This window comes from Eublepharis macularius, chromosome 3 (assembly GCF_028583425.1).
Source record: "Eublepharis macularius isolate TG4126 chromosome 3, MPM_Emac_v1.0, whole genome shotgun sequence".
Taxonomy (NCBI): domain Eukaryota; kingdom Metazoa; phylum Chordata; class Lepidosauria; order Squamata; family Eublepharidae; genus Eublepharis; species Eublepharis macularius.
Genome location: NC_072792.1, coordinates 186924022 through 186991712, shown reverse-complemented (window position 1 = coordinate 186991712; position 67691 = coordinate 186924022). Strand labels below are relative to the sequence as shown.

Below are 67691 nucleotides of genomic sequence, written 5' to 3'. Positions count from 1 at the left end.
GGGGAAAGCAGTGGCTGAGTGGAGGAGCATCTGCGTTGAGGGCAGGGGGTTCCAGGTTCAATCTCTGGCAGCATCTCCAGTTAAAAAGAGGAGTGGGTAGTAAGGGATGGGAAGGATCTTCTTCTGCCTGAGACATGGGACAGCCTCCACCAGCCACTGGCTGGGGTAGACTGAGAGTCTGGCTCCGTAGAAGACAGCCTCGCGAGTGCCAGCTGTGGCTGCCGGAGTGCCCTGTAGAAGACAGCATCACAAGTGCCGGCTGTGGCTGCCGGAGTGCCGTGCAGGGTGACGGAGCCTCTCCTCTTCTCTCTGCAGGCAAATACTACATCGCCACCATGACCCTGATCACAGCCTCGACCGCCTTGACCATCTTCATCATGAACATCCACCACTGCGGCCCCGGCGCCAAGCCCCTCCCCAAGTGGGCCCGGAGACTCATCCTGCACCACATGGCACGCCTCTTCTTCGTCTATGAAGTCGGGGAGAGCTGCCACAGCCCCAGGCCAGAGCCGGACAGCCTCCTCTCGGGGGCCCAGGTGGCCAATGGAGGGGCGTCCCGGGGGCAGCACAAAAACCAGGCCAAGGCTGGCGAGGGGGTGTCTCCTCCGGAGGGATCCCTGGGGCCGCCGCCGGACTGGCGCGAGGGTGGCAAGTATGTGGACCTGGAGCTGGGGGGTGGAGACGGACAGGAGCCGCCCAGCTGTGCCAAGAGTAGGTGCCTGTGCCACCACGGCGGCATCCTCAGGAACGTGGAGTACATTGCCAACTGCTTCCGGGACCAGAAGGCGGCTCAGAAACGGACTGGGGAGTGGAAGAAGGTGGCCAAGGTGATGGACCGCTTCTTCATGTGGGTGTTTTTCGCCATGGTTTTCATCATGAGCGTCCTGATCATGGGCCAGGCCGCCTGAGAGCCCCTGGAGAGGAAGGGGGTGGGGGCTCATCACCAAAGACTACTTTTTAAGGGGCCTTCTGCAGTGTGGGTGCAGGTGGTGGGTCCTGCACCCACACTGGGTGCTCTCTAGGGCTCCTGGAGCAGCGCCAGGTCCTAGGTTGGCAATCGATGGTGTCCGGCTGCCGCTGTGACACCTTCTGCTAGTTGACTTGAAATGTCTTGTTTAACAGTGGCACAAAGAGCCACCCCAAGAGCTGCCCCTTTTCCGCACGGGCAGCACGTGAATATTCTGGAGACTGGCAGCCCGAGAAGGACAGAGAGGCCACGATCCAGCACTGCATTCTACATCCTGAAAATCCCACCTGTCACTCACCCTCCCTTCCCCCTGGGAAACAAACAGCCCAGGTTTCTAGTCCTTATGGAGACAAGCTTGAACAATTCTAGAGCCTCAGAAACTGGTTGGGGGGGGGCAGAGAATTGGTTTCTGTTCTCTTCGTGTCTCCTGGTCCTTCCTCGTTGGCCAGGAGAACAGAATAAATTCTGCCACTGGACCCAGATTGCATCACGTGTGATTTGGATGATTTATTTATGTCATTTATAGTCTGCCTTTTTCACTGAGACTCAAGGCGGTTTACCCAGTGTGAGATTAGTACAGTCGATATCAAGAACGTTTCCATAAACCATGCCACAGGGGAAATAAACACAAGTTTAGAAAGACGTAGCACTAGCAGGAATCCAGTACAACACAGTAGTGAAGTCTGTGGTCCCTAACTCATTAGCAAAGTATCTGAGAGCCCCTCCCTACAATACAAAAGCCTTTTTGAATAATTTGGGTTTGCATTGTTTATGGAAAGCCGGGAGGGTGGGGGCTCTCCTGACCGTTCCACAGGGTAGGGGCCACCACAGAGAAAGCCCATGTACTGGCTGCTGTTGATTTCGCCCACATGCAGGGGGGCACCTATTCGGAAGAGCAAAGCTGCTGTGGAGGAGCACAGGGAAGGAGGCAGTCCTGTAGGTATGCCAATTTAGAACAGAATCATTTGGGGATGTGTTCTTTTCCCAGATGGGTCCATTTCTTCTTGCCAAGGTGAACCTCTTTCTTGTCTGTATCTCTTCGGGGAAGAGGGGGTTATGTGATTCCAACTGATCCTCTAAAAAATTCCTCCCACGTAGAAATCAAGCATACTAGGAAGATGGCTAGATTAGAACTCTTCTCCCTGCTGAACTAGTTTTCTGTATTTTTTTTTGCCTAGAGGCACATTCTGCTTTGGGGGACCCCCGCCTCACATTTCTTTCTTTGCATTATTTATAGTCCGCCTTTCTCACTGGAACTCCAGGCTGGTTCCACAGAGTAAGTCAATACAATCAACAGGATGGGGCATCCAATAAACAGTGCAATAGGATTTGGAAATCTGAGAAGAAGCAGAAATCTGAAAAAGAGCTGAAACACAGCATGAGAGCCAGTTGGGTGTAGTGGTTAAGAGAAGCAGGACTCTAATCTGGAGAGCCAGGTTTTTGTTTTTTAAAAAATATTTTTATTCAATTTTGAACTATAAGAACAATTAAACAGCAATCCAATATAATACACTTCACTCATAAAATATTAACATAGTGTTTCGACATTAATACATCAAAGAAGAGCGGTGTGGAGAAGGAGGTTGCAGTTCTTTTGCTTCTATATATTCGTAGAATGGGAACCATTTTTCCCAGAAGTTTGATCCTGAAGAGTGACATTCCATCTGGTGAAGATTATCAGTTACCTTTTCCGTTATTAGGTGGTTCCAAATTTTTGTAAACCAAAGTTCTGTGGTTGGTGGAGATTGGTCTTTCCATTTGGTTGCTCTCGCACTCCTAGCTGCCACTAGGAGAGAATAAGATCTCTTCCGACATTTGGGATTGATGTCTGATCCCACAATCCCAAAAATATTATTTTTGTTGATAAGGGGACACTATATCCTGTTATTTCCTTAATAATATGCAGTATTTCTGTCCATAATTTAGTTATCAAGGGACTGGAGACCCAGGTTTGAATCCTCCCCACTCCTCCACTTGAAGCCAGCTGGGTGACCTTGGGTCAGTCACAGCTTCTAGGAGCTCTCTCATCCCCACCCACCTCACAAGGTGTTTGTTGTTGTGGGGATAATAATGACATACTCTGTAAACTGCTCCGAGTGGGCATTAAGTTGTCCTGAAGGGTGTTATATAAATTGAATGGTAGTATTATTATTATAAGCATTATCCACCACACATTAAATGATGCAGAAACTACCTACAAGGATCATACTGACAGCAACATATAGCACATGCTCTATACAGTATTTTGTGGAACGACAGGAGCAAAAGAAACCATGAGGATGGCTTGAGGTGGGTGGCCGTGCTGGTCTGCAATAAGACAGCAGGACGGGAGCCAAGGTGCCAACGCAGTCAGCTCCTGCTGTTCACCTGCGGCTTGTGCAGTGGTGCAGAAGGGACAGAGGCATCCCTTAGGTGCAGATTGCAAAAAGGGTGAGCACCCCAGGAGCCAGGCGTGGCTGGGGAACAATCGGACTCTTGCACGAAGAAGCCACGTTTCCCGGTCCTTCCTCCTCTCCACTCCCCATGTTGGGCTCAGATTTTGCAATGCAGGCCTGTTGGGTTTCTGCCCCCAAGAGATTTCCGCATGGCTGTCCTGTTGGTGCAGCAGAGGCCAGGAGAGTTCTCAAGAACTCGGGAACAAAAAGCATGGGAATAGTGAAGATCACCGAACAAAGCAGGCCTCTTTCTCTGCTGGAGCCCGCGAGGCTCGCTTCTTGCTGTCCGGCCTCCTGGCAGGGCCCCAGCCGGGTGAGTCAGGGTGTGCCGTGGCTGCAGCCAGGCCCTCCTTTGCCACGCAACTTTCCATGCTCTTTAGGAAGCTTTTTGGTTACTGAATGGAAGGACACGGGATCTTGGTCATTAGCACATCAGAAGGGGGAGGGGAGGAAGGCAGGTCCCACTTTGTTGGGGTGAAACATGGATTCCCTCTAAATACAGTAAAGAGTCCAGTAGCGCCTTTAAGACTAACCAACTTTATTGTAGCATAAGCTTTCGAGAACCACAACTCTCTTCGTCAGATGCATTGTCAGCTTTCGAGATGCATTTCAAGATGCATCTGACGAAGAGAGCTGTGGTTCTCGAAAGCTGATGATGCATCTGACGAAGAGAGCTGTGGTTCTCGAAAGGTGACTGCAGATGCCGCAGCAGCCACCAGGTGTGTGTGGGGAGGGGATCACGCATGGCTGCCCAGTGCAGCCCACGGCTTGAATACATGGCCTTAGCGGAGAGCTCCACCTTTGGGCTTTAAGAACAGGGGGGCGCCAAGTATCCCAGGAATGTTCCTGGTTTGGGGGGGGGGGCTTTGGGGCACAAGGTCTCAGCGGTCTCAGAGAGAGCAGCAAAGCAACCAGTTTGTCTGAGGCAGCTGGGGGCTCATGAAAGGCGGAGGAACATTGCTCTCTTGGCCCCCAACACCCATCTCAGGGAAATCCCAGGCAGGTTAGAAGCAGGGCCTCTGCCCTCGCCAGTCCCTGTCCAAAAGGAGAGCTTGCCCCCCCCGGCCCTCTCCCCTCACAGACAGAGCTGCCCTGAGCCTTGACGCCAGGCTGGGCCCTCCGAGGCAGCTGGTAGCCCTGGCCCATTTGAGATGAGAAAAAGGAGGGCGGAAAATACACCTGGACAGGAGAATTGCAAACACAAGGAAATGCCCATAAAAGGGGACAACCTCCCAAACTGGGTCTTGAATAGCTTCCTCTGCCCTAATGGCTGTGATGTTCCCATCCATAAAAATTGCCAACATAGAGGGATCCCCCCAATCGCAAGTAAAGCCCAAGGCCGGCCCTCTGTTTGCAAGGGAAGCCCTTCTCGTCTGATCTGAGCCACAGGCGGAGGTGTGTGTGTGTGCAACTTGAAGTGCAAAAGAGGCAAGCCAGAGATTTGCGGTGCAACGTGGGGGCATTTAGCACCCCCCTCTGTGGGGGCCCCTTTGGCCCTCAGGTTGCCAATTCTAGCCTGAGAAGCCGCTGGAGATTTGTGGATGATGCTTATAAAGGGGCGAATTTGGGAAGAGATTTCACCTGGAATCTTTGGTGTCCCTTCGGCCATGAGCCCTGAAGCCAGGCTGGGGACTGATCTCCGGCGTCTGGAGATCAGTTCCGGGTCCAGTAGCAGACCAACTGGATCTCCCGCTGTCAAGAGTCAAAGCTCCCTTCATCAGATACCAGGGGTGGGAAAGGGAGGGGTCCTTATCATCCAAGCAGAGGGTGGGAGAGGGGCTGCAAATGAGAGTGTCAGGAGGCTGGCTGTAATACGTGTTGTAGTCAGCTCGATAGCGCCTGGGTGCAATTAACGCAGAAAATGAGCATCTGTAACGGGAGGGAAATCCTACGTTCCCCTTCAGCTCTGCCCCCATTGTATCAAATGCGCAAATACACTCAATTGCAGCCATCTGGCCGTTGTCATTTTCCTTTGGAGTGTCTCTGCTTGGGATCAGTTCACTCCGGGAGATCTCCAGGCCCCCCTGGAGATTGGCAACCCTATCTCGCCTCGGATTCCAAGTGCCAGGGACCGAAGGAGGGGGCGGAAGTGGCACCCGGAGCCTTCTGGCGCCGAGCCCCTGCGGTGGGGAGGGAAGGGCCTCTGAAGGTGGGGAGGGGCGCAGAGATCCCTCCCCCCGCGTGCGCTCCGGGCTCCACCTCGCCAGCCGGATCCCCGGGATCCGGGATCCGGCGGCTCCGCTGAGATGCAGAGAGGGAGGAGGTGAGAAGGCGGGGGTGGGGGGCAGGTTGAGCTCCCAGGGCTGCTTCCTCTCTGCGGGCAGGGGCGACGGGGCCGTCTGCCCTGGGGGAGGGAGACGGGGGTCTTCTCTTTACACTGGGGGGCGAGGCTTTCTGGGAGTGCCATGGGGAGAGACAGCGGAGCACCTGTCGTGATACCAGATTTCCTTTAAGGTTTCCGGGACAGGAAGTAAAATAACTGATAAGGGTGCCTTGAGGCCATCTAATCCACCCCTGCCTTAAACCAGTATTCTTTGGTTCTTACCAGCACCAACCTTCCCGTCCGCCACTTTCCAGCTCTGCCTTGAGAAGCTTCGGCGCCTGAGTTCCGGGCACCCCCTGGTGAAGAGGTTTACTTGGAAGTAAGTCCCATTGATTTGAATGTCATTTATTTCAGCAGAAGGGCTTTGGATCCTAACTGGGAAATGCCTGCCCTCAAGGCATAGTCGGGGTCTGGTTCCTTGGCAGCTGAGAGCCACTTTTGTCCCACCCTGCAGCTTGGCCTGTCCACACATTTGCTTTCCCTCCGTGTCACAGGCCCTGCTTGCTTGGTGACTTGTCCACTTCTTCTTCACCAGGGAGTTGTGGGGGTGAACCCCCCCCCTCCCCACACACATGCAAAAGGGGAAAAGAGCAAGAGTCCTGTAGCATCTATCAAACTAACAAAATTGGTGGTCGGGTATGAGCTTTAGTGAGTCACAGCTCACTTCTTCACAGCTGTATCTGAATGTTAGAGCGAGTGTAAAACAACGCTGCGGAATTAAACGCCGAGCTGGTTAGAGAGGCAAAAGCTTTATCTGAGGAAGTTACATACTTGAGGGAAGGAGGGAGAGATAGATCCTAGCTATCTGACTACATCTTGCAGAGAGAGAGAGAAGAAGTGTGGCAGGAGAGAGAAGAAGCAGGATATTGCCCTGTTTAGCCCAATAGGAGACAAGACAAGGAAATGACCCCCAGGAAACAAGAGAGGTGCTGCTCTCACTGCCCTAACTAAGTGACCCTTGCTGCCCCCTGCTTACTTCTTACTTCTTGCTGCTGCAGTACACCAGACATTGCTATTTCTAACACTGAAGAAGTGACCTGTGGCTCACAAAAGCTCCTACCCAGCCACCACTTTTGTTAGTCTTCTAGGTGCTACTGGACTCTTGCTCTTCTCCACTGCTACAGACAGACTAACACAGCTACCCATCTTGATCTGTCTACATGAAAAGAGGGTTTGCCAGAGTTTCATCCACATCCACATCAGAGAAAGATTTTGAAAGGCTTTCTTTGCTACCTGCTTTGGGCGCTCTAGATCTCTTGCCTCCATCCTGCAACTTTCCCCTAATGCCGCCCTTCAACCTGGGAACAACATGGAACAAAGGTGACGATGCCTCTGAGCACGTGCAGAGTACCTTGTCCCCCATGAGCCTCCCTTTGACTTTTATGTGTTTTCAAATGCGAAGGCCTGTTTCAAATGAAGCTTTGGACTTCTGCCCAGGCACCTGTCTCCCCTGGGAACTGCCCAAGTGGCTCCCTGCTTTAAGAGGGGAAAAAATCTTCATGGACAAACGGAGTGCTTAAAATAAAGCATCATAAGCCAAAAAAGGAGATAGTTTTGCCATCTCTGACCATACACGTGTGAGGTGCGAGACTTGAAAATGCAGGACATTTGGGGGAACCCACCTTCTGGTCGCCGAGCTTTTGGAACATATGGCTGCCCAAGTACTTTTCAGCAATCAGGGCTAGAAACTTAATTTTCTTAATTTTAATGGGGGGAGGAGCCTCTCCAGTTTGTTTACAACTCCTTGCTTGTCACAATTCTGCTTATTTTCCTGTCCTGCTCAGCGGAATGGCAGACCGTGTGCTGGGACGAGAGGCATGAAGCCACGACTTTGTTGCGCCCATGGGGGAGGAATGCTCTTGGCTCTCTGGGCTGCCCTCTTCCAGGTAAGAGTTTCCTCCATCCTTTTCCTCTGTGAAGCCCCAGTTCAAGCAACCCTCTTTTGAAGGGCTGCTGCATCGCCTGGGGGTAGAGAAAGGCAGATCGGGAAGAAGGTCTGACTTCCAGTCCTGCCTCTGCCATGTGAACATTTCCTTCCTTCCTTCCTTCCCTTGCCTTTCTCCGCAATGGGGACTCAAAGCAGCTTATATCATTCTCCTCACCTCCACTTTATCTTCACAACAACCCGGTGAGGTAGGCTGAGAGTGAATGGCTAGCTGTAGGTCACCCAGCGACCAGGGATTCAGAGTCGGGCCCCCAGATCTCAGTCTGACTCTAACCACTACACCACCTCCTGTATGTAAGTGTGCATGAGATTGCACATTCATATTTTTGGGCTTCTTCTTAAAAAGTGGCTGCTCTGGTGACCGAGTTCTGCTCTCGTGTGGCACTTACAGGAAATGCTGGCAGCCAAAGCCAGGGGCTGCGTTCTGCTCCTTATGTGGATAACTCACCCAGTGCCAATTCTTTTCCATGTATCTACCCCACTTTCTTCCTTCATGGGTACTTAAAGTGGTTTCTGTAGAATAACAAAAGTACTTACTTTACTTACTTACTTCTGTCCAGGGCTCATTTCGAGGGGGAATGCACAGGAACGCAGTTCCAGCAGTTCCCCAAAGAGGTCACATGTCAGGTGGCCCCACCCACCTCTCGGCCATTTTGGGCCCGTTTTGGGCTGGATTGGGGCCAAAATGGCCCAGATCGGGCCTCTGACAGGTGGTGGATCACTCTCTCGCTCAGCAGCAGCCTGATCCTGACCATTTGGGACCCCTTTTTGGACGTTTTCAGCCCCTTTTTGCCATTTTGGGCCTAATTTTGGCCCTGAATGGCCAGGATTGGGTCCAAAAGAGCCAGGATAGGTGAGGTTGGGGCGTGTGGCATATGCAAATCAGTTGTGTTAATGACACGCTTCCAATGATGTCAAGGGGTGTGGCATATGCTAATGGGTGATGCTAATGAGTTCCTCCAGCTCTTTTTCTATGAAGTGACCCCTGCTTATGTCTTTTATAGGTTGCCTTTCTCACTGAGACTCCAGGCAGATTACATTTCCATAAACCATGCCATAGGGTGAATAAACACCCTCACCCTCGGTGCCTCCACTGGGACCAGCAGATGCTCTGGGACGTGTGGCGAGTAAGGGGCCTGAAGTGCAGAGCCCCGCTAGGTGAGAGGGCTGGGGCTTGGAAGGGGCTAGGGCTTAACAACAATGACAACATCCGGCAACTTAACACTCGCTCAGAGAGTTTTACAAAATGTGTCATTATTATCCCCACAACAATCACCCTGTGAGTTGAGTGGGGCTGAGAGAGCCAGTTTGGTGTCGTGGTTAAGAGAGTGGGACTCTAATCTGGAGAACAGGGTTTGATTTCCCGCTCCTCCGCTTGAAGCCAGCTGGGTGGCCTTGGGTCAGTCACAGCTCTCTCAGAGCTCTCTCAGCCTCACCCCCTCACAGGATGTTTGTTGTTGTGGGGATAATAATGACACACCTTGTAAACCGCTCTGAGTGGGTGTTAAGTCATCTTGAAGGGTGGTATATAAATCACATTTTATTATTATTATTAGAGCTCCAAGAAGCTGTGACTGACCCAAGGTTACAAAGCTCTCTTCAAGCAGAGGAGTGGGGAATCAAACCCGGCTCTCCAGCTTAGAGTCCTGCTGCTCTTAACCACGACACCAAACTGGTTTACATGTAGGAGGCTTCCCTACGCGCCCAGACAGCTGAGATGAAGCTCCGGCCTCTTCTCCAGTCCCTACAATTCAAAGTGCAGACTCGTGCAGCTCCAGTTTGCCGCAGGGCCACGGAGGGAAGGGAGAGGGGGCTTAACCTTTGAACCCCCAGTTGGCTTCTCTGTTTGGAATGGGCTCACCCCTCTCTGCTATGAGCATTTTAAAGGAAAAGAGAGATTTACAAAGCAGGTTAGCCTGGTTGGAAGAGCGAAACTGAGTGGCAATTGAAGGGTTAAGCTCCCTCAGGCTCCTCTGCACTGCCCCGAGGCAAGCTGAGGCTGGGCTTTGCATTTTAGGGATGGAAGCAGAGATGGGATCTTCCTCTCCTGTCTGTGAGCCCTTTAAGACTCGGTCTTTGCAAATGTGAAACTGAGAACCAAGCTACAAGTGACGCCTGACACAGGTTGGACGCTTGTCAGCTTCCCTCAAGTTTTGGTGGGAAATGTAGGCATCCTGGTCTTGCAGCTGTAATGGAGAGCCAAGCTGTAAAACCGGGGTGCCTACATTTCCCATCAAAATTTGAGGGAAGCTGACAAGTGTCCAACCTGTGTAAGGCGTCACTTGTAGTCTGGCTCTGACATTGACCTGAATGGGTGTTTCTCTTCTGGAATCTTTCCTCTGTATATAAGGCAGCAAGAAGCTCAGCTGCACTTTTTAAGAGACGGCCTTAGATTGAAGCTGGTGCCTCTTGGATCGCCACCCGGCACACCCAATGTTGAGTTCTCTTGACAGAACTGGGATTTGGGTGTGATTCTGAAGACAGTTTTCTCCCCGCTTCTGCAGATGCTGAGCCTTTGTTGGCCTTTGTTTATGCCTCCAGTGGAGAGAAATTTGGGGTTCTGAAACAGCTGGAACCTTTCAAGGACAAAGTCCTGGAGAAAAGGAGGCAGGGACACATCACTTTGCCCAGGTAAAGAGTCTGGGGGCTGACAATCCACCACATGTCTGAGGGGGGGGGGTCTAACAAGGCCTTGTCCCTCAATAGGCAGTCCATTGACTCTTTCCAGTCTTCAGTGTTCTTACGCCTTTCTCTGCAGCTTGCAGTTGCTTCTGACACCACAACTGCAAATTTCCTTACGATTTGTGTTTCAAGTGCCATCAAGTCACAGCTGACTTATGGCAACCCCTTGTGGGGTTTTCAAGACAAGAGACTTCAGTGGTGGTTTGCTGTTGCTTGCCTCTGTGGAGTGACTCTCCTGTCCAAGGCCGACTCTGCTTATCTTCCAAGTGCCAAGGAGATTGGGCCAGTCAGAGCTTTATGAGACTACCCATTTTAATCACGCACAAAGTTTTTTTCTTTATTATTATTATCCTTATCGACGTCCATGTCCACGTCCACGTCCATGTCCATGTCAGCATTGATGTTGATGTAGGTGTTGGCGTCGACATTAACATTAATATTAATATCATCAATATCAATATTAATATTAATAATTGTATCTCACCCTCCCCGCAAGCAGGCTCCTGTTGGAAAATAATGTTGAAGGTGGCGCTGCATTAAAAGCAAAATTAACAGCAAACAATCACACCTGGAACCTTGGTGTAAAACAGCAGCCAGCAGAATTTATTTAAATCATTAATTTCAAATATATGCAACCCAATTTTCTTTCAAGGGAAGGGTGTCTAAAGGGTCTAAAATAGAGATAAAACAGACAGCTTTAAAAAATTATAAACTGAGAGCTAAACCACATGAGACAAATTACACGAGGACGCTCAAGTGAAGGGAGACGCCATGTTAACCGGGAAGCATAGTTTGAATTTAACCTCCCTCTACAGAGCCGCCAAAGATCGCTCCTCAGAGGGTTTGCTAATAATTGACAGAGCCTTTGGGGAGGCAAAGAGGAAATTAATTAGGGGGTGGTGGGGTTGGCAGAGCACCATGAAACAACTTCACCCTTGCACTGAACAGGGACTGACAAAACCAGTCACCCAAACCCATATGCAGTGGCATTATCAGTGCGTCAGTGCATAAGTGTCAGCGTGCAGCACCTGCCATAGTCAAAGGCTAGAGAATTCTACTGAGTATTCACAATTGTTCCCAGTCACAACTGTTCAGGGTCCCAGTTAGCCCATTTCACAAGAGCAAAAGAACGAGCATGCCTTTACGGCCCAGGGGAGAGGCTTCCCTACGGCTTGGTGCCAAGCGTGTCATTTTGGGCTCCAGATGCACCATCACTCTCTGGCTGTTCCTGGCGAGCCCCTGCCAAGAGGAGTTCTGTGGAGTTTTGTACCACCTCAACAGGGAGAACGAATATGCCACGCCTACACTCCTGCTCACCCAGACAGGTAAGAAGTCCTGGGAGGAAACAGAGGGGAGGGGAAGGGCATTGCCATGGGGAGGGACCTGCTGCCCTGTCTGGGCTGGCCCCAGAGCTGCAGCAGGGCAGGTTTAAGGAACTGCTGGCAGCCACTGAAGTCCTTCGATCGGGCCTCCCGTGCAGCTGCTTAGTTTGTACACTTATTCCAGAAAAGGGGGCGGGAGAATAAAAGGTTTGTTGTTACAGAAGTGAAAGCTCTTTTTGTTTTTTTTTAAAAAGCAGAGAGCTGGAACCAAATTGCTGAGGAACTAGACCTGGCTGTCCAGGAGGGCTTGGGGCAGCAAGTCCCCCACAGGTTATGGGATTGCAAGATGAGCTGCCGGTTTGTGGTCTGAGATACACATGTGCATTAATGTGGTGCTTGCCGCAGATTGCAGAATCCATTTGTCGGCTTGCACCCCTGCGGTGTGGACTTTTGATGTGGCCACTCCTGCTCGAAATGTCTCCCACAGAACTTCTTCACCTAACAGGACGGAGCAGGGAGGATCTTCTCCCTTCTTGCTGCTCCAGCATGACTACAATCCCGCCTTGAGTGTGGGTGAGGGTCGCCTGACCTTCAGCCCCCTCCCCTTCCTCCAGCAGGAGCCCGTCTGCCTGAAATGCTCCTTAGGCCCATTTTCCTCAATCATCAACCCCCAGTTTAAAAACCTGACTCAGGCCCATTCAAGAACTTTTGAAAACTGCCTTTCGCACATGAACATCAGCAGCAGGAGAGAGGAGGGGGGAAAAGGCAAATTCCACACTGGGGATTACTAGGGAAGGAATTGGAAATAAAATGGACAGTATTGTAGCGTCCTTATATAGGTTTAGGCAGGGCTTTTTTTCAGTGGGAACGTGGTGGAACGGAGTTCCGGCACCGCTTGAAAATGGTCACATAGCGGGTGGCCCCGCCCCCTGATCTCCAGGCAGAGGGGAGTTGAGATTGCCCTCCGCACTGCTTGGTGGCCCAGAGGGCAATCTCAACTCCCCTCTGCCTGGAGATCAGGGGGCGGGGCCAACAGCCATGTGACCATTTTGGCAGAGGGCGATTTAAACTTTTAAAAACTCCCCCCTTGTTCCAGATGACCCAAAGTGACGTCATTGTGTGGTCCTGTGCTGGCAACCCACTGAGTTCCACCACCTCTTTTCCCAGAAAAAAAGCCCTGGGTTTAGGGTAATACGGTTCTGATTGCTGTATCTTAGAAAGGCCATTGCTGAGCTGGAAAAAGCAGAGAAGAGGACAACCAAGATAATGGAAGAAAGGCTGAAGAGTCGGGGACTTTTCCAGTTTAGAAGCAGGCATTTATAAACTATGCATGTTGTAGAGAAAGCTGATAGAAGGAAAGTTCTCTCTACCTGAGTTCTCCATGATATGCATAGTTTATAAATGTCTTCTCCCTCTCCTATACTACCAGAACTTGGAGGCATCCAATGATGCTGATGCGTGGTAGATTCAGGACAGACAAAAGGAAACACTTCTTTACTCACTGAGTGTGAAAATACAATTTACCAAGTACCTAGGGGTGCTCTCATTTCACTTATCCCCTCCAACTTTCCATGCACTCGCTCGCACAGTCCCACTTCAATTTGCTCCCACTTTTTTTGATATCAGTTCCTCCTCAGCTGCTCAAAGTATCCCAGGCTGTTTACAACGGCCATATTCCCAGTTTCCCCCACTGCCCTCCTCCATTCATTGAAATGCAAATCTTGACACTTTCTGACACCTTTAAAAAACGCAAATTGGGGAGTCACCGGAGCCTAAAGTATTTGCTCTAAGGTGACCATCCCTGAGAGTTCTCAGCAGCAAGAACAGCTGAATTGGAGCTCTGCCCTCCCAACTCCCTGGGGGCCTTTGGACTCATTTGCAAATGTAATCACACAAAGGGAGCTCCTGTGAAAGCCAGTTTGGTGTAGTGGTTAAGAGCAGCAGGACTCTAATCTGGAGAGCTGGGTTTGATTCCACCCTCCTCCGCTTGAAGCCAGCTAGGTGACCTTGGATCAGTCAGAGCTCTCTCAGCCTCACCCACCTCACAGGGTGTTTGTTGTTGTGGGGATAATAATGACACACTTTGTAAACTGCTCTGAGTGGGCATTAAGTTGTCCTGAAGGGCGGTATATAAATCGAATGTTGTTGTTGTTATTAAAGTGGCATGCACATGTGCCAAGGAAGACGCAGCCTGCACGTGAATTAAAATCCGGCACTTGAACATCCCCAGGTAATTTGCAACCTGTATTTCCACTCTGAGTGAATAAATTGTGGATTCACTGTCTGTAGATCTCATGGCGGCTGCTAGCGTGCACGACTTTCAAAAAGGACTCTACAGACAAGAGACCCATCAATGGCTACTAGCTATGATGATGTAACAGCCAGGTGGCGTAGTGGTTAGAGTGCTGGACTAAGACCTGGGAAACCTCCTTGAGCAGTTCTCCAACGAGGTGGCATATAAGTTTCTAAATAGACAAACTGAAAACCAGTATGGAGTAGTGGTTAGGAGCAGTGGGACTCTAATCTGGAGAACTGGGTTTCATTCCCCACTTCTCCGCTCAAAGCCAGCTGGGCTAGTCACAGCTTTCTGGAGCTCTCTCAGCCTCACCCACCTCACAGGGTGATTGTTGTTGTGGAGATAATAATAACATACTTTGTAAACCGTTCTGAGTGGGTGTTAAGTTGTCCTGAAGGGCGGTATATAAATCGAATGTTGTTGTTGTTGATATAAACCTGGGTTCCTATCCGCTTTCTGCCATGAGAGCCAATGGGTGACCTGCTGCTGAGCCTACCTCACAGGGTTGTTGTGAGACTAATAAGGACTAATAAGGATAAGGTGGATAACCGTGTACTAGGAAGCAGAGTGGAACTTCCATGCTCAGGCGTAGTATAACTCTGGATGCTAATGGCTGGGGTCCTCCATGCCACTGCTGGGGGCTTCCAGGGCATCTTGCAAGCCACTGTAGGAAACAGAATTCTGGGCTTGGATGTTCAGGGCTCGTCTGATGGTCTTTAACAAAACCCTGGTCCAATTTTGCCTGACAAATTGTTTTTGCAACTCTTGCAAATTTCAGAGAGAATTCGTGCTGTGGGATAGGTCATAGGGTTGCTAGCCTCCAGGTAGTGGCTGGAGATCTCCTGGAATCACAACTGATCTCCAGGCCACAAAGATCAGTTCCCCTGGAGAAAATGGCAGCTTTGAAGGGTGAATTCTATGGCATTCTACCCCACTGGGGCCACTCCCCTCCTCAGACCCTGTCGTCTCCAGGCTCCACCCCCAAAATCTCCAGGAATTTCCCAGCCTGGAGCTGGCAACCCATGATCTCTGATCAAATGACCCACGTCCCCAGGGCTTAGGCTTCCCTGTGCCTCAGTTTAGTGGCTTCCCCTGGTCTCCTGCATGGTTCCTGGTTCCTTCCCTTTTGGCACTTTCTGTCCCCTTCCAGGCTGTCTGCACATCCAAGTGGAGCTGGTGTCCGGACATCCAGTTGCCGTGCAGAGCCCGTTCGCAGTCCCACGGTACCAGTGGTGCCATGTTTCACTGACTCTGAGGGGCAGGCTGGTAAGTTAGAACCGGCAAGAGGGAGCCTTTAGACCTACCGAGGTGACCCTTTGGCCGATCTGATCGTGGGATTTCCTCCGCTCAAGGTGAATCTCACGACTGTATGCGTGGAAGGAGAGAAGAGGACCCAGGACAGCTTTGCCCACGTGTGAGTGGCCGGTTTCCCAGCATTCCCCGAGGGCCAGTTGTGCAGGGAGCGGAGAGCCACCTGGTCTGGTTTTGGTCGGCATTCGAACCCCGCCCCCCTGAAATAAACCTCCATCATGAACTGAAAAGAAAAGGCCTCCTTTTGAGATGGGGGAAACGTCATGGCACGTTGGAAGTCTAGCTGTGGAGTTGTAACCTGGCAGCTCTCGTGCTGTGGGCCTCGGCAGGATGCCATGTTATCCAGCAAAGGGGCGAGCCTTCTGCTTCTGAAGGGAAGGTGCTAAGAATCCTGTACCTTACAGACCCCCCCCATCTTTCCCAGGAAGATGAAGTGGCAGAGAGCCAAAGGCCCTGCTCTGCCCCCACCTCTGTTCAGAAACTAGAAAATTGCCGGGACCACCCGGCAGCCGTGATCATGCAAACGTTATCTCTGGGGCCAAGACGACTTCAGCCCCAGCCCTGCAAAGACCTGTGCTGGTTCCTTCCACGCACCTTCCCCTAAGAGACCTCCCCCTTCTCCTGTGGTCTCGCCTCTAGGTTTCCTGAGAACCTTTATCTGAATGACGTAGAGGGATGGTTTGTCCTGGGGGGCTCCAAGTACATCCTGGGGGTGCAGGGGTTTTTCGGCCCCTCCAGCTACTACAGGAGCAGCACCCAGGCCTCGTTACAGGTCAGTCCTACTCCTCTGTGTCCTCTGGGGTGGCTCTCCTGGGGTCCTCCTCCAGTTACTCCCCAAGGTGAGTTCCTGTGAGGTATTTTCTGAGCCAGCACAGCATCACGGGCTGAGTGTGCGGACTTCACCTGCTGGAAAAGTGCAGATCCCACAGATCTCTTCTGCAGGATCCAAACCCATTCTGCCAAAGGTTATCTGTTGGCCCTCCCACACTTGCAAGGCGTCCCTTGATCTCACAGCCATCACGTGGTGAACCGGCCCTTCATTTCCAGATTCTTAGTCCTTGGACATAGATCCAGAGCAGTTAGCCGTGTTAATCTGTAGTTGCAAAATAGCAAAGAGTCCAGTAGCACCTTTAAGACTAACCAACCTCATTGTAGCATAAGCTTTTGAGAACCACAGCTCTCTTCTGACGATGCATCTGACGAAGAGAGCTGTGGTTCTCGAAAGCTTATGCTACAATAAAGTTGGTTAGTCGTAAAGGCGCTACTGGACTTTTTAGTCCTTGGATGCTCTTTGTTTCCTTTCTTCCTCACTTAGACTGAACCACCAAAGCTCTTGCAACACCTGGATCTGCCCCAGTGGTTTGCCACGTGCCAAGAGTTTAAGGATGCTGTTTTTGCCCGGCTGCCTCTCTACCAACTCCAGCGAGGTTGGAAGCTTTGGCAAGGTGAGCCACACCTCCCTCTTTCCTGGGACTGTGGCCCAGCCTCCTCTTGAGACCACGTAAGCCCCCTGGGCAGTTGCTGTCAGTCAAAGGCAAAGGGAGATTGGTGCGTCGGAACTGGGCCTGCTGCGTGGATTTTTCAAGGGAGGATGGTTTCCCAGCCCACCTGCTTGCAATGTGGCTTTCTCCCTTCCCGTGCAGCCCTCCCCAAAAGCAGGTGTGGGGGGCCTCCAGGACCGCCGTGGGATGTGGCAGAAAAGTTTGCAGAAGAAGAGCCCAGTGGCCCTTTGAGAGGTCTGCACAGCAGTTCCAGTGAGCTTGATCTTCGGAGGTGGACACTTCTCTTTCTTGCTCGTCTCCCAGCAAGATTTGCTTCCCCGGGAGAGTTTTGGGGTTAGACCTCTGCTGTGTTGCTCTTTTCGTTGTGTCAGAGAGCCTCAGGTCATTTTGGAAATCTGCCTTGCTCTATATAGGACAGGCAGGATCCCAACATTTCAGATAAGTAAATGGAAATCTGTGGCAATGCCCCCTCTTGGATTAAGTATGCGCAGATTTGAATCCAGGCCTTGTCATTTCAAAGTTGGCAGTTTCAGAGGATATTTGGCAGCAGAGGATAGGACCGGAAGCAAGGGGCTTAAATTACATGCAGAAAGGTACCGGCTGGATATTAGGAAAAACTTTTTCACGGTCAGAGTAGTTCAAAGGTGGAATCAGCTGCCTAGGGAGGTGGTGAGCTCCCCCTCACTGGCAGTTTTCAAGAAGCGGCTGGATGAATACTTGTCAGGGATGCTTTAGGCTGATCCTGCACTGGGCAGGGGGTTGGACTAGATGGTCTGTATGGCCCCTTCCAACTCTGTGATTCTGTGAAAGGCAGCAAGCCACATTTTCAAAACACAAAACTGTGCTCTCTGAGAGCGGTGTAGGTAAAAACAAACAAAACAGCACTAATGGGACCACCTTTGGGGGGCCAGCTACTTAAAGTACTGAGTATTTTAACAAATCTTAATAAATTCTCTTAAAAGGCATTCTTATCGTGCAATTTAAGCTTCATTTCCCCACCCCCACCCCATGGAAAACTTTCACCTGTCCTACCCAGACCCCCTGAAATGGTGTGTCCCTCGCCTGGCACACTGAACTGTGGCCCAAGACAACTTTTTCCTCCGCAAATTCGGCTGCAACAATGTGCACCCAAAGATCTGTGGACTTCATACAGCAGTTCTCTGACTCCCACACCCTCGGCAGCTCCCCGACCCTCCAATTTTTATTCCTGGGGCAACAAACCCTCCAAAACAGCAGTGTGGGGGGCACTAAATGGGGTCTGTACTGGAAGGGGAGAATCATAAAAGCTTGCTGTCCCCTCTTCCAAAGACTTGTGTTTTATTTGTCCATTTATTTCCAACATTTGTTTGCCACCTTTGGAAGGGATCTCCAGGGTCATCTAGTCCAACCCCCTGCACAATCAGGAAATTCAAGGCAATGAACATTAAAAAAACTAAAAAATATATATTAAAATGTTTAGAAAGTCCTTGGAACTGTGTAGTAGAATACAGGCCCCAAGGTACGGCGTGTGCCTTCAGGGTAAAACACTAACCAGCCTTCCTGGACCCTTCTACCTGCCTCCCCCTTCCCCATCCCTCCATTTGCTCCTGTCTTGCCATACTCTTCTGCAGCTGTCTCCTCCCCTTATAACACTGACTCCTGGAGCGCTGAGGCCATGCCTGTGTGGCTCTTCTGCCCTGTGTACAGCACTAAGTGCATGACTGGCACTGAAGACATGTCGTTGTGCGGGACTGGGCAGGGGTGGGGGAAGAAGGTCTGTGGGCCTCTGCGCAGGACTGAACTTTTGGAAGGGCCTTCCACACTGCGTCCTCTTCCAGACTCCCTCCTCCTTACTGTTTCAGAAACATGCCGTCCCGAATACGAGGCTCTTGCTGTGCAGCAGAGGACAAGCTCTCCTGGGGAGCCACGCTGTTGGCAGTGGGAAGCCCCGTATCCCCGCCGGCGAGCAGCCGTATACACCCTTCTGCAGCGGGCAGTTTGGAGAAGAGGTAAATCTGCGGCCATTAGAGAGCAAGGCTCTTGCAGGTCTCCACAAATGGCCACAGGACTGTGGAGCCACGCAGTTGGGCCTGAGGCTGCTAATTCAATGGCCTTTGCCTTCGCTCATTTACTCTCATTTCAAAGGGATAGTGAAAGAGATCTGTCTTAACAGCTGATGTCTCCCGTCTCTGCAGGTGACCAGTTCGTGAACATGGAGACCGTGGCCGGCGCACTCTTCCAAAGGTTTGAGAAGCGAGTGGCAGGTCTACAGGATCTGGCCCATTTGAACAACTTTTACCCCCAGCTGCTGCAGGCCGGATGCCTGGGACACTCCCGAGCCCTCTATCTCATCTCCACCCTGCACCGGACTGGCTTGGGACTGCCCTTGGACTCCACCAAGGTACCTCTTCATGGGGCTGGTATCACACTGCCCTTTTATTCGCTAGAGTGCCCGTTGTGCACGCAGGTTCAGTTCCTGGCAGCACCGGGCTGCAGGCGCTGACAAAGACCCCTCTCTGCCTGACACCCTGACGAGCGGCTGCAGGTCAGAGGAGACCAGACTGGCCCCGATGGGCCAAGGGTCTGTCTCAGGAGAAGGCAGGCTCTTGTGCTGCTCAGTTGTGGCTGCTAGAGACAGAAGGATCCCACCACAGGCAGCCAACTGGGAGGCTCTAAGGTGAGGGGTGGAGAGCAGAGCAACAGCAGAGCCACTGTCCAGTGGCTGTAGCAGGAGTCAGCATCAGACCTGGTGCAGTGCCGTAGCCGTTTGCACCCTTGTCGTTAATGCCCCCACTTTTCCCTCTCAGGCCCTGAAATTTGGCCTCCTCTCTGCCCAGGCGGATGACCGTCTTTCCGGAATGCAGCTGGGCCACAAACACCACCTGGGGGTGGATGGACTTCCAGTGGACCACGACCTCTCTTACGCCTACTACGCCAACGTTGCAGCCCAGACCATAGCTGACCGGGAGCTGTCCAGGAAGGGGCAGGTGCAGTTTTCCCCTCTCGCTCTTAAATTAGCTGTTTCTGGAGAAGGTGTGCCCTGACCTGGGGGGCCAGGAAAGCCTGATCTCATCATATCTCAGAAGCTGGGCAGGGTCAGCCTTGGTTAGTACTTGGATGGGAGAGCTCCAGAGAAGATGAGGGTTGCAGAGGCAGGCAATGGCAAACCACCTCTGTTAGTCTCTTGCCAAGAAAACCCCAGCAGGGGTCACCACTAGTTGTCTTTGACTTGACGGTGCTCTCCACCACTACCAGAGAAGGTATGAGCCCCTTTCCTGGTCTGCGGACAGCAGGCAGAAAGGTAGTTCATACACAGAGCCGTCCACAAACATCCCACACCAGTTAGAACTGACAAGATCCAGGAAGGCTTAGCTGAACCAGGCAACTGCTAAACAGGTAAAACTGTTCTACGGTCTAGTTTATGCTTTATTGATCAACCCTGAGATGTCCAGATTACCTTGGTCTACTCATATGAACTGTGTAATGTGGAGAAAATGTACTTGTGGAAGATGCAGCCCAAGCCTTCGTGAGCAGAGCGCTCCCTTCCCAAGCGTGCCATGCTCAGAGAGGTTCCTCCTCTCCCGTGTTCGCTCTTCTCTCTCTGCTGTGGCTCTTGCAAGCTGGCCTCAGCCCAAGGCAAGGCCTAGAAGAAGGCTGGGGATGACCCAAAGCACTGCCAGCCTTCCCAGAGCACAGCCTGGCGTGCCACCAGTGAATCCAAGAGGTAAAGCCATTCTGATTGGATTCTGTGGCTCAGCGGTAGAGCATCTGCTTGGCATGCGGGAGGACTGAGGTTCAAACCCCAGCAGCTCCAGTTAAAAGGACCAGGCAGTAGAGGATGGGGAAGACCTCAGCCTGGGACCCTGGAGAGCCACTGCCAGTCAGAATAAGCAATACGGACCATGATGGATGAAAGTAGCTGGAAAGAAAAGAGACAGAAGCAGAATAGAAACGAAACTAGAGGGGAACCTGAGGGTCATCTAGTCAACCCCCTGCACAATGCAGGAAATTCACAGCTAATTCCCCCTGAATAGACAGGAAGGATACAGAAGAATCTGGCCTGCCCCCTTACCAGCTCTGCTAGTCTCTCTGGAATACTAGTGTGTTTTGTGCAACCCGGCATCACACAGTCCTCCATTTCCAGCCCCTCAAACTCTCCCCCCAAGTATCATGCAGTGGAGGAGGAGGTGGAGAGGGAGCCACAGAAGGAGGAGTTCTGCCCATCTCGTGGTCCTGCCACTTCCTGATTTTTCTCCAGGGTGGGTGGAGAAGGGAGGAAGGCAGGTTTACATGCAGGAGGCAGTGAGTAGGGAATGGCACGCCATCTCTACATTCTTCTCCACATGGGAGACAAGTGTAAGAAACACTGAGGCTGGGATATGAGTAGGCAGGCTGTGCTCACACACATTGTGGGTGCCACGTGATGGTAGCCAGCGAACCACCACTGTGAGCAGGTTCAATACAGGCAGCTTTGTGCAATCTGAACAGCTAGATAGCTCACTTGGAAGACCTTGCAAAGAAACATCTAAGCATCATTGAAACGGAACATTAGAAATGTTTTTGATGGTTGTTGTGGGTTTTCCGGGCTGTATTGCCGTGGTCTTGGCATTGTAGTTCCTGACGTTCCTACAATGCCAAGACCCCGGCAATACAGCCCGGAAAACCCACAACAACCATCGTTCTCCGGCCGTGAAAGCCTTCGACAATATATAGAAATGTTTTTGCTTTGAGCTTGCGCTTAGGAGCATGAGCTAAATGTACAGAGATGTCTCTCCTCCACCCTTAGTTTCTTTACTTATATTATTTATAGTCTGTCTTTCCCACTGGACTCAAGGCGGATTACTCAGAAGAAGTTGATACAATCATCCAGATGGAACATCCAATAGAAAATGCAATAGGGTTTGACTTGTAGAAACCTGGAATCAACCAGAGATCAGAAACAGTAGTGAAGCAAAGCATAAGTATTAAGATGACACATTAAGACACATTAAATGATGCAAAAAAATACATACTAGGAACTTGCTTACAGTACAAGATAGTACGAAGCGTATACAGTGGTATAGTCTACAGTTCCTAACCCTTTACCCCAAGCTTCTTTCTGAATCATGTTATTACAGTATAGCCCTGTGCAAAAAGCCCTCTGGAATAATTCAGTTTTGCATAGATTATGGAAAGCCAGGAGGGTGGAATCCTTCTTGATCTCAACAAACAAGCTGTTCCATAGGGTGGGGGCCACAACAGAGAAAGCGTGCGTACAGGCACTTGCTGATTTTGTCCGTTCATGTTATGAGATCACCAGGAAGAAGAGCATCCTTCTCCCGCTTTGAGGCTTTGCTCCTGTAAAGCTTCCTTGCCGTTGCTCCATCTGGTGTAGTGAGGTCTTCTGTGCCTGGCAGGGGCACTGCAGGTCTGAGATGGAGAAGTGATTGCGCAAACTCTGCTACCAGAAAGCGCTTTAGTGGAGAAGCTGAGAATTGCTCTTCAGCTCTTGCACTTGCCCACCCTGTGTTCAAATCCTGAGCCTCGAGTTCTGCTCAGTTCTGGGCCCGTTGTTGCTATCTTGCCATCCCCCACACAGGCCTTTGTGGAGCACATCCGGCTGATTGACGAGGATGCCCTCAAGCTGCAGACCAAAGAGAACGATGACCTCTTTGTGTGGCTGAGGTTCCAGGCTCGGAGAGGCATGGCCGAGGCTCAGGTAGGCTCAAGTCTCCCCAAAGCGTCTGTGTTCCTCCATCGCCACGATGGTGGTCCGGAGAGGTTGTGCTGACTGTGCCCACGTGCCCCCCCTCTCTTCCAGCAAGCGGTGAGCAGGATGTTGTTCTGGGGGCAGCAAGGAATCTCCAGCAACCTGAAGGAAGCGGTGAAGTTCTACGAGAAAGGAGCCGCTCGGCTCAAAGACCCCACCCTGATGTACGACTATGGAGTGGTGCTTCTGAAAGTGAGCAATGGCACCCGTCTCTTTTTGCCCCATGGCCGTGGGCTGCCAGGGTCAGCGTGCTGTGGGCTTGGCATCACAGGGTTGGATCAGAAGGGGGAGTCTAAAGGCCATCTAGTCCATCCTCAAGCCCCCAATTAGCTCCACAATGGGCCAACCTGCATAATTCATGCCGCAGAGTGTGCCACGGCAAATTGCAATTTCCTCTGGGTCATGCCATCGTTGATGACTTGTGGAAACGAGCCAAGCCCTGATCCATGTATTCCTTTGCGACGCCCCTTCCCTTAGGCCCAAAGATCACAGGGGCAAGATGACTTCTCTGACCTGCCCTTCTCCTGCAACCACTTAATTCCTTTATGCGTGTCCGCTTTCAGTCCCTCATTCATTTACTCCCCTTGAGTGATCTGTTTGTAGCGATCACCTGCTGATGCAATGCACGTGCCAGGTGTGAACTGAATCCACCTGCAGTGATCGCAGGGGACTGTGCCCGTGCCTGTAGTGCCACGGACAGGAGGCTGTTCCAGAAAGCAGAGCCTTATTTCCACTGCAAGCCGCAATGGGAAGTGAGTCACCCCTTGACCTGTTGACCACGCAAGCTTTTGTCTCCAGGGCCAAGGAGTGAAGCAGGATATCCCCAAAGCTCTGGACTTGCTCAATCAGGCGGCGGCGCAGGTAAGTGTGGCAGGTGGTCCAGTTACTGTGGGCTACATCCCAGCGCATGGCAGAGCACACGCCCGTGAGAGACCCCTGGGCAACCTCCGCCCTCGAGAGCAACCTCATCCCCCCTAATCTCAGCTCTCTCCGGTTAGAAGTGAGGCTCGGGACTGCAAGTGGCCCAGCCCCCTAAGCTAGGAGCCAGAGAGTCCCACAGGACAGAGCCCGGTGTTTGGACTGACATGGTAAAACTTTTCAGGGGAAATCTGTTGGCAACTTCTTTGGCAAACCGACCATTCCAACACACAGTTTCCGAGCTCCAAAGCTGCAGGGCTTCCCGAGCCAGCCATAACAGGGCAACCTCAATGGAGGGCCTACCTCCGGACACAGAAGGTTCATTCAGCTGTCATGGCTTATTAGCAATTTCTTATTACTTTTGGTATCCGAAGAAGGGAGCTCTGACTCGCTAAAACTCACACCCTGAAAATTTTGTTGGCCTCTGAGGTTCAACTGGCTCAAACCCTACCATTCTACCCCAGACCAACCCAGCTACCTACCTGAAACTACCACTTTCTCAGGAGGCTTTTCAGAACTGGTTGGCTAAGCCTCTGGTGGATAATATTGGGGTGGGATCTGGCTTCAATCCCAGAGGCAGGATGGACTTTCCAGCCATAAATCCATAGGTGTCCATCAGCAGAGAGTTTCTGACAGTGTAGGGGGTGGGTTTGAAGACCCACTGAGGGTCCCTTCCCATTCCATGGAAGAATGACAATAATAGCCAGTAGAACAGTTGAAAAGGCAGACAGCAAGGTTTGGGTTCCACCGGCAAGGAAGATCTCCATCTGGGGGAGCCTGCATTCGACATAAGGTGGATGTTTAAAAAATTCTCTGCTTCCACTATCTCCCCCCAACCCTGCAGGGTTTCCTCCCAGCTCTCACAGCCTTGGGATGGTATTATCAGGTCTTTGAGAATGACTACAGGAGGGCCGTGGAGTTCTGGGAGAAGGCCGACGAGATGGGGGACCCCGTGGCCCCCTCCAACCTCGGGGCCTTCTATGCCTACGGCCAGTACCCGGGGAAAGACAGAGATGAGGTGAGTTTCCCAGGAATGGGGGGTGGGCGTGATGGGCTGTCCCTGTCCCCTGCAAGAAGGTCCAAGCGTCCCCACCGGGGATCAGTGGCAGCTCCGAGCTTGGGTGGAGGCGGTGGGCATTTCTCCATACTGTTCAGAGGACCCCTCCTGGAAAGGGACCTGGGATGGTGGGAAGTATGCACTTATCTGTGGTGTCATAAAACTGTGCAGCCAGGACAGAACTCGGCACAACGAGACTGCACCTTGCCCGTTTTCTAGCCCTCGTGGTGTGTAAACGTACCTGCTGTTTCTGGGCAGAAGTCCAGAGCGGGAGGGAATGCCCCACGGGACTGCTGCTAGCCGTCAGCCTGCTTACACCCCCATCTCTCTCTTGCCTGCCAGGTAGCAGCCTACCACTATTTTCTGAAGTCAGCCAGCCGCGGTCACACAGACGGGGCTGTGCAGCTTGCCGCCTACTTCAGCCGTGGCATCCCGGGAGCCGTTTCCAGGGTGCCCCTCAATGCTGTCTTGTAAGCATCGCTAGCGGTCAAGGGAGAGAACCAGGTGAAACGGGCAGCTTTGGAGGGTGGACTCTGGCATCCCCTCCCCGCGGAGGTCTCTCCCCTCTCCAAATACTGCCTTCCCTAGGCTCTACCCCAAATCTCCAGGAATTCCCCAACCCAGAGCTGGCAACCCTACATAGAAAGAAGCCAGCTGGGAAACAACAGAGCTCCCTAACACGGTGATCTTAATAAACTCCTAACACTTTTTCAATAGCTGACCCCCTTCAGATCAATCTTGAGATTTGTTGTAAGAACCCCCCCCGCCCCCGCCCCCGCTTCCATTTCTCTTCTTTCCCCAGGTGGACCAAGTGGGTGTCAGAACAGAACGGCTTCCTGGGCTCTGTGCTCCGCAAGTCCCTGGATGCTTATCTACAGAAGTCGTGGTGAGTGTTCCTCTCTTTCTGCATCTGGCTAGGTGATTGTGAGTGTGTGTGAGTGTGAGTGTGTGAGTGTGAGTGTGAGAGATCCTTGCTGGGGCTGGGAGCTTCAGAGGTGCTGGAGCCACCAAAGTGATGGAGGGGAGCTGCGGTCAGAAGAATCTGGACTCAAATCTTGATTTTCTCCAGGGGAACTGATCTCGCTTGTAATTAGGGGAGAAATTCATATTAAGCCTTGCCCCGTGAGCCCCCACCTTTCTTCTGTTTTCCCTCCGGTCTTGAAGGAAGCAACAGGCGGGAGTGCTGGCCTCTTTGCCATGTCCAACTGGGGGTGCTAATCCTAAGCCACCTCTTGTCCCTCCCCCAGGCCGGCGTCCCTCCTCTATTACCTTCTGGCTGCTGAAGCAGGCTTTGAAGTAGCCCAGTTCAACCTGGGATTTCTCTGCGATCAAGATCCTGTGAGTGAACAAGTCACCTTGGGGGGGGGGGGCGGGCTGGAGCCAGGTGGAGGAAGTGGGGGTTCTAATAAGTGGGGATATTAATAAGTGAGGGTTCTAATAAATAAGATCATTATCAGCTCTTTAATAGAGGGAAAGTCCTGAAGACTTCTGAAAGAAGCAGTGATTTGTTCAATAATTAATTTTAGGTAGGTAGCCGTGTTGGTCCACACAGTAGAACAGCAGGATGTGAGTCCAGTGGCATCTTAGAGACCAACAAGGTTTTCTGGGTGTATGCTTGGAGATTCAGACAGGTATCTGATGAAGGGAGCTCTGACTGTCGGAAGCTTGCACTCTGAAAATCTTGTTGGTCTCTAAGGTGCCACTGGATTCAAATCCAGCGATTCCATAATTAAGAAACCTTTGTTGGCTGAAGGAGTTCTAGCCAATTACAGACCAGTTTCTAATCTGCCCTCTGGAGGCACAGCAGCTCCAGAGTCTTCTGGACAGATGACTCATCTGCCCTTGGCACTTTTCAGATTGGCTTCAGGTGGGCTATGGCAGAGACTGCTTTGGTTGCTCTGGTGGACAATCTCTGTAGACGAGGCCACGTTTCTTTGTTAGACCTGTTGGATTTATCAGCCACTTTTGATAGTGGAGGTCATGCCATTCTTCGGAGACTCCTGGAATATGTCACTGGTATTAGAAGATGTGGCATTAAAATAACTTCAGTCTTTTTATCGGCCCTGTGCAAAAACTGGTTGTTGAGGCTGCAGCTTCTGCAGCATGGAGTTCTCGTGTGCAGTTCCACAGAGCTCAATATTGCAGCCAGTTGTTTCAGGCAGCTCTGTTCAGGCCTGATTTCAAGGTACAAGGATGCTTCTAAGGAGCCTCTGGCATCTACTGGTCTATCCTGTATCAGATCATTAGTCTTCTAGCAAGAAACACACTCTTACAACAAAATCATCCAAAGCGTTGGCGTGGCTTGTCGTCACCTTGAATAAGCCTCCAGAAGCAGCCATCTCTGGGCGAGGACAGTGTCTGGAAGCTGCGTGTGGTTGAATGGCTGAGGAGGAAAATGGTGAGACTTAATCCTGGTGCAGGCTGGGATAGTTGAGATTCTGGTGGGACTTGCGCTAGCCAGTTTGAATGGTGCAGCTTTATCACTAACAGATGCTGTTAAGAGCTTAGGAGCTTTCTGGAGCCCGCCCTTCTGCTGGAAAAGCAGGTAAACTGGCTGGCAAAAATGGAAATTGTCTCCCTTTTTAGACTCCACTGACCCAGCCACACTACACCATGCGCGTCACCCTCAACTTCTGCGAGGGATGCATGGATGCTCTGGCTGTGACCTGAGTCATGGTTGTTTCACATGTGTGCTAAGTTGGGGTGCGTACTGACCAGCACCAGCTAGTATTTAAGCTCTGGGCAGTCCTGCTTCTACTACCTCCCTCTTTAGACCCACTAGGCTGCCTGTTACTTTGCACATCTGTTTCCCCTGCCCCTCCCCAGTTCTTTGGCAGAGAGCTGCCAAGGATCTTTACCCGGGAAGTTTTCACCTATGAAGACTTGTGCTTTGGCAGGACGGCTTGGTCAGCCGCTACATGCAAGTCAGCTGCCCCTGGAGATACTACAACCTCTCCACCTTCAGCGAGCAGCCAGCTGCCTATGGTAAGAAGTGAGAAGTGGGGGGGGGGGGTGGTATGTTGTCCAGTGGGTCTGTTGCATTTATATGACGATTGACCTGGAAGTTTTGAGCTGTACAAAGGGGGGGAAAGGGAAGGGACATGCAAGGAGTAGAAACCACATCACCTCATCAATGAGCCAACTCTCTGAGCCACAGCTGTGACACTGTCAGCATCCATGGGCCAGGTTTGGGGGGACAGCAGCGTCGATAGGAAGGAAAGGTTAGCCTGGCAGTGGCAGAGCTCAAGGGAACCGTCCGCTTCCAGGCTGAGCAGTGAGGGTTTGCTAGCTGTCCATTGGGGAGATAAAGCAGGGCGAGCGGGAGGGATGTGGAAGACATATTCCTCCGCAAAAGAGTGCAGCCCCCTGTGTTACTGCATGAGCATCAGAAACCCCAGTGGCTCGTGCAGAGTGCCGACTGGCACCCTCCTCTGCAGGTGGTTGGTCCTGCTGCTCTACTGCACAGAGAGTGGAAGAATGGCCTAGATGCAACTGGTGTAGAGAGACAGTTGTTACTCACCCCTAAAGAAGCAGGGAAGGATGGACTAACTTATGCAGTGAGGAAGGGCTGGATTCCACAGATCTCTTCTGCTAGCGGAAGAGTGTTGTTTTCAGATTGCTCCTGATCTGATTCAGTGTGCATACATCCTAATTTCCTTCATGTAGTCCCTTCTCCCCCTGACTTCCCAGCTCTGCTGCGCATGGGAGACTTGTTCTACGGCAGGCACCCCAGAAAGGAAAGACGGGACGTGCAGGCAGCTGTCCAGATGTACACAGCTGCTGCTTTGCAACAGGAGCCACAGGTAACGGGTCAGAGGTGTTGGGACTTGGGGGAGAGAGCTGCTGTGACATCTCTTGATACGCGGCAACCTTCGGACAGGAGCTATATTGCTAATTTTTTATGGATTTGGGTCTTTGCGTGCCCTCATAGGCCACAGCGAGACAGCTGGCGGGGATTTTTGTCATGAATAACACTGAAGAGAAAAAAGACATTACACTTACTGATAGGGTTGCCAGCTCCAAGTTGGGAAATTCCTGGAGATCTGGGGAGTGAAACCTGGAGAAACCTGGAGAAAGTGGGGTTTGGAGAGGGAAAGGACCTCGGCATGGCATAATTCCATAGAGTCCACCCTCCAAAGTAGCCATTTTCTCCAGGTGAACTGATCTCTGTGGCCTGGAGACCAGTTGTAATCCCGGGAGATCTCCAGCCACTACCTGGAGGCTGGCAACCCTGTTTACGGATCAGGACCTCTCTTGCTCCCTCCTTTCTCCCTCGCAGGGTCTTTACAACCTGGGCTTACTCGTCGAAGAAGGGGTTTCCATCCCCAAGGCAGCCCTTCAGAAGCTGGGACTGAGCAGTTCTGCACCCGCGGATCCCTACACCCTCCTTGTAGAGCTGTACGGAAGGTAAGGGCAGGCAGGGGCAGGTTGCCCACGGTGGGCTCACTACGCAAGGGAAAGGCAAAAAAGCCTGCCAAAGGGGTATGACAAAGTAACTATTTATAAATGTATATTTTGTTTATTTTATAAAGTGGAATGTGCCAAAAGTGCTCGGTGAATACAATAAATAAATATTATAAGTACAATAAGTATCAAAAATCTAATAAATAGCACTTATAACTCATACTATCCAGTGGTGTATATAAGGTTTACATTGTACATGGTTGCAATTGATATGTTTACCCTTTCCTAGGATTTCATAGTGTGAATTATAAGTGCTATTTATAAGATTGTTGATATTTGCCTGCTTTGAAGCCTAGTGAGGCCTAGTGGCTCTGGGGAAGCCTGCACTAAAGTGACGGTTGTGCCTACATTTCCCAGGTTCCCTTTGGGCCCTATGATTGGGTCAGAGGGGATTCTGATGGAAAAATTGCACCAATAGGAAAGTAGGGGGATGGTGCCTGAGAGAAGGGGTAAAAGGCCTCGCCCACAGAGGGAGGGGCTTCACTCCCAGGAAGCCGAGCTGAGGAGAGGCTGCTGTGGATGGAGGGACCAGAAGGGGCGAGGCAGTTGGAAGCCAGTTGCCAGGAGACCGTTACGAACCGTCTAGTTTAGGCTTGCCAGGTCCCCCTGTCCTCCCAGTGGGAGGTGGGGGCTAGGCTTGCCATTCCCCCGCCAGGGGTGGAGGATCACCTGCTCCCGCCACCTCCCCCCTGACCCCCCTTACCTGGCCAGTGGGGGGGGGGCGCCCAAGGGCACCCCCGGCGGCAAGGGTGCACCCTCGGGCAGCACGGCAGTGCTCATGCTCTGCCAGGCCCCCTCGATCTCTGCTGCTGCAAGCGTGATGACGTCACTTCTGGGAGTGATGTCATCACGCAGCCCCCGTTTGGGTGCTGATTGGGCCCGTTGTGGGCCCGTGCGGAGCGCAGGGACGCTCCCATGCCCCACAGGGGCCCACAATGGGCCCAATCTGTGCCAAAACAGGCCCAATCCGCGCCCGTTTTGGCATGGATCAGGTCTGTTTTGATGCGGATTGGGCCCATTTTGGACCCCTGTGGAGCGTGGGAGCGTTCCTGCGCTCTGCAGGGGCCCACAACGGGCCCAATCAGTGCCAAAACAGACCCGATCCGTGCCAAAACGGGTGTCGATTGGGCCCGTTTTGGGGCGGATTGGGCCCGTTGTGGGTCCCTGCAGAGCGCAGGAACGCTCCTGCGCTCTACAGGGGCCCCTATCCAGGCCAAAACAGGCCTGATCCTGAGGCTGCTGTGCGTGGGGGCGTGCAGCACCGCAGGGGGGCGCGCATGGAAGGTGTGTGCCCCCCCGCTGGCCAGGTAAGTGGGGGCGGGGGATCCCCCACCCCCATCGGGGGTCTGGCAGCCCTAGCTCTGCAGCATCCAGATTCGGGCCCAGATTGGCCCGGAACAGGCCTCTGTGGGGTGTGGGAGTGCTCCTGCGCTCTGCAGTGGCCCGATTCAGACCTAGATTGGGCCCATGGGAGTACCGCGACCACCCCCAGGAGCACGCTCTGGGAGACCTGTGTCTCCCTCACCGGCCAGATAAGCGGGAGATCCTCTGCTGTCATGTACGCCTGCATTCATGCCATAATTGTAAAAGGCACATTCCCTGTTTGGTTTGGTTTGCTCCGTTACTTGCTCTGATGTGTTATATTGTACCTGTACTCAGATGCTATTGTACTCTCAGACAACCACTCATACCTGCTATTTCAACTGTTAACTACTTAAGCCCGTAGAGAGGCCTCTTCTGTGATCTCAGAGCCATGACCTTGATGTGTCTAATGGCCAGCTTCTACTGTTCTCCCCAGATGCTGGGAAACTGTGATGTGTACCTAATGTGTAGTCTAAACTAGCTTGGTTCTCACAGAACTCTTGTAGACTTTTGCACTCAGTTCCTGACATTTAGAGGGCGGGAAACTTGACTATAATTGGGAATGCTTGATTCCCAATTGTTACTTCTGCCAATCTCTGTCATGGAGTACAGACCTGAACTGAATGGATTCTAATAAAGTTACTTCCGCTGGAACACCCGTGTGTTAAGTGTGGAGGGGCTTGAGGGATCCACCTGCCAAGTTGCCAGTCCCGCCCTCAGTGGGGGACTGTCAACCCTAGTCTAGTTAGATGCCTTAGGATGTGTTAGTTTGTTGATTCACCAACCTTTACTATTCTCTTTATTTTACAAAGTTTTGAACACCAGTTATTAATTAAACTTAAATAAAGTTCTTTATTATTCTGCCTCAACGCCTCATTCGGTCACATCATAAATCAAGCCTATTGAGAACGAATAGACAGAAGGGGTCGGTTGGGTGCTCTGGGCACTTCCGAAGAAACCTGTCCCAGAGTGGTGGCAGCCTACAGAGAGCTTCTCTGGGCCTCCACCAGCAGCTGTGACATAGGGCAGCCGGGGAGATCCACTGCGGATCCCAAATATTTTGACAGCTTTTTTCTTCACAGCTCTCGCAGAAGTTGTGCCATGGGTCAGTTAGTGTCGAGGGGGAAGACAGAGTGGATGTTGCCAGCAGGGAAGGGGGAGGCCTGTCTGCTCTAGAGTTGATCCCAGCCAAGCCCCAGCGTACATTGGAAGCTGCCTGGGCCTGGGCCACCGTTGCCTGCTTTGAAGGCCACACTAAATGGTGACGTGTGAAAGGGTCACTGGGGGACTTCGTAAGGGTCAACAGCAGCCCAGGTGGTGGAACGTTTGCATCAGAGAAGAGATTACCAGTTTCCAAACCTACGTTTTCACAGCCAGAACTGCTGTTTGGGCGGTGGGGGAATGCGGGCAGCTGCAGTGCATGGAAATGAGAGCCTGCAAGCCTTTCATCTCCCAGCCTGACATCGAGGTTGTCTGAAGTTCTCCAGAATTTCAGGTCAAAGTCTTTCCCATTTTGGGGACTGAACCTGGGACTGACTGCATGCAAAACTCCTGTTCTGCAGCCTCTCCACCTGCATTTTCTGCCTGTTGGGAGTGGTGCCATCTCTGCATCCTCCTATGCCACACACCCGCTGCCAATCTCACGGGCACAAAAGGATCAGAGCCGGCAGAGGTGGCATAAGGCAGATCTCACCACACTCCTGGCTCTGGTTCTTTGCTCTTCCTTGCTACTGGGAAGAGGCGTCCCTGCAAAAAACCCGCCACCTTCCTCTGGGCAAAACCCGAGACTGGTTCTGACCCCAGCTCTTTCTCAACAGATGCAGAGACCACCAAGAAGAGCATTCCTTTGTCCCCTGCAGCCTGGCCCTCTTCAGCGTCCACCTCAAATACATCTGGATGTTCCATGGATCCATTGTGAAGGTATGGGAGGGGGGGGTCCTTTTTTCTATGCAAACGTCTGGCCTCCTTGCAGTGTTTTTCCGGACTTTTGAGGCGAGATTTGATCTGGGGACCTTCAGGTCAGCTGAATGCCGTCTTGTCTGGTATCCGGATCATTTTGCTGCCAACCCCCTGCAACCCAGTGTTTCCAAGTGTCCTTTTATCTTTCTTCAGAGTTGGTTGGTGGTAATCTTTTTGGTTTTGATCAGAATTGCAGAGTCAGCCAGTGTGGGCCAGCAAAGCACCCCTGATGCGCCTGGGCTGGGTTGATGTTGTGGTTAATAATTTACTTGCCATTTGAAAATCCTGACCCTGCCTATTGCATCTCTCTCCAAGGGATCTGAACCCAGGTCCTGGGCCCCTGCCTTCCCACCAGCCTCCCCTCCCAGTGGCTGCCGTTTCATCCTGTTCCTTTCCCCTTCCAGTTCTCAGGGGTGGCCGTTGTGGCTGTCATGACTGGCCTCGGCCTGCTTACGGTGTTGCGTCGCCTGCAGAGCAGAAACCCAGTCCTGCCAGACTCTGTGTGACTCCAGCCCAGAAGCTGCCCCCGATGGATGGCCATCCCTGGTTTTTGCAGGATGTAGGCAACTCTGCTGGAGGGCTCTGGTTCCCCTCCAAGGAGCATCATGCATTCCCCTGTGTCCGTCTGTGCTGCGTTGAGCTGAGCTGAGGAAGACCAGCTCTAGAGGATCTGTTTTCCTGCCTCCTTTCTGAGGACACACAACTATGGTGGGGCTGTTGCGTTTTGAAAAGATGTACTCCACAACATTTTGATCTTTGGGAAGTCGCAAGAGGTGGCTTTGGCTTATGGCTGACCCAATGGCCACACTTGGGCCTGGCTTTTTCTTTCTGTCTGAAAAGCGGCACCTGGGCAGTGATTCTGAACAGAGCGGCTGCATCTGGGACGAGAGGGCCCAGTGCCCCACAGGTGTCAAATGGATTTTCTGGGGATTCAGTGGAAAGACTTCCAGGTGGGGTGGAAGGGAGGGGGCTGCGTTTTAGAAAGACTGCTTGGGCAGAACCAGGCTTTGGGCTAATTCCGAGATCCTCAGAACAGTATTTTCTGTCTTTCAGCTTTCTTCTTCTCAAAGAGCGCGTTCCTAGCTCTGATGGCTCTTCACTACTCAGCAAGATTAAAAAACACACAGAGAGAAAAAGAGTGAATACTCTTTATTATAACCAACCAGTGAGGTTTTGGCTACACAGGTCTGTTCCTTCTACTGAGTGGCTTTTTAATCAAAAGGCAGGAAATGACTGCTTCCGGTCAACAGTGGTGGATCTCAGGTTCTGAATGAAGACAGTGACTAATTTCTCTTGCTGCAAGAAGTAATTGCTTATCTTTCTATATAAAAGGCAAACCGTGTTTGAGACGACTCACCTCTTATCCTGGTGGGCCTCCAGAGGGAGCTGCTGCGGCAGGAAGTCCAGGCCGGGATCAGGAGCGGAGCAGGAGGCAATGCCCACCCATGCCCCCCTGCTTTCTCCCAGCCGGGATCAGGAGCACCAACAAGAGCAGGGAAACCCCGGGTAGTCAGAAACTGGAAAAGGAATGCCGGGAATATACAATCAACAAGGTCTTCAAAATTTATAACCAAATTTTTAGTGCAAAGCGTGCAAAAGTGCAGTGTGCCAATCAAATAAATATAATTTATACATACAAGTAATAAATATGAACATTCATTAGTCTGTATTATTCATAAGCGAGCAAATAGATGGGAGCTGCAATAATGTATGTCCATGATAAAGGGTAATTTATGCCAGCAATGTGAATACTTTATGGTGAGCTATGTAAGCTGGAGACTATCAGGACAGTGATCTTCCAATAATTGTGCCCAGGAGGAAGTTGTTGATACGAAACGGGAATGGTATAATATGCAAGCATAATCCCGTCGGCACGTCAATTTTTCATCTTGACTTGGACTGTGATCACTTTTCCCTCTCTTTGAAGACTCTCCGCTTATTTCCAGCAGGAGCATTATTGCAGCTCCCATCTATTTGCTCGCTTATGAATAATACGGACTAATGAATGTTCATATTTATTACTTGTATGTATAAATTATATTTATTTGATTGGCACACTGCACTTTTGCACGCTTTGCACTAAAAATTTGGTTATAAATTTTGAGGACCTTGTTGATTGTATATTCCCGGCATTCCTTTTCTGGAATCAGGAGCACAGCAAGTGGAAATGCCTGTCCCTCCTTCACCTGGCTGGGATCAGGCGCAGAGCAGGAGTCAGTGTCCTCCCCCCATTTCACCTGCCTGGACCAGGTACGGAGCAGAAAGCAATGCCTACCCCGTTCACCCAGCCGGGATCAGATGAGGAGCAGGAGGCAATGCCACCCCCACCTTCACCTGGCTGGGATCAGGAGCGGAGCAGGAGGCATTGCCCACCCCCCGCCTTCACCCGGCGAGGATCAGGTGGCAATGCCTGCCCCCCTTTCGCTCACAGGGACCAGGCATGGAGCATGTGGCAATGATCGCCCCCCACTTCACTGGGCTGGGATCAGGCTCAGAGCAAGTGGCAATGCCCGCCTCCCGCCTTCCCCCAGCTGGGATCAGGTGTGGAGGAGGAGGCAATACCCACCTGCCCGCCCTCCCTTTTCTAGAGCCCGTTGTATTTTTCTCCACAATGGGCTTTGTTGCTAGTTGTACCTAAAGCCAATGTCTGGTTTCCTCTACATTTCACATTATTGCTGCGTTTCATCCCCCCCGCCCCCCCGTGGGGGGTTGTAAAATAGCACTGTCACTGTGTTCAGAGAAATCCCGGGTCTCCAAGGGCACCAGCAATGAGAAGAAATCCCCAGAAGAGGAAGGGCATTCGGACATTAGCAAATAAATGGCTCAGACCTGCGTCTGTCAAGACAAAAAAGCAGGTTGGGTTAACTCTGTGAGTAGCAAAAGAACTCGGCAGCAGCTCCTTTTCCTGGGTTGACATGGTAAACGGGGTCTGGTGTTTTTTCTCAGCAGTATCAAGAGAGGAATAGTAGTTCTAAGCAAGCCATTCCTTTTGACCTCCCTCCCCTTTAAATTCTTGCTGAGGGAGGGCGGTCCCAGGGCGCAGCTGCCAAAGCCGTCCTGTGGCTGCTCAAGATAGAAAAGAGCTTGAGACCGATACCACAGCCAAACTTGGTGATCGTAGTTAACAGCCAATTAGATGCCAACAGCCCTCTCACACAGTATTTTCTTAACTACGTGTTCCATATAAGCAGTTTACAATGGTTTAATTGCTCTGAGAAGTTGTGTTTAGTTACGCTGGATGCTGACAGTGGGAATTCATGGCCCTGTCTTAGAGATAACATACAAGTAAGCAGCGTGTGTGGCAGACACGTGCAGAAAGAAGGGCCGCACATGCGTATTGTAATGAAAGCTAACAGAGCTGACTTGGCACATTAAAGTCACACCTGCGTACTGAATTTGTCGCTGCGCCATAAACAATCGACCAATCATGTTACGATTAATTGCACTGATGTCTTGATGCCATGAAGGCTATAAAGAGCTCTGCTGCTCAGGACAGGAGCAGCGGGAACCATTTCTCTGGCACTAAAGTGCCCTGTGTGCCTTCTCCTTTATTGCAATAAAGAAATGCATCACTCGCACCCACTCCAGCCTCTGTGTCTGATTGGGAGGGGTGCAGGGGAGCCGACTTCTGCCCGACAAGATGGAGCCCTCGCAGTCAGCTGGCTATTGGGACTCCCTCCCCACAATCTGACTGCACACTTCCAGGTACCAACATCTCCCGAGGCCAGGAATACATGTATATTAATGCCGGGGTCCCAGGAAACACCCAGCAGCTGTTGAGTGCTTCCATATGTGGACGGGGAAGCAGCCCGTCCTGCGGGAAAGGTGCACTCGGGGGCAGTCCCATCAGAACCCCAGAAGCATCTCCAAGGCTGGCCGTGATAACAGCATGAATGCACGGAAGAATATGTGAGGCATGCTTCCCGGACACAGTCGTCGGCCCCACCCGCTCTTTTCCCCCCTGCATGTTGCCTGAGAGACTTCTGATTGAGCAAAGCAAAACGGACTCCTGGAACACTCTTCAAATCTTCCTGCCTGAATTTGACAGCAGTTAATATTGAACCATGCAGTAAAATTCAGACTTCTCCGTGCAGTCCAATCCTTATCCAGGGGGACTGAACCCTCCTGATGTTGGGATTATCTACTCATCATTCCCCCAGTGATTTTGGAGTAGATCAATGCCCCTGTGATGTTGAACAGGACTCTCAGGGCAGGCCTTGGTCTCTGCCTTTCCTTCTCCATCTTCTGACCCCCCACCCCCCATGAGCACATGTGATCTCCCCACGCAGCATTGTTGCGCCTCCATCTCCCTCCACCGGACTGCCCCAGGAGTCTCTTCCGGCCTTGATCAGCCTTGTAGGATCTCTTTCTCCCTGCAGCTTGTTTTCTCTAAGCAAACAGGAGCGAGCAGCAGCATGAACATCACTCCCTTCCCACAGTCACTCCATTGGCTACCTATCCGTTACCCTGCTCAATTCAAGGTATTGGTTATTACATACAAAGCTCTTCAAGGCCTTGGCTCAACATACCTACGGGACTGCCTCCCTCCCTATGTCCCTCCATGGCAGCTTTGCTCAGCCGAACAGGGTCTCTTGCAGGTGCCAGCCTGCACATGGGCGAAATCAGCAGCAGCCCGTACACGGGCTTACTTTGTGGTGGCCCCTGCCCTGTGGAATGGCCTGCCTGAGGAGGACAGGAGAGCTCCCGCACTCTTGGCTTTCCGCAAACAATGCAAAACTGAATTATTCAAAGAGGCTTTTTACTCAGATAGGAGGGCAGTATTGTAGGGAGGGGGGGGGGCTCAGATGCTTCGCCAATGAGTTGGGAACCATAGACTTCACCATTATGTTGCTGTCAGTTCCTGGCAGGTAAATCCCTTAGTCTCTCTCCAGTGAACACACATTGATTCTAATAGAAATGGCTTTATTCAGGATTTTACAGTTCAGGTCTGCACTCCATCACAGAGTATTGGTAGAAGTGAGGAATCAAAACAGAGAGGCTAGGATATACTTGAAAACGCCCGCATCACAGCAACGGTTAGGGTTTTGGCGTGCAAGATTACTTGGGTTCTGTGAGAACTTCTCAGAGTGAGGAATAAACAATCAGTACATTCTCAGCATCTGGCAAAGGAGCAAAACTGGCATCTAGACACTCAAGGTCATGTCTAACTAGGAGATGCATACTTTTGTGAGATAAGGTGAGAGGCGCCTTTCCTGGGCCTGAAGAGAGCAATAATTATACTATAGAGAGAACATAGTTAAATATGGCTAAAGGAGAGAATACAACAGGTTAGCATTCAGGCATTATAACTCCAGTAGACTGTGGCATCAGTGACACAACAAACCAACATGGCTTGGCTATACACAGACATGACAGTTGCTTTACATATTATCTGTTGCTTTAAATATGTACTCCTGTATACTACTTGTGCTTAATGTTGTCTAATGTTAGTCCTAGAATGGATTATGTTCTGTTTCAGCAATTCTTCAACCTTGTATTGGATTCTTGCTAATGCTATGTCTCTGTAAAATCCTATGACATTGTTTATGGAAATGTCCTTGACACGGTATGGAAATGCCTGCCCTTGTCCTTGCCACTGATTGTACTAATCTCACACTATGTAATCCGCCTTAAGTCTCAATGAGAAAGATGGACTATAAATGTCATAAATAAATAAAGAAGGAATGAATAAGTTATATATGCTTTATTTAAACAATAGACAGTGAACAATACATAAGAGAAGAAAACAAAATATAAACCAGAGTAGTGGAACTACATAATATTTCTCCCCTCCATCCCAACACATACTTAAAATCCTTTGCATGCAACATTTTATAATTTTTTCCAGTTATTATATATATATATATTTTATTTACTGTCGGGAGCTAGGCAGAGCATTGCCGGAAGGGCTTTGCATGGGGTAGCCATGATGTTGAACTGAGCCCAGTAACGGGTGCGTTCTGAGCACTTGCTCTTTGAGGCAAACTGGGCTATCCCTGGTGAGCTGAAAATGGAAACAGCCACTCTCTTCCTTATAACCAGAACACTTTATTTTTACCATGCACGGACCCTGGGAGTCTGCTGCCCCAGAAACAGAGCAAATCACCTCGCACTTCTGGCTCCACATTTGGCTTAGGTTAGGGCCCTTACTCAGATTTCCTAGGAGACCCCCTGGATTCCTTTAAACGTACTCTTTTTCCAGTATGAAATTTGAAAACGAAGGAGTTCCAGCCCTTCTCCCTCCCCCGTTACAAAGCAGGCGGTTTAGAGAGAGCTCTAGACCTTTCCTAGGAGTATTGCTGTTTAAAAAACTGATCTGGATGTTGTTTAGGCTAAATAATAACTGGAAGATGTGCACAGATGCCACAGTTATGCCGGGCCAGAGGAAGCCAGGTTGGGAAATCTAGTTCCTTTTCAAAATGCTTGAGATGCTAGCTAGCTGTTCTGGCTGGAAAGGATGGGTGTGCCCAGGCCTGGTTGAATACATGTGGTCAACCCAAGCTCCCTCCTCTTGCTGCTCTGAGGCAGTGGAGCTCCAGAGATGCTCTCTAGCCCACCTTGCACTCACAGCAGTGGCACAAGTGCAGAGGAGGCGAAGCTCATACCCTAAAAATCCTGTCGGTCTCTGAGGTGCGAAAGCTGCCCACCCTGAATCTGACAGGATGCGACCTGCTTCGGGCTTTCCTAAGTTTGCCAGACTTGGCCAGAATGAATGCTTTCTCTCAGCACGCTGGCTACCAACTGCAGTACCCTCCATCCCACAGGGTCCGGCCACCCCCCCATCACTGCACCCTCCACCCGCCCATCCAGCCCCTCCCTTTCCTCAGAGGCCTCATTTCAACCCACAGACACCAATAGTCAAACCCACATTAACCAGCAGGAATAAAATACAGAACCTGATTTACATGCAAAATATTACAATATCCTTTCTCTCTCAGGTTCTGGATGAAGTTATTGAGGAGGCGGAAATCCCCCCTCCCTCCTCCAGCCCCTCCAGAGGAAAATATAAGGGTAATCTAAGATTCTCTCTCTTTATCCTGCCCTCCCTCCGAGAAGCAAAAGGCAGAATGTATGTAGGTGATCTGGGCAGCTTCCCGTTGCAACCCAAGGGACTCTGCCAGGAGGATTGAAAGGGGAAAGGGGGAAGATCAGATACTCTGAAGTAATCAGCACTCCCTTCTTTTACCCGCAGAGAAATGGTTTACTTGCAAAATATTACAATGTCTTCTCTCTCTCAGGTGCTGGATGAAATCATCGAGGAGGAGGAATTCTCCTCCTCCTCCTCCAGCCCAGCTGCCTGCATGGAAAAGCCAAAGGGTAAAGGACCATTCTCTCTGTCTCCTTTTCTCCTGCCTTCCAGCCAAGAAGCTCAAGGCAGAAGGTTTGAGGGTAACCCGGGCAGCCCCCCTTTGCAAACCAAGGGACTCTGCCAGGAGAATTGAAAGGGGAAAGGGGTAGATCACGCACCCTGGAGTGATCGGCACGCCCTTCTTTTACCTGCAGAAACCAAGAGAAGATTCCTTCAGTGGCTGTTCTGCTGTGGCAGATAACAGGGAACACCTCAGGGCCATTTTGCAGATGAAAAAGAACTGACAGGCACAGCCCGTAGGCAAGCTGTGGTGGCTGAACGAAGACCGTGTATGTCGAAATACAGCGGAGCCCAGTCTCCCAGTCTGCCTCCCTTCTCTCCTCCCTGGCATCCCTAGAGCTACCCAGCATAGGTTTCCTGCCTGTCTCCCAGGCCTGTATAAAAAGTAGACGAAGGAGCTTCCAGTAAGGCCAACACCACAGGGCTGTTTTGCAGAGGAATAATTGACAGAACAAAGGGGAGGAGGGGGGTATACAGCACCCTCAGGCTGTGACCCCCTTTGGGCTTACCCAGGTTCGCCTGACCTAGCCAGAATGAATGCTTTCTCTCAGCACGCTGGCTACCAACTGCAGTTCCCTCCAGCCCGCAGGGTCCAGCCACCCCCCCATCACCGCGCCCTCCGCCCACCCATCCTTTCCTCAGAGGCCCCATTTAGAGTCACCAGGAGTCAACCCCCCACATTAACCAGCAGGAATAAATGATAAAAACTCGTTTACATGCAAAACATGACAATGGCCTTTCTCAGGCTCTGGACAAAGGGATTAGTCAGGCTATAGAAGATCACACCTCCTGCTCCGCTTCTACCCGCGGCAAGGTGAGGGACCCTCCCACGCCCACCTGGCACCACAGCTGGAAGCAGCAGGTGGTAATCTGACACCCTCTCGGTGCCCAGGGCTGTGCCCTGATCAAAAAGCCTTATAAAACACATCCTTTTAGACAAACTTGGACGAAGTCCTAGATTTGAACAAAACTTCCCCCGGCAGAAAACCATTAAAAGTGATGTCTGTGGATGAGGAGGTTTGGGAAATAAGCCCCCAGGTAAAGAACCACGCAGGAACCAGTTGCTGCGCTGCCTGTGATGGTGGATCGCCAGACGTTCGCCCCAAGATGTCTTTGGTGTCCGGGGGGGCACACAGAGAGAAGCCAGTGCTGCTGCTCTTCTGAATTATTTTGTTCTGTTTTCCAGGGCAGGATTGTTTTCCATTTCTCATTCTGATTCCCATCGCTTGACGTTATCGTATGGATTTCTGAGCCCCCTTGATGGCTACTTTAGTAGAAAGGTGGGATAAAACCCTAACAAACCTTAAAGCAGAGCAAAGACAAGTATTGCCGTTTGGGAAACTGATATCTGGATGTTGTTTAGGCTAAAGAATAACTGGAAGGAGTGCATAGAGGCCATGATTGTGCAGGACCAGGTTGAGAAGTCAGCTCTCTGAGAATCTTGGCTTCTGTTTTCTTTTCAAAATGCTTGAGATGCTAGCTAGCTGTTCTGGCTGGAAGGGATCGGTGTGCCCAGGGCTGGCTGAATGCATGCGGTCAACCCAAGCTCCCTCCTTTTCCTGTTCTAAGGTAGCGGGGCTCCAGAGATGCTCACCAGCCCATCTTGCCCCCACAGCAATGGCACAAGCGCAGAGGAGCCACGGCAGCGAATGATGTGCGCGTGCCTTTTGAAATGGCAGGGCCTGACGGAAAGGAGGACGGTTGTGGCCTCCAAAGAGACAGCTGCGGAGCAAAATTCATTTGACCCAGGCGTCCCAGGAGTACTTACGGTGAGCAAACAAGTGAGTTAAGGTAGAGGCTAATCAGTTTAGAGCTCACCACTCACTCCTCAGGGGATGGAAAGGGATTGAGAGAAAGAGCCAAAGGTGCTCCCTTGCCACGATTTCCGATCCCACGACAGTCCAGGCAAGGGAGACGGGTGTCCAGTGGAAGGGCCCGAAGCATCGGGTGAGATAGATGCTTGCCCATTCTCGTGATCATCCACTGGCAGCACCCTCTGCTGAAGCCAGAAAAGGAATGGAGCTGGGAATTCTTAGCCAGCCACATCCTCCTTCGGAGCAAACGTGGAGACCTCCGGTGCAAGTACCAGCAGGAATCACGGTGCCCACGAGCTCCACTTTGGGGGGCTGTCTTTTATGAGGCTGGGGAGAAACATCCTACACTGTGTGGTGGGACAGCAGGAGCTGAGTCTAGCAGCACCTTAGAGACCCACAAGATCCCAGTGTCAGCTTTCGAGAGTCCAAGCTCCCTTCTTCACACACTTTGGCTGACTTTTGGATTCCTTCCATTTACAGAAGAGACTTTGCTCGAGAAAAGGTGAACGCGGGCCATGAAAGAGGGGCTTGGTCCAGTTTCTGACTCCTCCAGTTCAGAGGTTGTAAGATGAGGGAGACCCCAGACCCAAAGCTGCCTACAGACCTGAGCCTGATTCAGCCGGCAATTGGCAGTTTTAGACCATTGGAATTTTGAGCCTCCCAAGAGGAGCAGGCGGGGCTTGTGACTGAGCAACAGTGGAGCACATGGAATTTTTGAATCACCCAATGGGAGCTCTGGGGGGTGGGGGGTGGGACCTGAGCTTGATTCAGTGGGCAATTGGCAGTTTTAGACAGTTGGGATTTTGAACCTTCCACTAGGAGCTTGATTGATTGAGTGACAGCGAGTGCTCTGGGCCTTCGATGGGACTGGCAGTTGGGGCTCTGAGGGGAAGGAGGTCTTGCTGGAGGGACCTAGGCTTCCTAGCTGCCCACCAGTGGCGGGCAATCTCCTGGAGCCTTGCCCCATTGCCCGCTGAATCAGTGAATGCAGAATCAGCGATTGTGTTGTTATTTTCACCCACAGCCAGCCAGGCTTTGGAGGTGGACCAAATCCAGTCACCAGTAATCAAACACACACACACACACCCCATTATCCTGCAGGAATAAAATACAGAAACTGGTTTACATGCAAAACCTGCTAATGGCGCCCCCCTCTCTCAGTTCTCTGGGCCAAGTGATAGGCCAGGCTATGGATGACACCTCCTCCTCTGCCTCTACTGTTGCCCAGCTCGATGGACCTTCCCAAGCCCTCCTGCCACCCTAAGTGGAAGCTGAAGATAGTAATCTAACTTTCTCTCTGTTTCTTTTTATCCTGCCCCCACTCCAAGGAGCTCAAGGCAAAAGGTAGGTGTCTGATCTGGGCAGCTCCCCCTTGCAACCCAAGGGACTCTGCCAGGAGAACTGAAGGGGGGATGGGCTAGATCATATACCCTGGAGTGATCGGCACTCCCTTCTTTTTCCCGCAGAGGCCAAAAGATCCGTCTTCCTAAGGCTGTTTTGGTGTAGCTTGTCAGAATGAATCGACGGCCTTCCAGCCACTGGAAGAGGGCAATCTCTGGCCATTTGGCAGAGGGTAAACAACTGAGAGAAACATGTTGTGGGCGGCCAATGGAGTCAGACCAGAGCCTTATCTGGATCTGGTCAGCCTCAGCAAACTACTCTGCAAAGTAGTTTGGAACTGAAGTATTTGTAAGAGGAAGGCCTCACAGACAGCCTCTCCAGTGTGTCCCCCCCCCACCCTGGCCTCAACCTCTGATCTTTGATTAAAGATCTGTAATTTAATCTATCTCTAATTTATTTGCAATTGCTCTTCATATTTCTGGCAGAATTCGGGCCGGTTATGGCTCCCGGGACCACGCTGCGCCTCCTGGGAGCGCGTCATGCCACAAGGGAGCTCGTCACTGGGAGGTCTGTGCCTCCCCTGCTGGCCAGGTAAGCGGGGGCGGGGTATGGAGGGTGGGAACGGGGCATCCCCGCCCCCAGCAGGGAACTGGCACCCCTACTCCGCCCCCAGTGGGGGACTAACCACCCTAGTTAGTAGAGCAGCTATCTCAAGCAACAAGCTGAACTGCAGAGCCTCCCGGGTCTACCACGGGAAGAACTGCCAGCCCTGGTGTTCCTTTTGCCTAGGCTGGAGGGAGGAGCATAAGGATGCCAACTCTGGGTTGGGAAAGCCCTGGAGATTTGTGCTGGAGCTTTGAGGAAGATGGGCTTTCAGGAAGGAAGGGACCTCAGTGGGGTATAAGGCCACACAGTCCATCCCGCAAAGCAGCCATTTTCTCCCAGGGAAGTGATCTCTGAAGTCTGGAGGCAGAGGAGTTAGCCATGTTAGTCTGTGGTAGTAAAATCAAAAAGAGTCCAGTAGCACCTTTAAGACTAACCAATTTTATTGTAGCATAAGCTTTCAAGAATCACGTTCTCTTTGTCAGATGCCTGATACAGAGACTGGACAAACACAGAAGAGCAGAGGGAAGAGGCAATTAGGGGGGGAGGGGGAGGGAGCAATCAAAACATTCCTTTGCTAGTATATGTAATCATCTCCTTTTGGTGTGTGTATCAGTTGGCTTCAAAGGAGTTTGCCCTGTTAGTTTGTAGAAGCCAAACAGCTAGACCATCCAATTCCAATGCAGTATGGGCCTTCGACAACCACAGCTCTCCCTGCCAGATGCATCTGACAAAGAGATCTGTGGTTCCCGAAAGCCCACGCCAGGTGCCACTGAGCTCCCCCAGACCCCACCTCTGTAAAGGAAATCTGTTACCTGTGGTAATGTGATAACCATTCATAGTCCCTATTCAGTCCCAGCTTGACAGAGTCAAATTTGCATATGAATTCCAGTTCAGCAGCCTCCCGTTGGATTTTGTTTTTGAAAAGTTTCTGTTGAACTACAGTGACCTTTAAGTCTTTGATGGAATGTCCTGGTAGATTGAAGTGTTCTCCCACTGGTTTCTGGATGTTTCCATTTCTAATGTCCGATTTGTGTCCATTTATTCTTTTGCGTAGAGGTTGGCTGGTTTGTCCAATGTACAGAGCAGAAGGACATTGTTGGCACATGAGGGCATATATCAGATTGGAGGATGAGCAGGGCCGTTTCCAGACGGCCCCCCGCCTCGCGAAACGTCGCGCGTCGTCGCGCGTCGTTGCGCAGAAAACGCGAAATATCGCGTTTTCTCGCGCGAGTTTTGCGCGACGTCGCGCAAAACTCGCGCGAGAAAACGCGATATTTCGCGTTTTCTGCGCAACGACGCGCGACGACGCGCGACGTTTCGCGAGGCGGGGGGCCGTCTGGAAACGGCCCAGCTGTAAGAGCCAGAGACAGTGTAGTTGATGCCATTGGGTCCTGTAATTGTATTCCCTGGGTAGATATAGGGACAGATCTGGCATCTGGGTCTGTTGCAGGGCCTGGTACCTGTGCTGGTGACTCTGCTGGCCGATTCATGGTTGTAAGTGAGAAGTCATTTAAGATTGGGGGGCTGTCTGTAGGCAAGGAAAGGTCTTCCACCCAGGGCTTCTGAGAGAGAGGTATCGTTTTCCAGGATGGGTTGTAGCTCCCTGATGATACGTTGGATGGGTTTGAGCTGGGAGCTGTAGGTGACAACCAGTGGTGTTCTGTTGTTAGTTCCTTTAGGTTTGTCCTGGAGCAGACTGTTTCTGGGTACTAGTCTGGCCCTGTTGATTTGTTTCTTCACTTCATTTGGTGGGTACTGTAGTCCCAAAAATGCTTGTTGTAAATCTCTTAAGTGTGAGTCTTGGTCGAGAGCATTGGAGCAGATACGGTTGTAACGTAAGGCTTGGCTGTAGACAATAGACCGAGTGGTATGTTTAGGGTGGTAGCTGGAGGCATGTAGATATGAGTATCGGTCTGTGGGTTTCCAGTATAAGGTGGTATTTATTCGTCCATTATGTAGTTGTACAGTGGTGTCCAGGAAGTGTACCTGTTGTGTAGAGTGGTCCAGGCTTAGGTTGATAGCAGGGTGAAAGTTATTGAAGTCTTGATGAAATCTCTCAAGAGCTTCCTTCCCATGGGTCCAAATGATGAAGATGTCATCCAGGAATCTTAAGTATAGTAGTGGTTCCAGTGGATGGGAGCTGAGGAAGCGTTGTTCCAAGTCCGCCATGAATATGTTAGAATATTGTGGTGTCATGCATGTGCCCATGGCTGTGCCATTAATCTGTAGATATAAGTTGTCACCAAATTCGAAGTAATTGTGAGTGAGTACGAAGTGACAAAGTTCAGTGGCGAGATGTGCTGTGGTTTTGTCCGGGATAGTATTCCCTATGGCTAGTAGTCCATCTGCATGTGGGATATTGGTGTATAAAGTCTGGAGAAGAGTCGTCGTTCCAGGAGAACTTCAGCCACCACCTGGAGATTGCCAACCCTAGAGGGACACCTGGTGGGAAGGGCAAATCAGCCTAAGACAGGGGGAGGAATTGCTGCTCTTTGTTCTGGTAAGTTTTACAAGCCCAAAATAGACGCGTCTAACAGTGCAATCATAAGCAGCCTTACTCCAGCTTAAGCCCATTGGAAGCAATGGGCATAGACTGGACTAACTCTGCTTAGGGTTGCACGGTAATCCACTCCCCGTCACAGACACGCTTGCTCCATGCAGCCATGTCAGCTGGTGGTTATAAATACAAAGCACACAGCCAGAAATGTAAGGAGATAAATGAAAATGAACCAAAAGAAGGGAATGGAAACCAATCTGTCCTCAAGTTTTTTCCAATCAGAGAAGGCCATTCAGCAGCCAGGCAATGATACAGTAACTAGGGAAGTGGGTAAACAAAATCAAGATGAAAATGGTTTCTATATAGAGTTGGAGTCTGTGGCAACTAATTCCTAGTGCATAGCCTAGTGGATTCTTTGCATACTGTCAGTGACTGAGGAAGAAGCTGAAAGAAGTTTCAGCAAGCTGGCATGCAGACCTTCTACAATGGGGCAGGATGGATTTACAATGCAATCCTAAACAGAGTTTCTCCAGTCTAAGTCCATTGAAATCAATGGGCTTAGACTGGAGTAAATCTTTTTAGGATTGCATTGTAAGCCACTTAGCCATTGTGTCTATTGAATGTGAGAGCCAAGCTACAAGTGACGCCTTACACAGGTTGGACACATGTCAGCTTCCCCCAAGTTTTGATGAGAAATGTAGCTGTCCTGGTTTTACAGCTTGGCTCTCCATTACAGCTGCAAGACAAGGATGCCTACATTTCCCATCAAAACTTGAGGGAAGCTGACAAGTGTCCAACCTGTGTCAGGCATCACTTGTAGCTTAGCTCTAAATTTGCAAGAGAAATTGGCTTTGGGGTGTTCGTTCATGATTTTGCAATGAAGAAAGGCCAGGGAAATAAAGCTTTAAGTTTATTATTATTACTATTATTTATTTATTATTTATGACATTTATATTCCGCCTTTCTCACTGAGACTTGAGGTGGATTACATAGTGTGAGATTAGCACAATCAGTGGCAAGGAGAAGGGCAGGCATTTCCATACAGTGTCAGGAGGATTTCTATAAACAGTGTCACGGGGTAAATGTAGGGAAAATAGCAGAGTTGGTGCAAAGATTGCGCATTGGAGGTAATGAGAATAGACACACACTCCAGCGTAGCTCTGTAAGAATGCTTTACTAAAGGATAAAAAAGTTAGGGTTACGATGTATTATCGAAGGCTTTCACGGCCGGAGAACGATGGTTGTTGTGGGTTTTCCGGGCTGTATTGCCGTGGTCTTGGCATTGTAGTTCCTGACGTTTCGCCAGCAGCTGTGGCTGGCATCTTCAGAGGTGTAGCACCAAAAGACAGAGATCTCAGTCTGAGAGATCTCTGTCTTTTGGTGCTACACCTCTGAAGATGCCAGCCACAGCTGCTGGCGAAACGTCAGGAACTACAATGCCAAGACCACGGCAATACAGCCCGGAAAACCCACAACAACCAAAGTTAGGGTTACATTTGGAGAAAAAATAATAAATTGCTAAGCTGATTACATCTTGCTAGAAAAGTAACTGAGAGACAGTGAGAAAGCAACTGAATAAAGAGCAATAAAACTTCAGTATATAGGATCACTTAACCCCCCCCCAATAAACAAGTTGCCCAATAGAAAATCCTAATTCTACTTCATTATGCTTAGAGACTCCCATTTCTATGGCGGGAATCCAACTTCGAAGCCTACGTGGTTACATGCAAATAGGTTTACTAATTAAGTAACACAAACAGTTTAACTCTTTCGTGACTGAAATGGAAACACTTGATAAATCCCAACAAACCCCTTCTCAAGTGTTGGAGTGGAAGTCATGAGAGTTCATCTTCTTGTGTAGATGTTCAAGGTTTGCTTTCATGAATGGTTTGGTCAGTATGTCAGCGACCATCTCAGCAGAAGGGCAGTACTTAATGTCTATTAGTCCTTGTTGTTGCAGCTGTCTCACTTTGAGATGTTTCACTACTGCATGTTTGGGTTTTTCTTTGATGCTTTCACTCTTGGCTCGTGCAATACAGGCTAGGCTGTCCTCAAACAGAGTGATGGGTTTTGGTTCTTCTGTTCCAAAGTCTTTCAGTAGGTTGGTAATCCATCCAAGCTCATCACAGGTTTGAGCTGCAGACACATATTCAGCCTCCGTGGTTGATGTGGCGATGAGAGTTTGTTTCTGGCTTGTCCAGTTGATTAAGTTGTTTCCACAGAAGAAAAGGTATCTGTTGGTTGATTTGTAGTCGTCTGTCTCAACAAAATTGACGTCCGTGTATCCCACTAGAATTGGGTGATCACATGGTGAAAACTCTAGTTTCAGGTTTGCTGTTCCTATCAGGTATCCGGCTACTCTTTTGATTGCTTCCCAGTCAGCCTGGTTGGGTGCACTTGTTTTTCTGCTCAGGATCCCAACTGCTGCGCATATATCTGGTCTTGACACTTTACTCAGGTAGCGAAGCTTTCCCATTGTTTCTCTGTATTTGACATTATCTTTTAGGGGTACTCCATCATGGCGTTTGATGTAACCTTGTTCTAGAGGTGTCCCCGCTGGCTTGGCATCTTGCATCCCCAGAGACTCTCTGAGTTCCAGGATCTTGTGTTTCTGGCTCAGGAGAAAACTTCTATTCTGGGTTCTTTCAATTTGTGTCCCCAAGTAACTGCAAGGTTCACCCAACTGCTTTATCTCAGTGTCCTTATTTAGTTGATTAACAATTTCTTTGGCTTGTTCACTGTTCTCGCAGCACAGGATTAGGTCATCCACAAAAGAAAGCAGGTATTGATACCGTCCATTTATAATCCTTGTAAATAGGCAGGGTTCAGCCTCACCTTGTTTAAAATTCAGCTGTGATAGTAACTTTCTTAATTTCTCATTCCATGCTCTGGCAGATTGACGTAGTCCATAGATGCTTTTGTTGAGTTTGCAAACTAAAGTCTCTTTGCCTTTTCCTTTAAATCCTTCTGGTTGAGTCATGTAGATTTCTTCATCCAGTTCTCCATTGAGAAAGGCTGTTTTAACATCAAGGTGTTCAATAGGTAGTCCTCTGGAAGCAGCTATGCTGAGAAGTGTTCTTTTTTTTAATAAAATTTTATTGGTGAGTGGAAAAAAGAAAAGAATTTTCAAATTTAACACATATAATCCCATTTTCCCCCCTCTGTCCCCCACCCTTTTCCTCCCCCCTCCCTATTGACTTCCAACAGCTTTCCAACCCTTAACCCTTCTTATTGCTTAAACCTATTTCATTTACATTTTCCTACCCTCTATAAATCATAATATCTCTTACTCTAAGCACATTCTGATTCTTTTACATAGACTCTATCAAGCATACTATCCATATGATATATATCGTGTCAATAAAGCATAACCATATAGCTTAGTATATAGCAAGGATCACAGTGTCTCTTACTTTAAACATGTTCTATTTCTTTTAAACATATACTCCGTCAAATATACTATCAATATAGTATATATTATAAAACATATATTGTATGCTATGCCACCAATGTAACACAGCACACAACATAATATAACACAGCAACCTGATATTGTATTAAATCTGATCCATTAACCCATTGTTTTATATTGTAGATAACATACCTATAATATATAGTAGTAATAATATACATATGTAGTAATAATATATTTAACCATTCTCATTATCCCATATATTCTATGTAAAGTTCCCCTGAATATTATGCTAGCTTAGATTGTAATTACATTCCCCCTAAATAGTAAGATCCCTTCTCTCTCCCCTTTCCAACATTATTCTTTAAAAATTCTCAAACTGCCACAGTTCTCCTTTTACATCCCATTTTTTTCCCAAAAATTGTTTCCATTTCCCCCAATCAACAATATATTGCCCTAGGTCAAGATCTTTGAGTTTCCTTGTCATTTTGTCCATTTCCGCCATGTACAGCAATTTATAAATCCAGTCTTCTACAGTTGGTATTTCTTGTGTCTTCCATTTCTGCGCATACAAAAGTCTTGCCGCTGCAGTCATGTAAAATAATAATGTTCTATGCTGCATTGGAACAGTCTCCATTCCCAAGTTCAGTAGCAACAATTCTGGGTTCTTATTTATTTGTATTTGTAAAATCTCATTAATTACTTCAATTATTTCTCCCCAGTACTGCTTAGCTACTTCACATGTCCACCACATATGATATAGTGATCCTTCATGTTTTTTGCATTTCCAGCATTTGTCTGACATATTAGTATTTCCTAGCGCAACTGAGAAGTATTCTTATTGTTGAATGCTTTATAACTGGAGCAAAAGTTTCAGAAAAGTCGATTCCAGGTTTCTGTGTATATTCTTTGGCAACGAGGCGGGCCTTGTACTTGTCAATGCTCCCATCTGCATTGTGTTTCACCGTGAATACCTGTTTGCACCCAATGGGTTTCCTCCCAGCTGGCATTTTTGTAAGAGACCAGGGGGGATTCCGCATGATCAATTTTGATCAGACTTTCTGAGCAGTCATGCCGCAGTGGAGTCCTACGAATCCACTTCTCCCCGATTCCACATTAGGCTTTTGTTTCGCATATTTCATCGGCTCAAAGTCCATCATGCGGAATTTTTGACAGGATAAAAATTGATTCCTCATCGCTTTTTTCTGGGGGAAGTGTCAAATGATGCACATCTTCATTTTTTTTTATTCCCCCCCCCCAAAAAAAACGTTGCTACACATAAACGTTGCATCAAACCAACACATTAGAAAAAAAATTCTCACAAAAAAAGGTTGCTACACATAAACGTTGCATCAAATAAACATATTGGATAGGCCAGAGCACTTCCTGCTGATATTGTGGAAGAGTATTGGCTATTGGAGGGAAAATTGTTACCAATGACCCCGCCCACACTGCCCACTTTCTTCGTGAGCAGTGTGGTTTAGTGATAGGTGTTGTGTTGAGGACAGTCTCTTTCTCTCTCCATGAAATGCCTAGACCACTAGTTGAATGCTGAAGTCTCTCCATCACTTTCACTCTACCTCAGAAGCTGTCAGCTGTCAACAAGCAACAAGTAACAAATTTGGCGCGTTGTAAAATGGACCGGTTATTGGTCAGCTGTTGTCATGTGACACAGGATATGTTTCTGCATAGACATGTAGAAACGATGCAACGTTTTTTTACATTTTTTTTAAAAAAAAGGAAAAGGGAAAGGGTAGTGGGTGTGGCTTAGAAAACATGATTGGCCAATCAAATTTGAAGGGCAAGAGAAAAGGGAAAGGGTGGGGAGAACATTGGATAAAGAATTCCGCATGATTAAAATCCCTAATCTGCTGCGAATGGACAAATAAGTTGGGGGAAAGCAGGATGGAAAAAAAACGGACAAAACGTGCAGTGGCTTTGAATCTGCTGCTAGGATTGCCTTCCCACGTGTGGAAACACAAGAAAAAATCGAGGTCATGTAGAAGCTGACGCAGGGAAAACCACTCGTGCGGAATCACCCCAGGTTTGGTTTCTGTGAAGTGAGTTGAACTCTTCCTTTGCAGCATTAATCCATTTGCCCTTTTCATATTCAGGCAATTCAAGCATCTCAGTCCAGCCTGCTGGTTCACGAGCAGTTTGTACTCTTGCACAGGATCCATATCTCAGTGGTGGCACATCTTTGTTTTCCCTTGCTGGGCGCCTCACTTTGATCTCTGCCTCTGTGTCATCTGGCCAGGCTTCACCTGTTTCCCCTTCTTGTGGCAGGACCCTGCCTCTGCCCCTTCTGAAGGTGAGGCCTCTTTGGGTCCCTCCTGGAGATTGGCATCCGCATCAGCATCCATATCAGGCAGCCTCGAAACCAGATCACAGAAGAATGGACCTTCTATTTCACGGTTAGGTGGGGCTGCTAAGTCAGGTTTTTTGTTCCCTGTGAAAACACATTTCTCATCAAAGCAGACAACGTTCGAAACTATTACTTCAAAGGTTCTTGGGTTTAGGATTCTGAATGCTCTTGGTGCAATCCCCACAAGGATTCCCAGTTCTGCCCTGGGTTCCAGTTTGCCCCTTCTCTCTTTAGGGATGTGGGCGTGAGCCTTAGCACCAAATGATTTAATATGCTTTAATCTTGGATTTTCCCCATACCAGCGGAAAAAGGCGGTTTGTCCTGTGGCTCTGTGCAGCGTTCTGTTATACAATTAAGTTGCAGTCATTACTGCTTCTGACCAGCAGAGGTCAGCGAGTCCAACAAAAGACTTCTGGCCATTTCCTGTAAGGTTCTATTAAATCTCTCTGTTGTCCGGTTTGGTTTGGGCTGAATGGAACAGTTCTTTCACGATTTATTCCTTCCTGCTCAAGACATTTCTGGAATTCAGGGCCACAGTATTCAGTTCCATTATCTGTATACAGGATTTCTGGGGCTTTCCCAAATTGGTTTCTTAAATTTATCTATTGCCTGATCTTTAGTTTTCAACAGGTAAACGCAAAACGGTTGTAATCATCCAAAAGGGTTAAGATATACCTATGTCCTGCCGTTGAACTGTGAAAGGGACCAATTAAATCCGAATAAACTCTCTGCAGGGGTATAACAGCTTCAATTCTCTGGTGTGGCTTGGCTCTTAGCCCGGTGGCTTTTGTCTGTAGGCAAATCTCACAGGCTTCCTCACTAGCCTTGCAGTCATCAAATACAATTCCATTGCTCTCTAACAGTTTTTGAACCGAGTTAACATTCTTATGCCCGAGATGGTGATACCAACCAAAAATACAGTTTTTATGTTCACAATCTCTTTCCCTTCGGCTTGCAACTTTATTAATTTCTGTTCTCAAGTACAAACAATTTTTCAACTCCACAACAGGGATTTCAGCATTCTGTCCCTTTAGAATAAATCCTAATTCTACTTCATTATGCTTAGAAACTCCCATTTCTAGGGTGGGAATCTAACTTCGAAGCCTAAGTGGTTGCATGCAAATAAGTTTATTAATTAAGTAACACAAAACAGTTTAACTCTTTCATGACTGAAATGGAAACACTTGCTAAAATCCCAACAGTAAATGACTCCAAGTTTACAAAGACATAGCATTAGCAAGGATCTAATATGGGGTTGAAGAACTGCTGAAACAGAACATAATCAGTTCTAGGACTGACATTAAACAACGTGAAGCACAGGTAGTATATAGGAGTATATATTTAAAGCAACAGATAATATGTAAGCTACATAATGGTGAAATCTATGGATCCTAACTCATTAGTGAAACAATTGGCCTAAACTTTGCAGTCTTTATAACTTTTTGAAAAATACCATGACAGAAGAATCCCCTTTTTGTGCCCAAAGAGTTACAATGTGCTTTATTTTATTTTTTTTTTAAAATATCTAACTTTGGTTGCATATCAATACAATTTGAAGTGAACTTGTAACAAAGCCTAACAGCAAATAGTAAATGACCATAGACAAACATAGGTAATTAAGCATAATAACCAGACAGTCAGAACATATTTAAGTATAAATGGATTGTAGGCAGAGATAAATAAATAAGAAAGCACAATATATTACACATAACTCAGAGTTTCATAAAATACTTGATTTGATAAGCACAGAAATTCAGACATTTTGGCTAAAAGTAATAAAAATTATCTTCAACATGACAAATTACTCAGTACCTTTAAAGCTGGAAGACGTTTTATTAAATCTTTGGCTTGATACAACAATTCTACCCACTCAAAAAACTTTATTCTTCTATCAGCTGCAAAAACAACTATTTCTACTTGCTGGAGAGAGAAAAAAGTCCCGCAGGTCTCAATTTTATTCCTAAAAATCTGGAATTATTTTACAATGGAGAAGATTTCCGACCAATGTATGCTGGTAGAATGTCCCAACTATAAATCTAATTTCATGGAGCTCTGGATCCCAGTGTTGGAATATTTACAATGGCCTTTATTGATTTACTTATTAAAATATTTACACCTCAGCATTCCATGTGGTTCAAGGCAGCTTATAGTAAGTGCTTGTAATGAAAAAAAGGGCCAAGGAAGTTACAGCAAGCTCATGCATCAAAAGGGCAGGCCTTCTACAATGGGGCAAGATTGATTTACAATGCAATCCTAAACAGAGTTTCACCCATCTAAGTCCATTGAAATCAATGGGCTTAGACGGGAGTAAATCTTCCACCTAGCCATTGTATCTATTGATTGTGAATTTGCAAGAGAAATTGGCTTTGAGGTGTTCATTCATGATTTTGCAATGAAGAAAGGCCATGGAAATGTTAATTGGCCTAAACTTTAAGTTAATTGGCCTAAACTTTGCAGGCTTTATAACTTTTTGGAAAAGACTTTGACAGGAGAATCCCCTTTTTGTGAACAAAGAGTTACAATATGGTTTATTTAATTACTTATTAAAACATTTATACCCCGACTGTTCATGTAGTTCAAGGCAGCTTCCAATAATTTGTTAAAAATGGGTCATTTCGTAGAAAAAGAGCTGGAGGAACTTATTAGCATTACTCATTAGCATAATAACTCATTAGCATATGCCATGCCCCCTGACATCGCCAGAAGTATGTCATTAGCATAACTGATCTGCATATGCCACACCCCCTGACGTCACCTCTCCTGGCTGTTTTGGACCCAATCCTGGCCATTCAGGGCCGAAAAAGGGCCCAAAATGGTCAGGATCAGGCCGCTGCAGAGTGGGAGAGTGATCCACCACCCGGCAGAGGCCCAATCCGGGCCGTTTCAGCCCCAATCCAGCCCGAAACGGGCCCAAAATGGCCGAGAGGTAGGTGGGGCCACCTGACATGTGACTTCTTTGGGGAACTGCTGGAACTGCGTTCCTGTGCGTTCCCCCTCAAAATGAGCCCTGGTTAAAAACCATTTTTAATTAAAACCAAAGTAAAATAACAAACCCCAAGTATCTCCCTCCTTCTCCCCTTAAAAGCTTAGACAGGATTTTAATTTGGCTTTTAGTTGAGATTTGGGGTCAGGTTAGGGAGGGAACCTTGTTTTACTGAGACAAACAAGCACCATGTGAAGGGCCCATCCCATCTACTTTCTGTGTCCTGGTCCTATGAAAAAGGGGCTCTGTGAGTGAAAGTAGCAGCCAAGGACCCAAAGACGAATCTTGCCAGTTGGGGAAACAGTCCCAGGGACCCTTGAATGCTGTGGGAACCTCTCAGGAGAAAAAGGACTCCAGTCTCCCCTGGGAGTCTGTGTGGGTGAACTGAGGATCCCACCGCATCCTCAGACTTTCCCACCGGAAAGTCTTCTGTGGCTGGGAGATCCTGCAGGGAACACATGAAGCTGTCTTCCAGGGTGAAAAAACGGGGTGTCAAAGCAGAGCCCTGCTTTGTTTGATGTTCAGATGGACAGGGCTGGAGCTCAAGCCTGCTTGGAAAGCTGGAAGTAAATGAATTCTGTCGCTTGCAGGATCCCTCAGTGGTGACGCAAAGGTTCTCTGTACATGCTCAAAGGCACCACGATCTTGATTGTCACTTTGCATGCTCTCCGATTTATTGCTTTTATTCCTTTCATCTCTTAAAATGCCTCAAATGTAGTGGGCACCGCACAAACATAAAACCAGTCCCTGCCACTGGCCTTCAAATCATGGGACTTAGATTGTGTTTACGGAAGTAGCTCGGGCTGAACCTTAAGAGTGAAAAGCGAATTCCAGAGCTCCAATTAACTTCTCCTCTATTTGAGGACAGGATTCTTTCTTTCTCTTTTGAAAAAGCAACCTGTACTTAAACTGGAAGGAAAAGGCATTTCACATGCTGCAGCCTTGAGTACTAGGCAGCTGCAGGAGACCTACTGAAGCCATCAGATTTACACCCGTGCAAATGCTGTGAGCACCAATGTGCCTTGTGATGCTCTTCTCCTGCATATTCAAAACATGCATTTCCAGTCCAAACCATCCCCCTGCCTCTATGCAAACTCCCCTAGAAAGACTGAGAAAATTGCTCCCCACATCTTCCACTTTTTGGAGCTCTGTCCCCCACCTTGGCTTGGCTTGACTTGACTAGGGAAGACAGCCAGTTCTCAAGAGGACAACTTTGAGTGCTAGGTCCAGCTCCTGACCCTGCTCAGGGGACCCCTGGAAGGTACGTCCTGGCTCAGAGTAGACCCTGAAGGCAATTTTCACTAACAGCTCGAATGCCTCCTCCCAGGACGGGAATAGGACTAGAGCAGAAGTGGGGGCTCTCACACTCCCCAGGACCTTGTCAGCAGCCAGAGGCAGAATTAATCTGAAACTATCCATAACTAAAGGACAAGCAGGCACTTCTGACACCTCAGATACCAGATCTGCTCTTACCCTGGCCTCCGAGTTGGAAAGGGGGAGGGAGATTTTGTCAGCAAAGACCCTTGCAAAAAATAGTGAGGGGCTCCCACCAATTGCCCCATTCAGGGAGACCCCCAAGGTTGGATTCAGCACCCAATAACCGGGGCAGAAATATTGGTAAAGCAATGGAAAGTTTATTATTACAGTAAATAGACCCAAATAAACTGATACAAAGCACTTATCTCTGGCAATGCATGCCACGCAAGGCAGGCCCAAAGCTACAAACAAATCATCAAAAAATTATTTGGAATCTCAAGTTTCTTCTTACACATGGTGGCCATTTGCCAGCCGTCAGGGCCCTTGAGAGTGAACCCCAATTGTGCTGTGTTTCCCCCAGTGTCTGATGCTTGTGCTGTGCAATTCTGAATGTCGTGCTCTGAAATCCTGCAGGGGAAAACAAAAAAGCGCCCCTCCGAATGGATGAGGGTGTGGAGGAGGCTGAGGCTGGGGAGAAAGGCCAACCGCGTGGGACCAGGTACGTGGTTTGGAAGGTGCTGGGCGTTGCCTCCCGTCCGCACTTGGAGCCCTTCACTCTCTGGGGGTTGATTCCAGCAACTGAGTCCCTCTGCTAATGGTTGGAAGAGGAGGACTCAGCGCTGTCCCTCTCCTCCGGTTTCACTCAGGGGCACTCTTCTCACTCTTCTCTTCCTCACTCTCTTTCTGAAATGCTTCTCAAAAGCTCTTTTCTGCGGGTTGTGGATGGAACATGCAGAGTTCTCACAGCCAGAACGGGTTGAAATTGGCTGGACTGTGGCATGCTGAAACGTACCAACTTCATCCTTGCTTTTCTTTGATCGTACGTGTTTTGCTTTGTAACTTGTCCACCAGGGACCAGTGAGCCTGAAGCTTCACCAGGCGAATTAAATACGGGTGACTCCTCCCTCGATGAAAATCATGCCTTCCCAGTGGGAAATACCTGCACCGAGGAGCAAATCAGCAAGGGGGGCTGTTGCTCGGACAGCCAGATTTCTGACGGTAAGCTGTATTTCCTGAAAAGCAAATTAAATAAAAATAATTAGCGGCACGATCAATATTTCTTTGTCACGGGTCAGATCCTGCAGGGATCTCTGGGAACGGGAGGTAGAAGGGATTTTGCTGCTCACTCATTCTCTAACAAACAGAAGAATAGCTACGTGGCTTTATACTCTTTTATCATCACATTAACCTTGCTCTAACTATCCTTTGATGTTTCTCTGGTCTTCCTCCTTTTGACTTCCTCCTTCTCACTCTTCTCTTCCTGGCTTTGTTCCAGGCACCATCTTTCTCCTTCTCCTCCCTCCATCTGGCAAGCATGGATGCAGGACTTGTCTTAGCATCCAGGCCTATCCTGAGACTAGATAGGTAGTTAGGATCTGTCTTTCCCCCTTTCCTATCAGGGTATGGCATTCCTACAAGAAAGAGCTCTTATTTCCTTTCTAAATATAAGCAAGTGTATGCTTTGTTGGTTTCTTACACCAGTCAGCAGAACCAGCTGACAGCCACCTATAATCACGCTTTGTCTGCTAAACAATAGACTGTGCTAACAGCCCAAACATGAAATCCTTTAATTAGGTTCCTGGGGCCAACATACGACTTATTTGTCATTCCTAACAGCTCAAAGCTGTTTCCAGCCATAAGGTTCTGTGTGCAATATGTATGCAACATCACCCACTACTAATATTAATAACTTTGCTTATAATAACAACAATGTGCCCACGTACTGCCCTTCTGAGCTGCAGAAAAGCTGGGATGAGAGGAGCGGGTCACCCAAGGCCACGTGTTCATCCTTGCTTTTCTTTTATCGTACATGTTTTGCTTTGTAGCTTGCTCACCACAATGGAGTGTTCTGGAACATTCTCACTGGTTTTGGGGGTTGTGGTTTTGAAAGTCAGATTGATGTCCATTTATTCTGAAGAGGGGGGGCTCTGGCCCTCAGAGCCTCATACCCGAAAAACCCTGTTAGTCTTCCAAGTTGCCTGGACTTATCCAGAATGAATGCTTTCTCTCAGCATGCTGGCTACCAACTGCAGTTCCCTCCAGACAGCAAGGTCCAGCCACCCTCCCATCACAGCGCCCTCCACTCACCCGTCCAGAGGCCTCATTTCAACCCACAGTCACCAATACTCAAACGCCACATTGACCAGCAGGGGAAAAAAAGACAGAAACTGATTTACTTGCAAAATATTACAATGTCTTCTCTCTCTCAGGTTCAGGATGAAATCATCACGGAGGCGGAATTCTTCTCCACCTCCTCCAGCAGAGCCGGGGAAAAAAAAAGGGTAAAGGAGCATTCTCTCTGTCTCCTTTTCTCCTGCCTTCCAGCCATTTTGCAGACAAGAAATAACTGATAGACGCAGCCCTCGGGCAGCTGTGCAGGCTCAATGAAGACCGTGTGTGTCGAATCATAGCTGAGCTCCGCCTACCGCCCTTCTCTCCTCACCCATCCCAGGCTCACCCAGCATAGGTTCCCTGTCCCTCCCCCAGGCTCCAACCTTTCCAGGGCTGCCCGCCCCTCTTACCAGTTGACAGGCCCAACAGCCTGGATACCTGGGCTCTTCTCCACCCTTAGCGTCCAGCTGTGGCAGTTTCAGCCTCGCCTACAGGGTGGGGCTGGCTGGCCCTCTCGCAGCCAGAGGGCTGTGAGAGAAGCTGTCCACTCCGGAGCGATCTCCGCTGGCTCAGCCTTTCAGAACTACAATGCCCAGCTAGCATTGCCTCTTCCGACACTTGAGGAACATGTGCCCAGTCGTCTCATCGAGAGAGAATCCATATCTCTTGGCCTTCCATCTGTAGGCCAGGATGAAATCTACCATCGGCATCTCAAGCAGATTTTGAGATTTCAAAGATGCGTGCCCGTTGTCATCATCTTTCAATGGCAGACATGTCTGCTGAAACCAGGAAAAGTTCTCTTCTTTGGGAATGGAGGTGGGAATTCTTAGCCAGCCACATCCTCTTTGGTAACAAATGTGGAGAGCTCCTGGGGAATTAGCAGCAGGAATCACTATGCCCATGAGCTCCGCTTTGGGGGGATGCCTTTGATGAGGCTGGGGAGAAATTTCCTACCCTGCCTGGTAGCACAGCAGGATTGGAGCCCAGCGACACCTTCGAGACGCACAAGGTCCCGGGGTCAGCTTCTGAGAGTCACAGCTCTCTTCTTCAGATAGGAGTAGGAATGGAAATCCTTGAGCCTTTACATCCCAGACAGAAGGTGGGAGGGTGGTTACAAGAGAGGGCATTAGGATGTGAACGTTCAGGGAAGCTCGATTAGAGCAGAAATTAGCACCTGTGATGAGATAAGAATCCTCTGCCCTGGGCTGGGGAGGTCCATTGTTCTGAATTTGTGAACGAACTCCATTTCAGCACCCTCACGTTGTTGTGCCCACCCCTAGAAGTTTCTCTGTCTGAGGAGAGCCACCCCTAGGTCAGCAATGGAATGTTCTGGAACATTCCCACTGGTTTCTGGGGGGGGGGGGGTTGTGGCTTTGCAAGTCTGATTGATGTCCTTTTATTCTGAAGAGGGGGGTCTCTGACCCTCGAAACCTCATACCCTCAAAACCCTGTTGGTCTCTTTGGAGCCATCGGACTCCATTCCTGCTCTGCAGACCAACACGGCTGCCCTCCCTGAACTTGGCAGAATGGGACCCCCTTTGGGTTTTTTGCCAAGTTGGCTGGACTTATCCAGAATGAATGCTTTCTCTCAGCATGCTGGCTGCCAACTGCAGTTCCCTCCAGTCCGCAAGGTCCAGCCACCCTCCCATCACAGCGCCCTCCGCTCACCCGTCCAGAGGCCTCATTTCAACCCACAGTCACCAATACTCAAGCGCCACATTGAGCAGCAGGGGAAAAAAAGACAGAAACTGATTTACTTGCAAAATATTACAATGTCTTCTCTCTCTCAGGTGCTGGATGATGTCATCGAGGAGGAGGAATTCTCCTCCTCCTCCTCCAGCCCAGCTGCCTGCAGGAAAAAGCCAAAGGGTAAAGGACCATTCTCTCTGTCTCCTTTTCTCCTGCCTTCCAGCCATTTTGCAGACAAGAAATAACTGATAGACGCAGCCCTCGGGCAGCTGTGCAGGCCCAGTGAATGCCGTGTGTGTCGAATCATAGCTGAGCTCCGTCTACCTCCCTTCTCACTTCACCCACCCCCAGGCTCACCCCGCATAGGTTCCCTGTCCCTCCCCCAGGCTCCAACCTTTCCAGGGCTGCCCGCCCCTCTTACCAGTTGACATGTCCAACAGCCTGGATACCTGGGCTCTTCTCCACCCTTAACTTTCAGCTGTGGCAGTTTCAGCCTCGCCTACAGGGTGGGGCTGGCTGGCCCTCTCGCAGCCAGAGGGCTGTGAGAGAAGCTGTCCACTCCGGAGCGATCTCCGCTGGCTCAGCCTTTCAGAACTACAATGCCCAGCTAGCATTGCCTCTTCCGACACTTGAGGAACATGTGCCCAGTCGTCTCATCGAGAGAGAATCCATATCTCTTGGCCTTCCATCGGTATGCCAGTGTCAGACTACGGAATCCCAGTTATCTAGAGTCCGTCTCCCCCCTTCGTCAAGAAGCACAAGGTTCCTTGGTTTCAACAGGTTTATTGGAAGACTATGCTCAGGATACAGGTGTCCACAATCCAAAGGCATAAGACCCTTGGCTGAACGAAAGCTTTGTTGAGAATGACACATAAAATTAAAGTTACAACTCTTCAAACACCCATTCCCAGCCTCCCCCCTTAGTCCTGTCTGTGAAGGCATGGGAAGACGTCAAGGTCTTCGGCTGGAACGGGCTGATAAGAACATTTCGCTCCCATGGATATATGAGACCTTGGCACCACCTGGGCCAAGAGGGAGAAAAACTAAACGAGGCCCTCACCAGCCGTCTTCTTCCCTGCCGGTCCCTGCCTCAGCTAGGCGGGTTCCTCCTTGGCCATCAACACCATTGACATCCTCCATGTCTCGGTGGAGCCTTCTCCTGTCTCCAGCATCCTTCTCCCTTGTAGGGGCTTCCGCCTTCTACGGGGGCCCGCCAAGTTAAGTTCAGGAGAAGCGGGCTGCTGCCTACCTCTGGACACCTTCTCTTCCTTCCCCTCCCCTTCCTTTCTCCGTTCCTCTCCCCTCCCCTCCCCTCCCCTCCCCTCCCCTATGCTTACGACATGCACGGTCTTCCCACCACAACATCTTTCTGCCAGTTATTTCTCCTCTGCAAAATGGCCCAAAGCTGCAAACCACCAGCTCTGCAGGTTACAGCCAGCCTCTGGTTGGAGGCTCAGGATCATCATCTTTCTGTCTACTTGTTCGCCTTTCCACCTAAGAAAAAAGAAGAAAAACCAGCAACATAATATACATCACTTTCCCATTGTTTGGATCCTCACTTGAAGCCTCTTCCAGGAGAATTAAGAAGGATTTGAATTGACACTTCACGGGACTAGTAATTGATAGTATATGAATTAAGGTGGCTACCTTTCGGAGGCTACTTTTGTATGATATTAGATGTATATATTTATTGTACTGGATTAGTCATTTGTATGATATTGTATGACATTTATTGTTATCAATGCCCATGGATCAATCACTTGATTCTCTGCGCCCCTCCTCCTATTATTGGTCTCAGAGAAGACCATTTGCTCTTGAACAGCTTCAGGAGGTTGTCCCTGATCTCTTTGGTTCTCATGCCATAAATGATGGGGTTGACTGCCCAAGGAAGCAACAGGTATACTGCACTGATTAGATTGTGGACGTCCTGAGTCGCAGACTTGGCTAAGCGAAACACAATGGAGGAGATAAGGCTGCAAGAATAGACCATGAGGATCACAATGAGGTGAGTTCCACAGGTGTGGAAGGCCTTGTGCCGGATGTGGCCAGACGTCATCTGCAGTGCCACGTGAATGATACGGCTGTACGAAGTCAGAAGAAAGCCGAGGTCAAAGAAGGTGGTGATGGCCCTTGTCACCAGGCCTACGATCTTGTTCCTGGAGATGTCACTGCAAGACAACCTCATGAGGGCCATGTGCTCGCAGACAGAATGCCCAATGATGTTGGACTGGCAGAACCGCACTTGGGAAGCCAGAATGAAAACTGGGCTGACAAAAATGGCGTTCCGATATGGCCTCCAACAAGGCTTCCACAGGCCAACTGACAAAAACGAACTAAGCAAATGTCCCTGTGAATTAACAGTCAAATTAACAATATTTCATTCAATTTATCCATTTAAAGTGCAAAGTGCATATAACAGTGAAGCACAATCATACCAATATCCGTATCAACTCCTCAACCTAGAAGCTCCTCTGTCTGAGGAGAGCCACCTCTAGGTCAGCAATAGAATGTTCTGGAACATTCCCACTGGTTTTGGGGGGTTGTGTCTTTGAAAGTCTGATTGATGTCCATTTATTCTGAAGAGGGGGGCTCTGACCCTCAAAGCCTCATACCCGAAAAACCCTGTGGGTCTTCCAAGTTGGCTGGACTTATCCAGAATGAATGCTTTCTCTCAGCATGCTGGCTACCAACTGCAGTTCCCTCCAGATTGCAAGGTCCAGCCACCCTCCCATCACAGCGCCCTCCGCTCACCCGTCCAGAGGCCTCATTTCAACCCACAGTCACCAATACACAAACGCCACATTGAGCAGCAGGAATAAAAGACAGGAACTGATTTACTTGCAAAATAATATGTCTTCTATCTGTCAGGTTCCAGATAAAGTCATCATGGAGGAGGAATTCTCCTCCTCCTTCTCAAGCCCTGCCTCCTCCAGCAGAAAGGAAAAGGGTAAAGGACCATTCTCTCTGTCTCCTTTTCTCCTGCCTTCCATCCAAGAAGCTCAAGGCAGAGGGTTTGAGGGTAACCCATATCTCTGGGCCTTCCATCTGTAGGCCAGGATGAAATCTACCATCGGCATCTCAAGCAGATTTTGAGATTTCAAAGTTCTTTCAAAAACTCCCTCTAGAGAATCTTTCACTCTTGACTGTGATCCTGAGAGCCAGTATGGTATTGATGGGGGAGTACAATACAGGAAATCAGGAATCCCTTCTGCACATTACCTGGAAGCTTGAGGGTGGCGAGTGGCAAGGGAAGAGGCAGAGGTGCCTTTGAATATGGAGCTTTGCAGGATTGCTAGGTCCCGGTTGGGAAATCCCTGCAGGTGGACAGGATGGGCCAATGCAGAGGCTCCTCTGCTGGGCAAGGATTGTTTTTCTTCTTTCACTTTCCAAACTTAGGATGATTTCCCCACACTAAGCAGACACAGTGCCCCTCTCTTTGTTAACAGAAAATCCGAGGACATCAAGGAGAGATTTGGGGGATTTCTGCCTGTCGCAGGCTCGAAAGGGGGAAAATCTCTCCAGCTTTATGTCGGGCATGGAGACCTCAAAGCAGGGATGGTTGATGTCCCACAGAATCCGAACTAGCAATGAGCTTACCAATGCAGAATCACTGACTGTGTTGTTATTTTCATCCACAGTTCCATCTTGCAAAAATGGCTCAGTTATGGTGAGTAAAGGAGTTAGTCAACAAAGAGACTCATCCACTTAGATCTCAATGCTCCTCAGGAGATGGGAAGGAAGTAAGGGAGGGAGCCCAAGGAGGCCTCTGGCCAGGATTCCCTATCCCACGTCAGTCCTGGCCAGGGAGATGAGGCAGAAGCGTGGGTGAGATAGATGCGGGCCCGTTGTCGTCATCCTCCAATGGCAGCCATGTCTGCTGAAGTTATAAAAAGTTCTCTTCTTTGGGAATGGAGATGGGAATTCTTAGCCAGCCACATCCTCTTTGGGAGCAAATGTGGAGACTTCCGGTGCAAGAACCAGCAGGAATCCCGATGCCCATGAGCTCCGCTTTGGGGGGATGCCTTTGATGAGGCTGGGGAGAAATTTCCTACCCTGTCTGGTAGCACAGCAGGAGTTGAGTCCAGCGACACCTTCGAGACCCACAAGGTCCCGGGGTCAGCTTCTGAGAGTCACAGCTCTCTTCTTCAGATAGGAGTAGGAATGGAAATCCTTGAGCCTTTACATCCCAGCCAGAAGGTGGGAGGGTGGTTACAAGAGAGGGCATTAGGATGTGAAAGTTCAGGGAAGCTCGATTAGAGCAGAAATTAGCACCTGTGATGAGATAAGAATCCTCTGCCCTGGGCTGGGGAGGTCCATTGTTCTGAATTTGTGAATGAACTCCATTTCAGCATCCTCACGTTGTGCCCACCCCTTGAAGTTTCTCTGTCTCAGGAGAGACACCTCTAGGTCAGCAATGGAATGTTCTGGAACATTCCCACTGGTTTTGGGGGGGGGGGGGTTGTGTCTTTGAAAGTCTGATTGATGTCCATTTATTCTGAAGAGGGGGGGCTCTGACCCTCAAAGCCTCATACCCGAAAAACCCTGTTGGTCTTCCAAGTTGGCTGGACTTATCCAGAATGAATGCTTTCTCTCAGCATGCTGGCTACCAACTGCAGTTCCCTCCAGTCTGCAAGGTCCAGCCACCCTCCCATCACAGCGCCCTCCGCTCACCCATCCAGAGGCCTCATTTCAACCCACAGTCACCAATACTTAAACGCCACATTGACCAGCAGGAATAAAAGACAGGAACTGATTTACTTGCAAAATATTACAATGTCTTCTCTCTCTCAGGTTCCAGATCATCATGTCATCATGGAGGAGGAATTCTCCTCCTCCTTCTCAAGCCCTGCCTCCTCCAGCAGAAAGGAAAAGGGTAAAGGACCATTCTCTCTGTCTCCTTTTCTCCTGCCTTCCATCCAAGAAGCTCAAGGCAGAGGGTTTGAGGGTAACCCATATCTCTGGGCCTTCCATCTGTAGGCCAGGATGAAATCTACCATCGGCATCTCAAGCAGATTTTGAGATTTCAAAGTTCTTTCAAAAACTCCCTCTAGAGAATCTTTGTCTCTTGACTGTGATTCTGAGAGCCAGTATGGTATTGATGTGGGAGTACAATACAGGAAATCAGGAATCCCTTCTGCACATTACCTGGAAGCTTGAGGGTGGCGAGTGGCAAGGGAAGAGGCAGAGGCGCTGCCCTGCTGATTCTCTGTGTTGGCCAGAATATGGAGCTTGGCAGGATTGCTGGGTCCCGGTTGGGAAATTCCTGCAGGTGGGCGGGTGGAGCCAGTAGGTGTTGCTTTTGGAGTCCACCCTCCAAAGCGACCACTTTCTCCTGGGATCTTATTTCTGTAATCTGGTGATCAGTAGTTCATCCAGAAGATCTCCTCACACACACACACACACATGCCCCAGTCCACATGGTGGTTGGCAAACCTCCCCTGGCAGCTGTCTCCAGTGCTCCCTCTGCCTGTGCCTCAGTTTCTCAGCCTCAGAAGGCCTGCACCCTGCCCAGGGCCAGCAGTCAGAAGTGGATGGGGAGGGCCAATGCAGAGGCACTCCTCTGCCGGGCAAGGATGGTTTTTCTTCTTTCACTTTCCAAACTTAGGACGATTTCCCCACACTAAGCAGACACAGTGCCCCTCTCTTTGTTAACAGGAAATCCGAGGACATGAAGGAGAGATTTGGGGGATTTCTGCCTGTCGCAGGCATGAGAGGGAAAAAAATCTCTCCAGTTTTGTGTTGGGCATGGAGACCTCAAAGCAGGGATGGTTGATGTCCCACAGAATCCGAACTAGCAATGAGCTTACCAATGCAGAATCACTGACTGTGTTGTTATTTTCATCCACAGTTCCATCTTGCAAAAATGGCTCAGTTATGGTGAGTAAAGGAGTTAGTCAACAAAGAGACTCATCCACTTAGATCTCAATGCTCCTCAGGAGATGGGAAGGAAGTAAGGGAGGGAGCCCAAGGAGGCCTCTGGCCAGGATTCCCTATCCCACGTCAGTCCTGGCCAGGGAGATGAGGCAGAAGCGTGGGTGAGATAGATGCGGGCCCGTTGTCGTCATCCTCCAATGGCAGCCATGTCTGCTGAAGTTATAAAAAGTTCTCTTCTTTGGGAATGGAGATGGGAATTCTTAGCCAGCCACATCCTCTTTGGGAGCAAATGTGGAGACTTCCGGTGCAAGAACCAGCAGGAATCCCGATGCCCATGAGCTCCGCTTTGGGGGGATGCCTTTGATGAGGCTGGGGAGAAATTTCTTACACTGTCCGGTAGCACAGCAGGAATTGAGTCCAGCGACACCTTCGAGACCCACAAGGTCCCGGGGTCAGCTTCTGAGAGTCACAGCTCTCTTCTTCAGATAGGAGTAGGAATGGAAATCCTTGAGCCTTTACATCCCAGCCAGAAGGTGGGAGGGTGGTTACAAGAGAGGGCATTAGGATGTGAACGTTCAGGGAAGCTCGATTAGAGCAGAAATTAGCACCTGTGATGAGATAAGAATCCTCTGCCCAAGGATGGGGAGGTCCATTGTTCTGAATTTGTGAACGAACTCCATTTCAGCACCCTCACGTTGTTGTGCCCACCCCTAGAAGTTTCTCTGTCTCAGGAGAGACACCTCTAGGTCAGCAATGGAGTGTTCTGGAACATTCCCACTGTTTTGGGGGGTTGTGTCTTTGAAAGTCTGATTGATGTCCTTTTATTCTGAAGAGGGGGGGCTCTGACCCTCAAAGCCTCATACCCGAAAAACCCTGTTGGTCTTCCAAGTTGGCTGGACTTATCCAGAATGAATGCTTTCTCTCAGCATGCTGGCTACCAACTGCAGTTCCCTCCAGTCTGCAAGGTCCAGCCACCCTCCCATCACAGCGCCCTCCGCTCACCCATCCAGAGGCCTCATTTCAACCCACAGTCACCAATACTCAAACGCCACATTGACCAGCAGGAATAAAAGACAGGAACTGATTTACTTGCAAAATATTACAATGTCTTCTCTCTCTCAGGTTCCAGATAATAATGTCATCATGGAGGAGGAATTCTCCTCCTCCTTCTCAAGCCCTGCCTCCTCCAGCAGAAAGGAAAAGGGTAAAGGACCATTCTCTCTGTCTCCTTTTCTCCTGCCTTCCATCCAAGAAGCTCAAGGCAGAGGGTTTGAGGGTAACCCATATCTCTGGGCCTTCCATCTGTAGGCCAGGATGAAATCTACCATCGGCATCTCAAGCAGATTTTGAGATTTCAAAGTTCTTTCAAAAACTCCCTCTAGAGAATCTTTCACTCTTGACTGTGATCCTGAGAGCCAGTATGGTATTGATGTGGGAGTACAATACAGGAAATCAGGAATCCCTTCTGCACATTACCTGGAAGCTTGAGGGTGGCGAGTGGCAAGGGAAGAGGCAGAGGCGCTGCCCTGCTGATTCTCTGTGTTGGCCAGAATATGGAGCTTGGCAGGATTGCTAGGTCCCGGTTGGGAAATTCCTGCAGGTGGACGGGTGGAGCCAGTAGGTGTTGCTTTTGGAGTCTTCCCTCCAAAGCAACCACTTTCTCCTGGGATCTTATTTCGGTAATCTGGTGATCAGTAGTTAATCCAGAAGATCTCCACACACACACACACACACACCCCAGTCACCATGGTGGTTGGCAAACCTCCCCTGGCAGCTGTCTCCAGTGCTCCCTCTGCCTGTGCCTCAGTTTCTCAGCCTCAGAAGGCCTGCACCCTGCCCAGGGCCAGCAGTCAGAAGTGGATGGGGAGGGCCAATGCAGAGG

The 67691-nt window shown here is 49.6% G+C and overlaps 1 protein-coding gene across 1 annotated transcript; it reads left to right on the top strand.

The window, feature by feature from the left end:
• The first annotated feature begins 10222 nt into the window (after positions 1-10222).
• On the top strand, positions 10223-33787 carry LOC129326366 (protein sel-1 homolog 3-like). The gene is made up of 21 exons (XM_054974523.1): positions 10223-10301; positions 11556-11677; positions 15121-15236; positions 15323-15384; positions 15921-16053; positions 16597-16726; positions 18625-18771; positions 18958-19163; positions 19570-19749; positions 22341-22460; positions 22563-22703; positions 23310-23372; positions 24274-24447; positions 24829-24956; positions 25289-25372; positions 25734-25824; positions 27384-27471; positions 28177-28289; positions 28766-28893; positions 32130-32232; positions 32676-33787. Exons 8-21 carry the CDS (start codon positions 18975-18977, stop codon positions 32775-32777), a joined length of 1704 nt encoding a protein of 567 aa, XP_054830498.1. The 5' UTR covers positions 10223-10301; positions 11556-11677; positions 15121-15236; positions 15323-15384; positions 15921-16053; positions 16597-16726; positions 18625-18771; positions 18958-18974; the 3' UTR covers positions 32778-33787.
• Positions 33788-67691: the final 33904 nt, after the last annotated feature.

Coding starts and splice junctions, on each gene's coding strand:
- LOC129326366 (XM_054974523.1), top strand. CDS start 18,975: ATGGAGACCGTGGCCGGCGCACTCTTCCAAAGGTTTGAGAAGCGAGTG. Junction 22,704..23,309: donor ATGGAGTGGTGCTTCTGAAA/GTGAGCAATGGC, acceptor TTTTGTCTCCAG/GGCCAAGGAGTGAAGCAGGA. Junction 28,894..32,129: donor CTTGTAGAGCTGTACGGAAG/GTAAGGGCAGGC, acceptor CTTTCTCAACAG/ATGCAGAGACCACCAAGAAG.